Source organism: Taurulus bubalis (genome assembly GCF_910589615.1).
Source record: "Taurulus bubalis genome assembly, chromosome: 4".
NCBI lineage: Eukaryota > Metazoa > Chordata > Actinopteri > Perciformes > Cottidae > Taurulus > Taurulus bubalis.
The window spans coordinates 14,423,463-14,495,551 of NC_136592.1; the positions used below are offsets into that span (position 1 = coordinate 14,423,463).

General features: G+C 40.4%; 2 protein-coding genes across 2 annotated transcripts; one reads left to right on the forward strand and one right to left on the reverse strand.

The window, feature by feature from the left end:
• Positions 1-602: 602 nt before the first annotated feature.
• On the reverse strand, positions 603-4,344 carry cyb5b (cytochrome b5 type B). The gene is made up of 5 exons (XM_079216939.1): positions 4,018-4,344; positions 2,972-3,100; positions 2,427-2,453; positions 2,282-2,319; positions 603-2,004 (listed from the first exon to the last, which is right to left on the reverse strand). The coding sequence occupies exons 1-5, from the start codon at positions 4,213-4,215 to the stop codon at positions 1,914-1,916; spliced, it is 483 nt and encodes a 160-aa protein (XP_079073065.1). The 5' UTR covers positions 4,216-4,344; the 3' UTR covers positions 603-1,913.
• A 3,548-nt stretch (positions 4,345-7,892) lies between these two features.
• On the forward strand, positions 7,893-26,849 carry dhx38 (DEAH (Asp-Glu-Ala-His) box polypeptide 38). Its single transcript, XM_079217339.1, has 27 exons — positions 7,893-7,978; positions 8,776-9,098; positions 9,511-9,695; positions 10,059-10,205; positions 10,304-10,466; positions 11,210-11,328; positions 11,423-11,499; positions 11,598-11,753; positions 11,884-12,045; positions 12,542-12,649; positions 13,043-13,167; positions 13,306-13,443; positions 13,579-13,765; positions 14,858-15,043; positions 15,217-15,357; positions 15,766-15,876; positions 16,148-16,264; positions 16,348-16,455; positions 16,583-16,695; positions 17,937-18,145; positions 19,882-20,036; positions 21,285-21,440; positions 21,747-21,881; positions 22,312-22,437; positions 22,531-22,626; positions 22,915-23,036; positions 25,974-26,849. Exons 2-27 carry the CDS (start codon positions 8,779-8,781, stop codon positions 26,053-26,055), a joined length of 3,744 nt encoding a protein of 1,247 aa, XP_079073465.1. The 5' UTR covers positions 7,893-7,978; positions 8,776-8,778; the 3' UTR covers positions 26,056-26,849.
• Positions 26,850-72,089: the final 45,240 nt, after the last annotated feature.

Sequence of the window (72,089 nt, forward strand, 5' to 3'; positions counted from 1 at the left end):
GATCAGGGGTGTCAAACTCATTTTAGTGAAGGGGCCACATTCTGCCCATTTTGATCTCAAGTGGGCCGGACCAGTAAAATCATAGCATAATAACTCATACATAACGACAATATTTCTTTAGGTTTTTGCATGATAATCCCTATTTTAAGGTCTTTCTACAATAAACTAGAAACATAAAGACCACAAATGCAGACATTAGCCCACTATTTACCTGCCTGGGCTCTCCTCTACAGATTCCCTCACAGTTGAGCAATATGTTTAATAATGTCAGATTGGTGCAATGGTTTGCATGCCTGACTTTCAATCAGAGGATCAGTGGTTCTAGTCCCAGGTTTTTTTTTTTTTTTTTTTTCTCTATTTTAAGAATTAGCCCGCGAGCCGGACTGGACCCCGCATATTTGACACCCCTGGGTTAGATTGTCATTATTTTACAGTTTTTTTTCTATGCTGTATTTGTTTTACAACAGGGAGGGAACTTTTGAAAGGACATTTAACTAAACAGACATATTGTCAAGAGTAATAACTTCATTCTTAAGTAGCATATTCATACATACATTCGGTTATTTACAGTTTTAGTGACCAGCCACGTCAATTTTATTCAAAGACACTTTTTAATGACAGGAAATTACAATTGAGAGATGGCAAATATTTATCATTAAAGCCAACCAACTACTTTTTTATCTGCGACGTCTCTCAGTCTTTTTGTAGTCGCATGTAAACATTGTTATATTAACAAGTTTTTAATATTTTAAATTGATAGGTGGTAAATGGACTTACAATTCTTCTGGTTGTTTCAATAGTCATAGAAAATAAAAATCATTTTCAGAGTCTTCAATAGTCTTAGAAATGCTTTGCAAGGCTTTTTATTTACCACAACATATTTAACATTACCAACAGCTGAACAGCTACCTCGAGAATGAATGATGTTGAATAACTAAAATAGATTAAATATATATATACACACACACACACACTCTGTGGCCTGAAACACACACCGGACTTCATTGAATACAATTCAAACTCTCTGACAGTAGCATTTCCACTCACCCAAAACATAAAATTAAGAAGCTACAATGAAACAAAATTGTGAAAAAGCACCAGTTTAAAAACCCCAAATAATTATTCTTTCAAGGGTATTCCCTCATTCATTGTAAGCTATCCAAGCTAGGTAATAATATACTGTATTACGTACTACATACATTTATATTAATATAGGGTTCAGGCTGTTTGAACATTTACACAAATTACTTAGAACAGAACTGTAGAAATATGGGACAAGTCGGAACACATTCCAACTTAAATAACCACTGATACTATTTGATTAATATAAAATACCGAAGATTTTAACTGCAATTACATAATTGGAAAGAATGCATTAATAACCAAGTGATAAATGCAATCAAGCAATTTAAAACCAAAAAAGTGACGTAAAGAGTGAATGGAATAAACTCCAGATTCGTATTATAAGGTAGCAGTAAAAATATTCACTTTATAATTCAAATTGTTTTACCATTCTGCATACTAACATCTCAACATTAAATGCTTCCTGTTTATCTTATCAGTGAAATGATGGTGCATATATACCGTGCAGGTAAAATAGGTAAAAAAACGACCCCAAAATTTGTAAAATGCATATGAAAGTTTAAGTTAAGGACAGCATTAATGACATCAGGCAGTGACAAATAAATACAAAGAAAATGAAGGCAGACAATTTAATAAAGTCACCTGCCCAACTGTCTGTGTCTATGCAGATGGACAAGGACAAAGGTACTTTATCAAACTGCTCACCTCCTTTTCTTGTTGCAGAGGATGCAGACATTCCTATTTGTGAGTGCTCAGTGTGAGAAGGTTTTTTGGTCAAACATTTCAAGGCCTCCAGATGAAAAAAGATCAGATGAAAACAGGACGCCAGCTCAAGAAGACTTGTGTTCAAACAGGTAGTAGCGATACATGACACCAACTACAGTTGCTGCAATAGCAGATATCAACCATGTGGTCCAGGAGCTGGTAGAAAGATATAGAAATATGTATTCATTTTAGCCAGCGCAATTAAAATAAACAAAACAAATGAACAACACAAATGAGAAAGGCAAAAAAAAAAACAAGATAAAATAAATTGTATATGGTTATGGCCCATTGAATGAATAACATTTAACCATTTCCGGAGAAAAAAATAAGAAGTTTTTTTTATCCCCATATTTACAGGGATTGATACAATCATTTCAGAATCATTTGCAGTAAAACAAAAAAGGGACACACAATGTTCATCATGATTACTCACCTGGATGATGACTCTCCTGAGTTTGCGTCATTTTCCTCCTGCAGTAGAAAAATACGACACAAATTAGAGATATATATCATTTAGCCACAAAACAAGAACTTTGTATTGTCTTTGTTAATTCTGTTTTAGTGACTTTGCTGCTTACCTTTGTCTGCTCTTTTTTTCTGTCATCCTGCAAAGAAAATAAATACATTTGAAATGCCATCTTAAATTTGATGGCGGAGACAAATTACACTCATACCCAAGCCAAGAATTAACTTTGTATATAGCTATAAAATATTATTTAGAAATTACTAAAATAATTAGACATGGCATACTTCATAAAACTATATTACTTTGAATGGTCCACCCTCTTTTTGTCTTACTTTATGTCACTCTTTCCTTGTTGCTGCTCACATGGCAACCTTATCCAATGGATGTTAGAACACATTTCCATTTAATTGAATGTAATCTCCCTCAATTTGCTAATAAGCATCTGAATCCTAATTTGTTTTCATTGTACCAACTTGTAACTCCAAGCAACCTTTGTGAAACAAATGGCTGTTTTTTTTCTCAATGCAATTTGGTGACACTGATTATTACTCTACCCTCGGTCAAACTTCAGTATTTGACAGAGGGATATGGGCACAATCACAAGATACTGCAGGCAGGGAATCAGGTCTTTCATAGCCAACAGAGGCCTGATCGTACCATGTGAACCTCCCCAACGTAGTACTGCAGGAGCATCTCTCTGGCATCTGTGGAATGACCCACATCCTCAAAGCTCTCTGTGGCGTCAGAACCTGCCTGCTCGAGCAAAACCTCCTCACCTCCCGGATGCTGAAATCATAGAATGGGTAAAGCTTGTCAATTCACTTGTTATTATTTGTGTATGCTTCATTAGCCTAAAGAAATGAAAGAAAACATTTGAAATCACAGGCAAATTAATGAAATGCACAAATGTCATCCATCAGTTGTGGAAAGTAACTAATTCCGTTCAAGTCACATTCCATACTAATTTTGAGATATAGAACTGTACTAAAGTAAGTACATTTTATGCCACTACAAGTGACAGCCAAGGCAGCCAGTTACCTTACAGATTGTGATATGCATACAAAACAAGTCCACCTTCTAAAATATTATGAATTACTTTTAGTTAACATGTAATAGTTAGAATTAGCTCCACTGCAAACAGCTCCAGTATTAAATTATTGCAACTATTTATTTTGAAAGTTTTTCTTTTTTAAACTTTACATTACAAAATGTTAAAACTCTTAAAAAAAAGTGTAAGTAAATGTTGCGTATTGAGTAACTTCCATATGAATTATGATACGAGTAACGTTAACTAAGTTATAGTTATATTATTGAGTTTACAACTTTTAGACGTTAACGTGTGTAGTTACTACTATTAGAATAGTATACAGGTAAGTTAGCTGTTAAATCGATGCATCTGTATTTATAAACAAGCAACAATAACATTGTGACAATGTTTGGCATCGACGTGAGTTGTTATCCAACACTAGCTAAACGTTTATGTAATGTACAACTCATGTTGCTAACTAAGTTTTCACGATAGTTTCTAAGGCAGGTATCACTTGATATGACTTTCGCTAACTCGAAACTTCGGGTTTTAAATACAGGAAGGTCCTGATGTTAGTCAGGAAATGTCAAACAGTTTTGGAATTCCAGGAAGTAATTCAGTGCCAAAAAAAAAAAAGTTGCTACCGGTCGGCAGAAGAATGTTTCATATTTCTTACCTCCTCGAGGAAACTTGTGATGTCATACACTTTGTCGTGGATGATGAGCCATGAGTCATTGCTCACACTATGCACTCGTATTTCTTCTAATGTGTAATATTTCACACCTTCTAACGTTTCACCGTTTTCCTCAACATTGGTGTTATTTACGGATCCACTACCTGTGTGAACGAGGCCGTCTTTCGTTTCCTCACCCATTCTAACGTTAGTGTAAACAGCCCTAATGTCGCTCTACACCCAAGGCTAGCTAACGTTAGCTAACGCTACCCAGGTGTGCGCTTAACGCTAGCTCGCTGACGTAACGTCTAAGATCAGTTCGCACCCTGTTTGAATGAGGGCAGTTTTGCTCAAATAAAGCTCCTATTGACAACGTAGAGGCTATATGCCATCAACAACAGTATTACTACACAAATGCTAAAATACGGAATAAGAAAACACTGTAACCCGGTACATCAGCAGACATGTGAAACAGACCAATGACAAGCATGTCACTTTGACGTGAATCGCAAGCACGTCAACTGACCAATGAAGTTGCGACTTTCGCAGTGGCGTCCAATCAGAATGTATCACTTGATGATCACGAGACTTGGACATTTGCTACGGTTTGTCAAGGATGCGCAGTCATTGCGCATACGACTTTCTGTGTGACATAAGCTTGTCTTTGTTTTGGCACACTTTGGGATATAATGATGAACATATGATGTATTATAATTGCAATTGCATTCATCTTTTAACTCTAAACCGACAAACGAGTATGTAAAGTAATATAACACAATTTAGATACCCAGAAAAACAGCATATCTTCATGTCATTTAATATATTCATAGTGGGCATGCTCTATTAATGTTGTGTCAGAAAATTAATTACAATGAACTTTTCTTCAGCGTTCAACTATTTACAGACGTTGTGAACTCGAACTGGAGAATAATCTGTAAAACAGAAAATGTCCTTGGTTGTCGGCCTACAGTCCTGGGCCAAAATTAGAAACTTTGGTCATTTTTGATAATGGGAACTTTATGTATTGATGTGCCTCCTAATGCTCATTTAAAGCGTGTGAAGCATATTTATTTTACTAATTAACAGGAATATACATTGCTAATGGCTTAGTCACGTGTAAAGTCTGGATTTCATCACATTCAGGTTTATATAGGTCTACAATATTGAGTCTAATTGTCTCAGGAAACCCTTAAAAATAAAATATTTTCATGAAGCAGCATAAACTTTGGCCTAACAGGCCAATCAGATAAAAACATATCCACTCATGCAACAGCAGCTCAAAACCCTGTCACCCCATCCAACCCCAACAGAGTGCCTGTTAACCTCTAGTCAAGGTTACAAGTCATTCTACAATAAGGCTATGCAACAAAATGCCGTTTGTAGTCACATTTGGCTTCTTAAGAAAAAGACAAAAAAATGATACTTTTGTATATCTTTGCAGATGGCAGCTGTGGCTGTGGTTGGTATTGCCTTTTATTACCATGTCCTGTTCTCTTAAATCTGGGGTAGTCGTGGGTGTATACTATACAGCATGAAAATGAGGGGGCTGAGTACACAGCCCTTGGGGGCTCTGGTGTTTATCCACTGTATCCATGTAAATGTCCGGAAGTGACTGGTCTTGTTACTTCCCAAGTATAACTCAGTGCAACATTCACAAACTGCTTTGATTATTAAAAAAAAACTGACTGATTAACTGAAAAGTCTTGGCTTCTCAGAGTTTTACAGGTGTGGCAAGGTAACTCATGTGCCTTTTTGCAGCAAGCAGCATGCCATTGACTGGCCTCGCAGCTCCCACTGTTTGAAGCAGCTAGCTGCATTAAATCAAATGTGTTTTTCTTTTTCTTTTAGAACATACTGCAGCTGCCCTTACAAAGTACTGATGCATGCAGTATACATTCATTTGGGACACTACTTCGTTATAACAATGTACCTTGAACTCTGACCCACTTGCTTACACATCTGCTGCACAGAGGATTATGGGTAAGAACACTTAGAAAAGAATGCTGGCTTGCTTACTGCAAAATAAGAGATAGGATAATATAATCCTTTAACATGTTAACTTTAACATTTAAAAAGTGACTGGATGCAGTATGACATAATGGTATTTTTAGAATATTACATTTCACATGAGCTACGTTCCAAATCACATACTTTTTTACATCCTACATCCAATATCTTTTCCTAACCACTTTTACAGACTATATAAGTATGATGCGATAGCGGATGTTATTGCACTTCTGCTCCATTTCTCTTCTCCTTAAATTTATTGTTTTAATCTTTCAGTGCACTATAACACTTTCACATTTTCTTTCATATTTATTGTTCACAATTATTGTCCCCCTGTTTTATTATTTTTTATGGTTGCATAGCTGTGTTTTTTTTCACTCTTTTTCCTCTATTAACACAATCTTGTACAATCTTATATATATATATATATATATATATATATATATATATATATATATATATATATATATATATGCCATAGAGCTATTGGCAATATTGTTGACCCTGAAGTGGATAGAGAGAAGCTAATGATTAACACTGTGATTGCATCCGACAGCTTTTCAGGACTAAAAAGTTAATGTAATTTAGAACTGATATTATCAATTATTCATCATGCAAAGGATAGCGTTTAAGGACAGGGTACATGTTTTCTTTGGCTTCATGCTAATATTGGTGTAAAGGAAATAAGCAGATGGATATTCTGACAAAACAGTACTCAGAATTAAGCATGTAGACCTACAAGTTCAATGTATGCAAAGCTGAAGCCAACACATTCATTAGAACACCACAGCCTGGCAGGACTATTGAGATGATAATGGAAATGGAAAACATCAATATAATATACAAAGACAGGTCGGCGCTGCGAAGAATATGGGTGGGCTGAAAATGAAGGAAAGAAAATATAATCAGTTATCTGAGAACAGAGCCTACAGGTGCATGGTCTCAACTATACAGTAGGTAGTATATTTTCACACTGTAGCCAACCAGAAGTAGTCAAACAAGTACCACTTCATTGTAGAAAATGTAATGTCAAAAGCAATCACATTCTTTAGTCAATAGGGAGGGGAAAAAACAGTGTCAAGTCATACTGTGATATCATTACTTTTTTTGAGAAGAAACTATAATAATCTAACTTTTTTCTTTCTTTTTCTTTCTTTATGTAGCTATCTAATATCATGTATAATCTATTGTTACTTCAGTCCAGATGGTTGTGTTTATAAGAAACAGAAGACAGGAGACAGTTTGAACTAGACTTCGACCCCACAGGATTAAATAAAACAGTGTTTCTGCTAGGGAGAAGTTTATCAGATGAATGCTCTGAATATAAAGTTAGAGAGAATCCAGAACATGTGCTTATGCTCTGCCAAATATAATACAAAATATAATATAAGTATTCTTGGAACAGCGGGAGATGGGATGCAAGTTCACACAGAAAGGAGTTATTATATTATATTTGAAGGAGATAATAATATATCAAAGAATATATATATATATATATATATATATATATATATATATATATATATATATATATATATATATATATATATATATATAAACCCTCCAATAAAGTACAAGAAGAAGAAGAACAGTAACAGTCCAGTCCAATGGGTGGCGCTAATGCGCCTCTACATTGGTTTGTCAACACCCAATAAACACTAAAAGAAGAAGAAGAAGAAGAATTGTGGGATCGCAATGGCTGCTCTCTTGTCTGTAAACATATGCGTTGTGTTTACGAAAGTCGCAGTTTAGCTTATTACCAGTGACAGCTGTAGATCCTCCATTTACTGGAGTACTTACCCGTCCATTAGTTGAGCTCAAATCTTAATCTTGATGTAAAAGTTTCTGCATTTCAGACACAGAAGCACGCGGCATATTCCAGCAGTTTGCCGCCCGGCCTTGTCGGGTCAGGACCTGATAGCTCGCAGGCTTGCTGACGCTAGCAGCTCTTTGTCAGGTAAGCAATAGTTTCACTTAATTTAGTATATCTGTTATTATACAAGGGGATGTGTAATCATCTAACTCACAAATACACCATCGCAATGCAGTTACTGCATCAACATAGTTTGGATTTACAACTCGTTTCCTCTCACTGAAACGGGTCAATATTGACTTAGCGTTAGTTACTGCGTGTCATTTGTGGCGTTAACGTTTAATTGTTAAACAACACGACAGTTGACGCAAAGCAACGGACAGGAGAGCTAACGTGTAGCTAGCATAAGTCTGGCCCTGGTTGTGACTTTAGAGGTAACACATGGGGAAAACAAAGTTACCTGTGTCTTGATGGGTCGTTTCTGAGTAAGTTCATATATTACTAAACGTTGTCCCTTTGAGCTGAAAGTAGATTTTGATAGAACAAGTAGCTGTTTTTATGGAAGGTAAATACACAAGCCTATAACTGTACACCACCATGGTGTCAAGGGTCAGAAACGGACACAAATATCGTTTTAGAGCTGAATTGATAGTTGGACCCATTAACTGTAGTTATCAAGTATTTTATTAATAAACAATAGCTAACTTTTTCTTGTTGCAGCTTCTCCACTGTAAGGATTTGATGCTTGGGCTTTACACTGTTGGTCAGACAATACGAAGAGGTCACCTTTAACATCTTATAGATCATACCATTCATGATGCACTCAAACTATAAGTTAAAAACAACAAATTAGTAACTTTATCTCACAGAGGTTGTCATGAGCAACAGTTTAGTAGCTTCAGACATTAACACAGTTTCCACATATCATTATTTCGCCACAGATAATGGATGACGATGAGTCCATGCATAGGCTGGAAGGGACTGATCCAGCTGCTCAGGTTGGTGGACTGATGGTAAAGAAGTTGAGTGCTGCTGAAGAGCCCCATGTTTTTCGAGCACCCACTCCTCGCACCTCGCTGCTGGGCTTGGATCTGCTGGCAGCCCAGAAAAGGAAGGAGCGTGAGACTAAGGAGCAGGCCGAGGCAGATGACAGCAATAGAAAGAAGTCAAAGGTTTCCTCCTACAAGGACTGGGAGGAAGGTAAAAGTGACTCTGGGTCTGATGAAGAAGACGATGATAAGGACGGGGATGCTCAGAAGGAGAGGTAAGTGCTGGTGCTTCCCACATGATGATAATACTTTATTGAAAGTTACAGATAATGCATAAATATTCAGGCAACACCTATCCCTCATGTCTAATGAGATTATCATTATTTCTAATTTATTTCACATTTAATTCTTTGGATCTTTATACTCCTGTACCTCACTGTTTGGGAAGTTTTAAATCACTTTTTTGTGAGGATTTTAGCCCATTTTTGGGAAAACGACCAGCTCACTAAAACAGTGCAAGTATTAAACCAGGACTTTCGCTGTGAGTCATTGCGAAACCTCAGTGAACATGGACCGTTAACACCCTTTCTTTTAATGTTCATGTATTCCTTGTATTTTATTTGTTGACCTTTGCGCCCAAATATGTATAGTACGACTAATGTGTAATGTTTTATTTACATTTTCTAGCAGGAAGTATCGTGTGACTGGCTCAGAGACACCCTCAAGCCCCGGAGGGGTCAGCGAAGAGTTCAAACGCCGACACCAGCAGAGAGAGAAAGACAGACGTGAGCATGGAGTCTACGCCTCCTCTAAAGAGGACAAGGACAAAGAAAGGAGCAGAGATAAGGGAAGAGATCGAAGGAATGAAAGAGGTGATTCTAATGATCGCTCATGTTACATGTTTGTATTCTAATGTCTTAATGAGTAGACTTTTGGTTGTAGTCCAGAATCATTTATCAAGTCAAAAAAACATTAGCCTGCTCAAATGGAAGGATCTGCCTTTTTTTTCTGTATCGTATTATGGTATATTAAATACATTTAGTTTTTTGATCAGTTTAAGAAAAGTAGGCAATTTTATTTAGGACAGCATATGATTGCAAGTGGTTCATTATTTTCCATTTACTTTGTCTAAAGTGGATGAAAAATGTAGAAAACTAAATTGGTAGATCATTCAATAATGAAAGCAAACGTTAGACCAGTCAGGGTCGTTGAGATTAACTTTCTCTGTCTGTCAGACGAGCGAGAGAGCAGTCGTGGCGGCAGCAGCAGCCGGTCGGAGCGTGGTGAGAGGAGCGATCGCTCACCAAGAGATGGCTTCTCCGATCGCATCAGCAGGGGGACTAAGAGAGAAGAACCCTTGTCGCCACAGCAACGTCCCAGAGGTATTTTTGTTTTATTTATCTGATTTTTATGTCAATGCGTTTCTAATTGCCCTTGTACTACGTATTGGTTGACTAAACTCATTTTGTTTTCAACATAGATTCTTTCACACCCTCGCGCTCCAACTGGGAGGAAGATGACAGTGGTTATTCCAGTTCACGGCATTCCCAGTGGGAATCTCCGTCCCCTGCCCTGCCTCACAGAGAGATGGATCGCTCCGAGCGAAGCCAGCGCTCCGGCCGAGAGAGTGAGAGGAGAGACAGGTAAACAACAGTCAATTATGCTATCTCACGTTTTTATCCTCCTGACCCAAAGCCTTAGTTACATTTTTTATTTGAAGTCGATAGTAGATTGTAAAGTGATTGTTAAATGGCCTTAAAATAATTAAGACTGAAGACAGACAAAAACAAAAATGTCATTAGATTAGATATTCCTTTATTAGTCCTGCAGTGGGGATATTTCAGGATTACAGCAACAAACCGGGTAAAGTGCACACAAGAGACATAGTAAAACATCTAAACAAGTAATATAAATATGTTCCTCAGTAGGCATAACATTTTTAATTTTTTTACTTAATTTTTTTATCTCTTCCATTTATGCAAAATGCTAAAAAATGTTCCTATTGAATGAATGTAGTCCTTTTTTGCAAGCAGACACTTACTTGCATAAAACTAAGAAGACAGAAAGATTGTCCTCACAAATATAAAGACCAAATGTTAGAACTTGGCACGACTAACATTCTCAACACCTTATTTTTCCATCACAATGGGAATGAAAGCTACGGGTTATTTTTCTTTTAAAACATTGATATTTGTATGTGATAATACCACATTTTTCAGCTTCGTAACTACATTATTATGACACCCCTTTCATATACTGTCACTTAGACATGTAAGAGGCTTTTATAAATCCTCACCGTTAGTTCCACTCTTCATATCTGACATGAAATGTTTGGCTGCTGCGAAGCCAATGTCACTTGATCCTTCCATAACGTCTGTGTGCATAGGTCAGTCAGAGGCCGTTACCCTGACGACACACCCCTGCCGACCCCATCATACAAGTACAACGAGTGGGCCAATGACAGAAAGCATTTGGGTTCTACACCTCGTTTATCACAAGGAAAAGGTACTATTTTTTTTTTTTTTCTTCGTTTTGTGCTTCCATGCAGGATTTAAATACTGTATTTCCCATAACATGACTTAATCTGTCTGTTCCTCAGGTAGGAAAGAAGATGGCCAGGGAGGATTTATGTTTGATAATGAGGACGAGAAAGACCAGTGGGAGGAGGACCAGAAGGTGAGTGGCACAGTTCTCTCTCTCTTATGCCTCATAGAAGCTGCAACGGTTTTCTGTGTCCACTTTTTTACATCTCTTATTGTCTCACGGTTTTGCAGCAAGCTGACAGAGATTGGTACATGATGGATGAAGGCTATGATGAGTTCCACAACCCCTTCACTACCACCTCTGAAGAATATGTGAAGAAGAGAGAGCAGATCCTTCAGAAGCAGACTCAAAAAAGGATATCTGCCCATAAGCGACAGATAAATGAGGTGCAACCACAGTGCTTCATCTCGGCCTTATCAGAACTGCGTATCCGCAAGTGCAGACATTTGCTCTCCATGTGAGCCCTATGCTTGTTTGTTGGTCTGTCTTTGTAACAGGCTGTGTGTCTCTTCTCAGGATAATGAGCGGTGGGAGACCAACCGTATGCTGACCAGTGGTGTAGTGCAGAGGTTGGAGGTGGATGAAGACTTTGAGGAGGACAATGCTGCTAAGGTTCATCTGCTGGTTCACAACCTGGTTCCACCCTTTCTGGATGGAAGAATAGTCTTTACTAAGCAGGTAAACAAGGTCTAACAGTTCATGATCGAAGACCTCTACAGGGCTCAACAATAATTATTGCACCCTTGCTTGGGTCAAGTAAAATATCACATCGGTCTAGTAACTCTAGTTGGTAGACTTGGCTAAGGAGTGAGGAGTGTTGCTTCCTTCTCATCTGTGTAGAGAAGCACATGCTCAGGACCAAACAGGCACTCGTGAGAAAATGACATAGCGGGAAGACCAAGTGTATGCACTGAAGCACAAACAAGCGTTTCAATTATCCTGAAAACAAGAGTTTAGTTGGGTGGTCTTAGAGTGCGTGACCAAAACTACAACTATGTATTACACAGTTTGCCGATGCTAATGAAGACAACAATCTGTATAGGGCGAAGTAAAACATGTTGAACCATCTAGTCATTATGTTTACCGTTGACAAATGGTTCTAACAAAATATTTAATTATAACTCCAAACTAAACTTAAAGAGTTTGTATGCGTGTATTTCTTTTCCTGCTGCAGCCAGAGCCTGTCATCCCTGTGAAAGATGCGACCTCTGACATGGCCATCATTGCTCGTAAAGGCAGCCAGCTTGTCCGTAAACATCGTGAGCAGAAAGAACGTAAGAAGGTGGGTTGGATTAAGAACTGAGACTAATGTTATAGTTGTTGATACACAGACGATCTGTTTATAGTTAAAACCAGTGAGGACTTTAAATGAATATGTGTTTGTCATATTCCTATGTGTGGAGAAGTGCTCAACACAAGGCAGATATGATCTTCATCCTCTGATGTTGATAAATGTCAGCGGGGTTTGTTGCTGTGCACCTGTCCGGTTGATAATGCCATCGCTGTCTAACTTCCTCACTTCATTAAATAATGTATTCATAATCACATTACCTGGTCAATTGATGACATTTTAACTGCAAACCACACAACGTCTGTGTGTCTGTGTCTGTCTGTCAGTGTTTGTGTCAACTGACTGCAGCTTAGATCTTCCTATGATATAATTAATTGTTTTCAGGCCCAGCACAAACATTGGGAATTGGCAGGCACCAAGTTGGGAGATATCATGGGCATCAAGAAGACTGAAGCGGAAGACTCCTCTGGGGGCAAACCGGTGGGAGAGGATGGCAAAGTAGACTACAGGTGACCAGACTGTCTCTGCAAAGATCTAGATGACATTTCCCATTTTCTTTTTGATAATTCACCGGCCTAACTACGTGAACTGTCATGTCTGACCTGCCATATTAAGGTTTTGGTGATTCCTCCCTCTCTGCCTAACAGAGCGGAGCAGAAATTTGCAGACCACGTGAAAGAAAAGACTGAGGCCAGCAGTGACTTTGCTAAGAAGAAGAGCCTTCTGCAACAGAGACAGTACCTGCCTATTTTTGCTGTCAGACAGCAACTTCTCAACATCATACGGTATTTGTGCATTGCTGTCCTCAAATGCAGTTTTGTTCCCAATTTTCTCCTAAAACGTGTTTTACATCAAAACTGAGTTATTATTTACCCGAGTTATAACGTTGACCGTTTTAATGTGTTAACTGGCATCTGCAGGGACAACAGCATTGTGATTGTTGTTGGGGAGACGGGCAGTGGGAAGACCACACAGCTGACTCAGTACCTGCATGAGGACGGCTACACCAGCTATGGCATGGTGGGTTGTACTCAGCCCCGAAGAGTGGCAGCCATGAGTGTGGCCAAGAGAGTCAGCGAGGAGATCGGCACTAACCTTGGAGAGGAGGTAAGACAGCTGCTCAAGAAACAATAACGACATTTGGTATTATGTGTGCACTTTTATCTGTGATCTCTGGAAAAAAAGGATTGTAAGATATTGACACCAGAAAGTGTATCAAAAAGAAAGAAAAGAATACAATTTCCAAACAAAAAAGGAGATAAAAAGAACAAGGAATAATAATAATGACAATAACAAGTACTTGCACTTCTGTCATACACTGTATCATAAGTCAATGACATAGTAATGGACTCTGGGCTTAAGATCTTAAAAAAAAAGAAATAAGGATCGATATATTGCCGTAATGTATGAATGGATAAATCATAGAGCAATTTAGATTCAGAACGTTTTTTACTTGACACTTTTTTCCTGTTAAGATGATTGACAATGATTACATCCAAGAACTTAACTTGGGAAATGTATCAAAGGCAAAGATGATCTGACAGTTTTCTTTTTATGCTTGGCGATCATTATAGCACTCATTTTTAACATTTAGGGAGAATGTATTGCTTTTGAACCAGATATCCATCCTATCTAGAACTTTGTTCATAGGAGTTATCAACCTATATTCATCTTATTCTCTAAATTATGTTATGAAAACATTTTATTCTCTAATTTCCCTCCCACATTTTTTGTTTGGAACCTCTTGCCTTTTTTTTTTTTCAACATCAAATGAGTAGTGAATATGGTGAAACTATGGACTTGTTTGAATCATGTCTGATCGCTCAAGTAATTTAGTCGAGACACAAAGTGCTACTGTGTCCTTGTTTCTCTGCTAAATGAAGGTGAATGGTCCGTAAACTACAGTAATTACTGTATTGTGGGTCTGAATGCTCTCTTGCACTGTCTCAATAGCAAGTCATGTGCTGTGTAATAATGCCATCTAGTGGTCAATAGGAAAATGTATTTTACTGCTTGGGGTTTGAACTGAGGAACAGCATTAAAGGGAACAACTGGAGCTGCCTAAAAAAATTTATGAGATCAGCAAAAAATTGCTGTATTGCAGCAAACGTAAAGATGAGTTGCGTCTTTTATTTTTTTGGGGTAATCCGTACACATGTCATATAATAATTTCTGTATGTTTTCATTTGTTGCCTGCAGGTGGGCTACGCAATCCGTTTTGAGGACTGCACATCCGAGAAAACCTTAATAAAGTACATGACAGATGGTATCCTGCTCAGGGAGTCATTGAGGGAGTCCGACCTGGATCACTACAGTGCTGTTATCATGGATGAGGCTCATGAACGCTCCCTGAATACTGACGTGCTGTTCGGCCTGCTACGTGAGGTCAGTACAACTACCCAACACCCCATTAACAATAGATTTATTTTCAAGATATACACACAGCTGTGTGCATATCTTAATAAATTACAGAGTGAGGTCATTGTTTCCTTGACTGATTTCAGTGTAAACACACTCAACTTAAATATTCCACTCAATTGTCCTCTGTTTCCCATCAGGTTGTAGCTCGACGTACTGATTTGAAACTCATAGTTACCTCTGCAACTATGGACTCCGACAAGTTTGCTGCATTTTTTGGCAACGTGCCCATTTTCCACATTCCAGGAAGAACATTTCCCGTAGACATCTTATTTAGCAAGGTATGTTTTAGTTTCTATTCTATTGACACTTTCACTTAATCCTAAATACATGAAATAATTGTCTATACATATTTTTGACCACTTCAGATCATTATTTTGCTGTATTTTACGAATTACTGCTCATTTGTAATTTTTCAATTACTTCTTCATAAGACTCTGGCATATATTTTTTTCAAAGCAGTCATATGAGATTTTAGTGAAATCTATAAAATGCATTTATAAAAAAGTCTGAAAGACACAAGGCCAGTAAAAGTATGCATCACATTCAGTTGTATTTTGTAATACAATGTGTTAATTGACAATAACTAACTTGTGGCATATACAAATATACATTATTATATTTTGGTTGTTGTAAGATCACTTCAGTGGTTTGTATTGGACTGATTTGTTGTGGTTTGTGTGGTGTAGACTCCTCAGGAGGACTATGTGGAGGCAGCAGTGAAGCAGGCCCTGCAGATCCACCTCAGTGGACTGATAGGCGACATCCTCATCTTCATGCCTGGGCAGGAGGATATTGAGGTGAGGAGCATGGCTGCTATTTTCACTCAAATGGTTGTTGCATACAGCTTTGGCATAAAGGACTGTGATCTAAATTGCATGTATTAATGTACTGTATAAGTAAAGTAGTAGTTTTTCCCCTCAAAAAGACAGGAATTAGATTCTGTCTGTAGTTTTCTGTCTTTTATATATATTGTACATGTCCTGTATTTTTTGCAGTTGACAAAGGAACAGGAGGTTCTTCTCATTTTGTGTTCCCAAATTGAAGTCCATTATATCTTTGTCGTTGCAGGTGACGTCGGATCAGATCGTGGAGCGGCTGGAGGACTTGGACAATGCTCCTGCTCTGGCCGTGCTGCCAATCTACTCCCAGCTGCCTTCTGACCTCCAGGCCAAGATCTTCCAGAAGGTTTGTATCTGTACACTTTGAGTCTTTGTTATAAACATAAGTGAGAAAACAAAGCTGATTGCCTTTAATTTATCCTCTGCTAGGCTCCAGATGGTGTGAGGAAATGCATTGTCGCCACAAACATCGCTGAGACCTCCCTCACTGTGGATGGAATCATGTTTGTTGTGGATGCAGGATACTGCAAACTTAAGGTAGGAATGTGTATATACTGTGTTTATATATTCAAGCTGTAGTTCTAGAAATGTATTTTCCCTATACCCAGGTTTAAACCAATCTGACATGGTTTTATATTACTCACTTCTATTGTTCTGTCAACAGGTTTTCAATCCTCGCATTGGAATGGATGCTCTACAGGTTTATCCCATCAGCCAGGCTAATGCCAACCAACGTTCTGGCAGAGCCGGACGTACAGGACCTGGACAGTGTTACAGGTAATGCCCCATGTCTTCTCTCTGCATGCGTTTGGGTTCATAAATACATGCACACAGACACAATCAATGTTGACCTGGATCCGATGCATGTTCAAACTGCCATATTCAGATTCCTGCAATGCTGCTCCTAAAGTTAGCTTTTAACTGACAATAGGGTCTCCTGATTCTATAAAAAGGAGCTTATTTTAATTTTTTCATTCTTTTTACAGTCTCTGAAGGCAGAAACGTACATATAAACTGAACTATCTTAGTTCACATTAAAAAAGAAACTACCTGAATATGATATTTATTTTCCTTTCATGTTTTCTTTTTTGCATACCGGTTAGTGTGTTTTTCCTTCAGTTGTTTGATATCAGTGCCGTCTTCAGATGATTTGTTCAGGGCTCTGGATGTGTGACGTGACCATGCTTTCAAGACAGTCAGAGGTGGGAAGAGGCCCAAAACTCTAATCTCCAAAGGATTTCATGCAGTTTAACTCTGTTTATGGTGGGGAAATGTGCCACAAAAGACCACGTCAGAGGTTTCACTTGACCTCTCCCCTCCTTTGCCATATTCACTTAAGTAAAGATTGAGTGACAGCGACACGCACAGGGCATTACATTATGCATTGCTAATGAGCCAGCCTGCCTATAAAACTCCACATATTTCTGGATTAATCCTGCCCACCTGCTCTGACACACAAGCTCACACAAATCTATGAAGAATCAGTTTTGGAGGAGCTTTACACTTAGTACAGTGTGTGTGTGTGTGTGTGTGTGTGTGCGCGGGTGGATGTGTGTGTGTGCGCGGGTGGATGTGTGTGTGTGCGCGGGTGGATGTGTGTATGTGTTAGAGAGCCAATAGAGTGAGTCACGCTGGTTTGCTCTGCTTGCGTGGAGAATTCCTCACTCAAAGACCCTTTTAGCTGTGACTGCAGGCACTCGCTCACCAGCTGAAACCCTCCATATACATTCAAATCATTCTGTAATTATAAGCGCCTACCTCAGCTGTAATTGTTGCGTGAGCTTTAAGTCAGGTCCTTTACTTTAACTCAGACTCTGGATATTCCCCTTTAATAAATTGTAGCTTCCTAAATTTTCCTCTGGTGCTTACTGCTTATTTGGAATCCCACAGACATGTCTCCACACATTGGAGAATGTAACAATTTAATCCCCCATAATTTCATTCCTTGTGCCAAAAATAATACATTTCCCATTCATGTCTCTGTCCACGTCTGTGTTCGTGCCCTCCTCTCTGTTCAGGCTCTACACTCAGAGTGCCTATAAGAATGAGATGTTGACTACCACCATACCAGAGATCCAGAGGACCAACCTGGCCAACGTGGTCCTGCTGTTGAAGTCTCTGGGTGTTCAGGATTTGCTCCTCTTCCACTTCATGGATCCACCGCCTGAAGACAACATGCTCAACTCCATGTACCAGCTGTGGATCTTGGGAGCCCTAGACAACACAGGTGTGAAGGGAACAGGGGTTGGAATAACCAAAAGCATCATAATATAATGTTGATAATATCTGTATTATGTATTTATGACACTTTTTTTTTAATAGACTTTTAATATGCCGAGTATGATAACATGCTTTAATTTATTATCTTTGTGGAAGTGTACATTTAAATTAGGGCTGCAACGGTTATAGTGCAAATTTATAGTGATCTCAGTTTCATTCATACATGAAAACATATGGAAAAAATTATTAAATGTGCACTGGCAAAACACTTGTGGTTGAAGCCGTCCTCAAGTGGATGGATAATGCCCGGTCACTTAATTCCCCCTTAGTGGACCCGTGGTGAGGGAAAACAAAACGTTAATAAAATTAAGTAAATAGCGAAGCTTTTCCGTTTTATGCATGTAATAAATATGCAAATGTAACAAGATGGTATTCTCCACGAGAAATAAAGAAAAATCATCCACTTTTTTTTTTTTTTTACTGTATTTTCTAATCTAATGATTGCTGTAAAATATCAGCAAATTGTGAACATTTTCCAAATATGTTCTGTTTACTTCCAAATATTCACATTTGAGAAATTGGACCCTCAAAAGTTTAACATTTTCATCCGCTTATCCGGGGTCGGGTCGCGGTGACGGCAGAGTTCATGACCAAAGGTGAGGGTTGGAACGTAGACCGACCAGTAAATGGTCCTCTTCACCAAGACGGACCGGTGCAGCGCCTGTTTTACTGCTGCAGCCGCACCGCTCCACCTTACCCTCACTCGTCAACAAGACCACGAGATACTTGAACTCCTTCGCTTGGGGTAGGCATTTTGTCCCCACCTGGAGGGAGCAATCTACCGGTTTCCGGCAGAGCACCATGGCCTCAGATTTGGAGGTGCTAACGCTCATCCCTGCCGCTTCACACTCGCCTGCAAAACGCTAATTGGAACATACTTAATTAAACAAATCATGTATTAATAACATAATTAGGATACTTGCATTATGTTATATCAGTTTTCTTTTCCCTGTAGGCCAATTTGTTTAATCTTAAACCAGTCTTGTATATAGAAGGGCCAAAGAACATACATCCTCCTCCTGTTGAGATGATGCTGTGACAGAGGATATTTGGTATTTCGGGGTTGTATTCCCCCTCAGCATTGCTTTGAGCTCCTGCATAGTGAAGATGGCACCACGAACACAGGCAGTGATGATGCAGACACTGCAAACAAGCCTTGAGGAGGTAGTTGTGAAGTTTAGCCGCTGGAGTAATTGCCTAGTAACTGATCCTGTGTTTGATTTGACTGGTCGGGTCTCATTTCTGTCTCATCCTTAGCCAGATTCCAGGGGATTTAGGGATTTGGGGATGAGGAGGGACTTTTGATGATTCCCTGTATGGTGTGTTAACAGCAGATTATCTCTGATTAAGGCTTACCTGCCCCAAACTGGCTGCTCTGCTTCTCTGCTTTTCCTCCTCATAAGCTTCTAAGACTCTGTCGTCTAATCATTTAAATCAGAACTGGCAAAGTTTTTGATCTCACTCTTCTTTATTTCTTTCTCAACTGTCAGCAGTTCATCCTCTCACGGTGATCGACAAATAAGTGTCACATTATGCTGGCTTCGCCCTCATGCCAGCAGGCTTTTGATGGAAAAGGAGCTTATCACTCGCCTTATGCTTGTTCCTCCGTAATTCTTCACATTGCATGCACTTTTATAATCTTCACGACTAACCTCGTAATTGTGTTCTATTTCTTCCTCTCAGGTGCTTTGACACCAACGGGGCGCCTGATGGTGGAGTTTCCCCTCGACCCCGCCCTCTCCAAGATGCTGATTGTGTCCTGCGACATGGCCTGCAGTGCTGACATCCTCATCATCGTCTCCATGCTGTCTGTGCCAGCCATCTTCTACAGACCTAAGGTACATCTAATTTGACACAGTTGCTGTATAATTGAAACACTTACTGTTAAGTACAGGGACCACTAATAGGCAGACTTTTTTTAGCCTTAAAGGCACTCGCTGAGCAGTCCAGGAAACACACCGACCAATTGAATGCGTTGTAAATCATTTCACGTGATGCTACTCGTCCAATCAAATATGTGTATTCTCGAGCGAGATATACCCATACGGGGAACAGACGGGCGGGAGACCCAACAGTCCGAGAAGTACGCGAGTCAGAAGTTATATCACACGGCGTCCTCCAAAAAAAGAAAAGTGGACAGCGAGACCAGAGCCTTTATGGACAGACTCTTATATGTTAATTCTTCCCACTGAATGTCTCATATGTTCAGTAACCGTGGCAAATATAAAAAGCGGCAATGTGAAGCGGCATTACTATTATGAGCAAACGTATCGACACACATCTGAAATGACGGCAAAGAAAAATAAATCTAAGAACCCAATATGATCAGAACATTAATACATTCATTCACTGCCCAACAATTTTAACAGAGAGGATAATAGAGCTGAGACAAATGGTTTCTAAAACCACAGATATAGTCCATGCACACAAATGCATTTTTTATTAAGATGAGAAGAACAGTGACATCACTTCAAACCTGAATTAAGTGAATTTAAAGCTGCAGGACAATTTTATTGAATATTGTTTTCTAAAAATAAGATATTTTAAGAGTTGCATTTAAAAATAAATTAAAAAAAAGAAGCTTTCTGGGATTTATATAAATGCAGCCCTGATGTTACTTAAATGAGAAAAGAACGTTTATTGATTATTAGAGTTTTGTTTTGTAATTTGAAATCTGACGATAAATATTGTAAAGTTTTATTCTTTCTTTATTTGATTTGACAGTCAGTTGTTGGTTACATATACTTCAATATATATATGGCCCTAAATCATAGTTAGACCTTTGTCTGGGACATTTACAATGAGTTGTAGCCCCTTCATGCTACATTATACATTATACATACTGTTAATGTATTTTGTTTTGTCTGTAATTCACGTTTTGATATGCCTGACTGCCTGTATGTGTATCATAGTTACCATTTAGACGAACAGTTGATCCATGTTGTGTTCACAGTTTTCAGCCGCATGGTCAAAAGATCGTTGGGTTTAACAATATACACTTTTAAATGCATGAAATGATATGTTGTTGTAAAAAATATATAAAATCTCAGGGATACATGTAAAACGTTTTTTATGTGTTTCTTCAGGGCCGTGAGGAGGAGAGTGACCAGGTGAGGGAGAAGTTTGCAGTCCCAGAGAGCGACCACCTTACCTACCTGAACGTCTACATGCAGTGGAAGAACAACAATTACTCCAGCATCTGGTGCAACGATCACTTCATCCACACCAAGGCCATGCGCAAGGTCAGACTCCCACTGCCTCACCTATTCTCTATCAACACCCTCTGGCCCTGGATGGAAACTTCTCATTCAGTTTTCAATTTTATTCCACCACATCAAACTTAAATTGTGCATTATTTTAATTTGTTGTTTGAATATGTATAGCACATGATTCAGGTCCTTTAAAGCCTATTTACTATCCTGCTGAATTATTTTAAATGTAGTGGTTACTCTAATAGAAATCTTCCCTGAAAACAATAGATTGCAAGCCAACAGATTGGACGTGTTTGCTATGTGGTTCCACTTTCAATACATATTATTTTTGTGCAGGTGCGTGAGGTGCGCTCCCAGTTAAAGGACATCATGGTGCAGCAGAGGATGAACCTGATTTCCTGCGGGTCAGACTGGGACGTCATCAGAAAGTGCATCTGCGCTGCATACTTCCACCAGGCTGCCAAGCTCAAGGTACTTCCTGCACTTTCCTCAGTTAATGTTACGCCTTGTGGCAACTGGTTGTGGCAGATTTATAGCAGCATAATTACAGAGTGGTGAAATGTCCCTTCTGGCCTCCCATTAATACAGTGCTAAAATCTGAAAGGGAATTTGAAATCATGACTGTAGAGCCTATAATCAAGGTTCTCTGTCTGACTTATGACTATCCAGCTAACCCACGCAATTGTAGCTGCGTTGGATTTACTTCAAATGTATTTTCTTGCTGTCTAAGCCAGCTGGAGAAGCAAATTAGCTTATATGACCTATTTTGCTCTGACCGTACAATGCTCCCATATATACAGGCACGAACACACACTTAACCTGCAGCACACTACACACGGGGTCCCATTTTCCTATCTAGTTGCACATTTAATTTGTTATTTATGCCTGTGTTTGCTCCCAGGGCATTGGTGAATATGTGAACGTGAGGACAGGCATGCCATGTCACCTCCATCCTACCAGCTCCCTGTTCGGTATGGGCTACACCCCCGACTACATCATCTACCACGAGCTCGTCATGACCACCAAGGTAAAAAGTCTGTCGGCTGCAGAACCCAGCAAGCATTAAAACAATTTATTGTATAGCTGTTGTCCATGTTTAACTTGCACTTTTGTGTTGTAGGAGTACATGCAGTGTGTGACCTCAGTGGATGGCGAGTGGCTCGCAGAACTTGGACCAATGTTTTACAGCATCAAACATGCAGGAAAAAGCAGACAGGTAAGGCAAGCCGAGGCTTGCTTAATGCACTTGAGGTTCATTCACAACAAAAAGTATGTAACAGAAATTAACTCCTATGTCTTTGTACTTTTGGTCTGGAAGTGAATTCATAATTTGGACTTTGTTACTTTATCACTAAGACCAGTGGTTCCCAACTGTTATGGCTTGTAATCGCTCAGAATGAAGAAATGGCTACTTGTGACCTCTTGTCACTGGTTGCAGATGTCTGCTGGCTGATGCGTGTTCAATTTTGTATACCTGTCTCATCTGTTTGTGTTGCTTTTCCAGGAGAACCGTCGCCGGGCCAAGGAGGAGCTCACCAACATGGAGGAGGAGATGTCCATGGCTGAGGAGCAGCTGCGATCACGTCGAGAAGAGCAGGATAAGAAGAGTACCACTGGCATTGTTAAGTAAGTCGGCGACCATCTCTCCTCCTTTTGCCTCCTCATCACACATGGGTCCTCATCTAACAATAGTTCCCCGTGGCCCTCATTTTCCATACACATTCAAGATAGAAACATTTAATTTACCTACCTCGCTGCCAATCTTCACCCCTCCCTCGCCTCTTCTCCCACTCTCTCTCTCTTCATGATGAGCTTTTCTCACCTCTGGTCCCTGCAGACGAGACAAAAAGAAATAATATTGACTCCTGGCTGACCCCCATTACTGCAGCAATTTAAATTGTGCCATAGCAGAGCAGAGAAAGGAGGGGAATGTTCAATTTCAAATTAGACCCCAAAAATTAATTTCACACCATCTCGTATGCTTTACAGAGAGAACTAAGGTTATAAAGACACATTTAAAAAATAACTTTTATTATTAATTAATCAGCTGGTTTATCTGTCTGAGTGACTGACCATGGCTGTTACAGATCTGTTGAATGTAATCACACTGGAGGTATAGGATTAAGAATTAGATTTAGACAGAGGAAGCTGGATGTGTGATAATGAATGTCGTCTGCTCTCCTGGGCTCTTGGCTGCCTTTGTCCTCCGGCAGGTCCTCACAAGTGTCTCCTCTATGAGTTCAGTGTAACCAAGATGAAATATTTTATCGGGTACGCCTTCATGTGCCGGCTTTGTATCACCTGTCTCCCTGTTTACCATCACAGATCAGTGGTGTGAATTAGTCAAATACCCAGTTGGTTGTTTTGTGTTTAAAAATGGTTAAGTGAGAGTGTTTCTGGACACACATCAGTGGTAAGCTAGAAGTGCTTGTTTATTTCCTTATGGAGCACCTAAAGGACAATACAACAAGTTTCAGCTTCCTAAGTACAATCATGTGTACTTAGAGCTGGGTATCAAACTCAATACTTGTTTTGGTACCGTCTGAAACGTGTATGTAGGGCCGAACGTCAAAAGCTCTCAAGTGGATGAGGAGAGTTGTAAAGATTTTTTACTTTGTCATACATTACTGTAATTTGAATATATTTGTGTGACAGAAGAAAACAAGACGTTTTAAAAGGTAACTTCTGTATTTTTCTACATGAGTTCTTTTTGTTTTGTTTCTAACAGTTAAGAGGGACAACCATTTCTGAAATTGGTCCAATGTTCCGACAGCAGCCCCTCACAGGCTGCATTCTAATCACATTGAGACAATTTGACACCGTCAATTCACGTCCCCTAAAAGTGCTTGTTTTTGCCACTGACTGGTTCCGATTTTTACTAGACGTGTCTGACAACATTATGGAAAGAGACTCACTAAAGGAGAAGTCTCGATCTGATCTTTTTATTATTATTTTAGTACAGAAAGCGTAGCTTAGTGTTATCTTAAAGATTTTCAATGTCACAGCTGAATATTTAGATAATTTTGTCCATGTGGATGAGGTCTTTGATTTGGATGGCAGCCCGTTTTTATTTGAGCCAGTGCATACGGATAAGGAGCTGACATGTTGCTGTGGGTTTTATTATGAGGCTCACACAGGAAGAATAAGGTAAAGAGTGGGACTTCTTCCTACCTGGTGTTCAGATGTCACAGCGAGACGTCTCCTTAAACGGGACTTAGACACAATAACAAACTGATCGGATCAAGGGAAAGGTAAGGAATAACGTTTAATGTCTCCGTAGATTCCTTTCCTTAAAGTTGACAAATAACAACAATTATAACAATCTGAGCCAGTCGGTGGACAAAAACAAGCACCTTTAGTGAACGTAACATTACATCCGCAGTTGCACTTGCAGCTTGTGCCGCAGCTGCTGGTTACAGCGTACTTCCTCATTACTGGATCAATTTAAATTGTTGTCCCCAATGGTTACTTAAACACCAGCGTAGGGAAATAGGGTCCATGTTTAAAAATACTGAAGTTACCATTCATGCCGTCACTTTAGGAAAGTGTGATTCGTTGATTAAGTGAGAACAAGTATTGCAGCCTTACTGTCAAGTACTGCAATTGGCATTGAAGGCGTGGTCAAATTTGTAGTATTCTTTACCTGTTCTCTGTTTAGAATTGAGATGTTTGACTGGAAAATGTTTTCTAGAATGACATGTTTTATTCCTCAAAATAGGATATATAAATGAATTAGTGAAACCAACAGCAATTCCCAGGCCGAAGTGTTCTTCACATTTGTGCAGACCAATCACCAGACCTTGTTGAGGTACAGATTGTTGAGGTACAGATTGATTTGCTGTTTAGAGAGTTTGAGATTTTCTTGTTCTACAGAAATTAATGAATACTAGTGGATACCTAGATTTGTGGGACGACAACAACATTCTGAAACACTGCAGCATGATTTGCTGTTTTGTTTAATGTAAAATACACAGAATTTATAGGGGATGATCTAAAACGAGCTAAACCAATGGTATAGTCCATTTAACACCCTGCAGAAGAACATCTGTGTTTACATTCAGTCAACAGTCCACATGTGTGCATTGTCCACCTACTTGTATACAATATACTGTCTGCATTTGTGTGCATTGCTGATAGGAAGCTACAGGCAGCTTGTGTATGGAGGGAAACGCAAAACATTTTTTACCTGAAGACAGAGAATGGGACACAGTGACAGAAGGGGGTTATGGCCTGATGGTTGTAATTGCTGCAGGTGTGTGTGAGAGGAAGAGAGCGAGATGAAGGAAGTGTTGGCAGTGTCAGGGTGTCGTACTGCTGTAATTAAAGATGATAGATTGTGCCGTCAGAGGCGTCAGCACTCCACGTCCCAACACTCTTCACAGAGACACCAGCTCGCCTTTCCAATCTCCTGCAGGCCTGCTCCTTTCATGTTCACATTCAGGCCAGTCTTCCTTCACCTTCAGCCTTTTCCAACCAAAACTGCTTGCCTAATGTAAGGGACGTTTAGACTAGACTGAACAGAGCAATAAAGAATGAGGCTTAACAGACTTTTCTCTGATTCAGGGCTCCGAAAATCTGCACACCAGGAAGAAAAGAAGAGGCCCCCATGACGCCCAGACGCACCCCTGCCCGCTTTGGACTTTAGACCCCCCCCCCCCCCCCCCTCGTGGAGGTTAAAGCCCATCAACCTACCATGTTGGTGCCCCTAGACTCATCATCCTGACCTGGACCACGCCAGCACAAGCAAACAGTGTAAATCCAACTGCCATTTGTCCCTCCCAGCATGGCCAGAATCAACTGCAGTTCATGTACAGACCACTAGAGTGAGAACTTGTATAAGGCACAAGACTCAAAGATGAGCCAGGTCCATCAAAAATGCCTCCCTCCAGCTTACCTCCATCAGCCGATAGCCGTTTCCATGATGCATTTTAAGGGATAAAGGATTTTTTTGTTAGTTGTATATTTAGTATTTATATGTTGTCATTACTGAAAAGTGTTTTTACAGATGTCTCTATAAAGTAATGTTTTTACCTGGGCTAGAAACATTATTTGTTTTCTATGTTCTGTTGCATTTCTTCAATCCTGAGTGTATTATCAGAGGAGAACTGGTAAATGTGAAATAGTGATCTAATTTCAATGTTACCCGTCTTTGTGTCCATGCATTTACTAGTTCTTGTTCTGTTGTGGCTTGAACAGCGTTTGTGCTGCCATGAAGTGCTCCTCTACAGACTGAAGCACTGTTCAAACTGTACTTGTGGCACGAGTGCCTTCAGACTCTAGAGTTGTATTGTAATGACCCCCAATACACACAACACACTCATGCAGGCTTAGGCACTTGACCATTTTCTATTTTCTGTTAACCTTGTTCCACCAATGTAATGTACCACAGCTTTGCTTCATACAAAACATTATCACGCTGGATTAAATATATCGACTGTTTTATTTTCATGGTCCTTGTTTTAAAAAATAGCACACTGTTTTCTTTTAGTTTTCTGCCAAGCAAATCTTTGCAAATGTGTCTTTTTAAATGGTTAAATCTGTTTGTTGATGTAACTTCTGCCCTCTCAGATGATCACAATATTGTGCAGCTAGATAGACTGGTCTGTCTGTAACAAAACAGTTTAGTGATGGCTACAGTGGGTCCGTTTGGTCTTTTTTAACATGGATCTGAGACGGCAGAAGGACTGCAAATGGATTTTTTTTCTTTCTCTCCCAACATCTTTTGTAAATTAAACAAATAAATGTTAGGTTTTTTTTTTTATCCAAGGTGATTTCATTTGATATTGTAATGACTAATGTCACATTGTGTCTGCACTGCAAGTGCTTAACATAAGTATGTAATTTAGATGCACATTTTTAAGTAAGTTTTACAGTGGTTTGCATCATAGCTCAATAAGGGACAATTATGCGTATTAGTTGAGGCTATAATTTCTCTGTTGGCTTCGGTCTCCCTATAAAACAAGACTGAAGTTCTCGGCTGTGCACACAGTGTCTACATTTCAATCATTTTGTACAGAAAGGGATTTATACGGGACTGCAAATGAAACAAAACTTCAGGGCTTCAACAAACAATCATTTTCATTATGCTTTTATCTGCGTTTGTCCGGGATTAATAGTTATTTCCATAACATTTCAGAAACTAGTGCAATGTCCATTGTAATTTGTTAGAGCCCAAAGGGATGTCTTTAAATTAGGGATGCAACTAATGACTATTTGTAGTATTGATTCATCTTGTCAATCAGTAACATCTTAAACTGGCTTGTTTTGTGAGACAAACACCAAAGCTTCACGCTCAAAAGATTAAACAACAAAACGTGTGACATTCTTGCCTAAACGATGACTGAAATGATTATCAAAATAGTGGCAGATGAATTGGTGTTAATTCACTAATTTAGCTGTACTTCAAATTGCTTTTTTTATTTAACCTAATACCTGACGATAACAATAGTAATAGTTTGACAGAAAAGTAATCAGCAACAGCACTTGCACATCAGGATCAACGATGAAGACATTGAACACTTGGTTGGGAAACACAAACTGAACTTATTCTTACATCTACCTTGAGGTCAGTGAAGTCCTAGGCCTTCGTAGCCCAAAATATAAATACACATATGGAGCAACTTCAACGCTTGCAAATCTGTAAGCTACATAACTGGAATGGTCTTAATGAAATTCCCAGAATGGGTGTTTTCATTGTCAGCTCCCATTTGCAAGCTGAGGCGAGTGGAACTGATCAGAGAGAAACAAAAAGCCTGGGTCTGTCCCTCCCTCACTCAGACACTCGCACCCACAGATGTCACACATCTACATGAGTGATCCCTGGGCTTTGAAACCCCTCAGCTGTAAAGACGTTGATGTGCTTTAGATGAAGAGCCAGGCTATATGTGGGTGGATCTCGTGTTTGGCTTTATTGAAGCTGTATGTAAATCTCCAGGTCATAAGACTGTTGAACAGAAGCTCGGATGGTGTTCCAGTGCCTTCATCACGGTTAGGTTGACATTTCTTGATGCCTCTTAGCTGAAACCGCTCTTACTAGCTGGCATTTGGAGGGAAAAGACAAAAAAGAAGCTGGTCTGCCTATGATTTCTTCAAATGTAGTGTGCAACAACTCAGTGTTTTTCTCCTTTCTTGTTGGTCAATGAAAGTCCGTCTCACTGTAACCCTCATGCAAATAAGCATGATTATGAGCGTTCCCTCGACTCCCTCAATTCTCTAAGTCATCTTGATTGAGTGTGGCAGGCGGAGGAGGGAATGGATATAATGGACTCCGGCAACTTTAATGAGACAAATCTCAGCTATGGGCTGACATTTTGAAATAGTCCTTGTGAATGACAGTGTCAGCAGTCACCTTTACCAAAGCTTTCCAGGGATTGTCCCTGTAATGATGGAGAGAATTAAGATGGCCTCCAAGGCGCTGGAGATGAGAGCCATGGGATTAGGGTGCAAAGCCACGCCTCTTGATTTAGCTCCTCAACCACACCCCAAATAAAGGACCGCTCTCCTGCGATGACTACACTTCATCACCCTGAGATTTGATGGAGGGATTAGGGCGAATGTTGGTTGTTGACCACTGTGAGATTTGTTTAGATGAGCTGTCCCTCACATTAACTGCCCCGCCTTTGCCTTCCTCTGATTCTTCCCCCTTGTTGTGCGTTAGGTGGCAGACGGGGACAAGCTCTGCTGTCATTACAAACTTAATAAGAGCAGAAGTGAGATTGATGGGAAAAACAGAGGCATCAACTGCTCTTTTAATTAACTCTTGTCCCATAATGGTGCTCGGACAGAGGCACCGAGCAAAGAATGAGACATTTTCTTTCTCTTTCCATCCCTTTCTGTTTTGTTGCCTCGCTCTCCCCCCCACCCCCGATAATGAACGGCCTTCTGGGACCCAATTACATCCAAGGCTGCATTAGGAGCACAGCAGGCCCAGTGGAAACTTCAGCTGAGTTTCCCCTCATCCCCCCTTCCTCCCCTCTACTCCCTGTTACCCTGCTGGAGACGGCCTTCACTTGATTGAATTTTTAATGTTACACCCCCACATAACACACAGACAGACAGACACACACACACACACACACACACAGACACACACACACACACACACACACACACACACACACACACACACACACACACACACACACACACACACACACCGTCACACACACACCGTCTTCTGTAGTCCCTTACCTTCACCAGTTCTGAACCCACATGTGGTTTATGATGGAAGCAGGAGGCCATGTATGCTTGTTGTTAGCTGTCCTTCACTTGATAACAGCTTGTGTTGATAGAGTGGCTTTGTATACAATGTGCTGTGTCCCTACAATATACTGCATATTCTTGAAAGGAATTGTGAAAAGAGATTAGAGTCAGTTAGTTGTGGTATTTTAAAAATGAATAAACACTATTTAAGTCAGTGTTGTAGATTATTTTGAGTCAATCAACAATGTAATGTTTTTATTTAATTAAAAGCAAACTCAATCATTAACATTCTTACCTTTTATATTACATTTATATTTGCTGTGGAAATATCAGTATGTCAAGGACACACACAAATATGCCACCATTTTAAATCACATTTAATGCCAATAATAAGTCACAGCCAACACAATTTAATCCAAAATCTAATTGGCATGAAAAACTGTCCGTATAAAATGTCACGCTAATCCATCCAAGACATTTTACTCTGGACCTAGCGACATTCCCACACCTATAGCCACACCGTTAGGGTGGCTAAAAATCAACTCTACAGGCATATTGCAGGGTTATTTCATGCATATTACAGGCATATTACAGGCATATCCGGCATCTGGGAAAACAAATGATCTTATATTGGTCACCATTTTTTGTGTTAACATTCTTGTCCGGAGTTTTCACAGTTCACTAGAGCCTGGGAGGATATGTGATGGCTGAATGTCTTTTAGATGGGGGCTGCCTCTAAATACAATGCTTGGGGACATCCAACGCATTAATAACAATTATTGGTGTTCTTTAGTTTCCTCAGACACCTTAAGTGTGGCGTATTGACTGCTATACTGGAAAGAATGTTGCCTATTGATCCGGGCCAAGGCAGAAACCGATGGTGTCTTCATCCTGTGAGGCTTGAATTAGTCCTGACATGCTGCCACTGAGTACATAACTTACCTGCTGTGACCCTGCGACTGGAGAGACACTTTTTGTGTGAACTCACAGTATATTCTCAGAGGACAAGTCAAACCAAACAAGAGATGAGCACAATCAAATGCATGGAATGATAGGAGGCGGCAAGAAACAGTAAAACGACGATAGCTCTAACTGCTCTAACATTTATAATTTACTATAACTCCGGCAAGAAGAAAATTAATACTTTCAATATTTTTTGTTTAAGCCGATGTGTTTTTTTAAACATAAACTGCTGTTTTCATGAACTTTATTTTTGGTCTGTTTAAAATTAAATAGAATTTTACCAAACAAAATGGACACAGTTTACTTCTGTTAAATGCAAGAAAATTGTTGCAGCATGTAGTAATGTTTTTACTGGTCCATTGTCTTATCCCTAACCAACACTTTGTGTATACTGTACTACCATGCTTGCTCTACCTCCCTGTGGACTGTACGGTTACTAACAGCTCATCCACTATTGCTTAGGGGTCTTATTTTGTTCTAGAAGAAAGACTTTATACTGTCAAACTCAGACATCCCATGTGGTTGAAGGCCGATGGGCATGGAACTCTCAGAGCTGCCCTCAAAGCTGCAACAATGCCTGCCTTCACACAGCCAACTTGTGGTGGGTGGAGTGGAAGAACAAAGGCGGACTTGTTAGGGTTTAGCTGCCTTTATTATTCTTTTATTTGGCTGCAATTTCTTGTCTATCTGCCCATATTCATTAAGATTTGGCTCCGCTGGCTTGTGGGGTCTGTGGCTCTAGGAATAGTTACTATATGTGACTCAAAACACATTCAGCGCTTTACTTTTCTTTTGTTTAAATCAACGTACAGAAACGTAGTCATGAACAATGTAGCAAAATTAATTTGAGCTCATTTTGTATTCAACTTGATTGTGCAAAAAACTAATGACCTCACAGCTCTGATGTGATCTAGGACATATGAATAAAACGATATCTGGGTACAAAATTTAATTTGATTATTCCTAAAGCAGTTTTCACCAACAGATATGGTTACTAATTATGTATGATGCAGAAACCTTTTCAATTACTACTCGTTCAAGTTTTATTTGTTAACCTTTATTGTACACATTCTGACAATTACAGTAACATATATCATCAAAGCACATACAAAAATAACATATGTTAAATCAAAAACTGTACTTTACACTCAACTACACACAAGCATTTGTGTGAATAGTACAGTAAAATACATTCTTGAAAACTTGTTGAGGTTTAACAAATCCTCTTTTATAAGTACTTAATAGATAAATGTCCATCCCTGTGATTGGAGAGGTGGGATCTGCCTTCTCAAAGTAACGACTGATGTCATCTGTCGTCTAATAAAATATACTGTTGCTGCATTATGGGAAAACAAGATCCAGTGTTTTTGGAACTGAGGGACTAAAAGACAGAGGATATTTTTGCCAACTTTATGGAAGTGTAATACTAAATTGCTGGAGTCCCCATTAATCAAAATAATCAAAAGTTCTCAAATACTAAATGTCCTCAAGCATCAACATTTCATATTTATTTCAGTATTTCAATACTCAGCCCGATGACGCCTCAGATGTATGAGATTAGTGTCATTAGCCCATCAGACACTTGTTGTGCCTGTCACCATCAAAAGTGTCCCAATCCCTCTTAAGCTTCTTGTTGACCGCGTCTGCCAGCTTTGTGTACACAATTGGCTCCTCAGCAATTCCAACAGCATCGTTAATGTCTGCCCTTTTGTGCTGCTCAATTCCACCGGAATAAACAGAATCACACATGCAAAATTATTTTCGAACACAGATAATTAGCCGAAAAAAACAAATGAATAATAATGCTCCTCTGCAACGTTATAACTTTTAAGCATGGGAAAAGGAGGTATATGAATGCCAAGGGAAATGAGCACATCAAATAAAGCTTGAAAATGTGCAGTGAATGAAATGAGTCAATCATTTTAATGTGAGATGGGAGCCCTGAGGAGAATAAATAAGCAATCGTCACATCATGCAGGGAGAACAAATGAGCATGGTACACAATTAGGCAGGGTCACATTCTGCCAGAGCTGTGAGCGTGGGATGGGCTAATGGGCTGTGTGAGCGAGTGTGTGTGTGTGTGTGTGTGTGTGTGTGTGTGTGTGTGTGTGTGTGTGTGTGTGTGTGTGTGTGTGTGTGTGTCTGTTTGTGAATGTGTATCGGAAGAGAAAGAGGAAGTAAGAGATGAAAAAGCTGAACCCTCAGTCCTAAAAATTCTGATGTACAGACTAAGACAGCCAGACACACAAGCGGCAAGTCAGGCGAGATACAAAGACAAAAGTAAGGGGATTGGTGGAGAAGGACGTAGGCCATCAGTCGACTTGGCATCTGGAGCAAGACATGTAGTCAGACAGGGCAATGGGCAGGTACATCAGCCAAACAGACAAAAAGAAGAGAAGTGCCTCAGAAGGACCAACGGCACAGAGCTTTCAAAGGCGACTCATAGTTATTAACTATTCAATCACATAAAGGAGAGCTGAAGGCGTGAAAGGTTGCGGACTGAAGCACTTTTGCTTCAGTGCATTAAGAGCCTGGTCCAGCACTCTTGCTGCGTGAAAGAGAAATAGATTGCCTCCCAGGAAGATGACTGCTCAAATGGGTTGGCTTTTTCCACTTAATAACAGCAATCTGCTGTGAAAATCTAATCCCAAGTACCATTTACACAGAATCTAGATAACATCTGCTCAGAAAAGCATACAAAATGAATATTTGATTCCCACAGCACAACAGGAAGACCAAATTGCTAATGAACACCATACTGATACAAAATGCACATGTTAAAAGGGCATTGTGGGTATGTTTTAAAAGTGCCCCAAATGAAAATAGAATTCTTCACAAGAGCGTAAAATGTATTTGATCGTATAGACATGGGTGTGCATGACCCGTTCATAAAAAGGCAAATCTTCAAGTGAAACACTCACAATGTTGATAACCTGAGTGACATATAACAACAAACCAAGCATACACACTGTCCCCCAATTGGAGTAATAGCTCCATGGTTGGCATTTAAGTCAGATATGGATGCACCCTTTAAGCCCCCGCTCTCCTTCTCGCTGGCCTAATTCCCCCTCCTCAGTGGTGGATAAGAGGGATCAGAAATCCATCCATATGCATGGCCAACTATCTGTAGAGGGGATGTCAGGTCTCAGTCTGGCCAGCTTTCTCAAAGTACTGGTAATGACACTTAATGAAAGCTAGGGAGCTGAGCTCTGAGAGGGAAAGCCTGCGCTCGTAGTCCCCAGCCCCCACTCGGCATCCAGACCAGGCCCTCAGACGCCATAAATAAACAAACGTGCTGCGTGAGAATAGATGTGCTATTTCCCTAGGTTCTCTCATGCCATTCCGTCCTGTTATTTATCTATTTATTATTATTCCCTGGATCTCTGGTTTGCTTTCAGCCCACCTCTATACTTCTGGCTCCCTGCAGGCGTTTCAGCGTCCCACAACATTAGCTGGATGTTGCTCCAGTCACCCTGCTGCCCCTAATGGGCTGAGTTTGCATCAGCTTACCACTGGTCTTTATACATATACACACACTAAGAGCCGTCAGAACACTGTAAATCCAGCATATATTCAGACATGTCACATATCTCCTCTTATGAGCAATCACACTGCTTATTCCACTTTCTCTAATGGATTAACAAACTCCACCAATCCTCTTCTAGCCCTTGTTAAGCTGTCATCTTTTCAGTTGGACTAGTTTGGCATACAAAGGAGCACTTGTGTCTCTGGTGATGCAGGTGTATGGCTACGGTAAGAAGAGAAGAGTGAGGAGGGCCCTCTGGTTGCAGTGATGCCTGTGCTGAGGAGGGTGGTGGGCTCAAAGTAAACAGAAGGAATGAGGGGATAGAGAGGCTCTTCCTAGCCCAAGCCCCTAATCAGTACAGTCAACACATGGCAGATTGGGTTCACATATTTTCCCCCTTGCTCTCGCACTGACTCCACGCTCTCGGTCCTTCCACCACCAAAACTTATCCATTCAATCAGCTCCAGTTTCCCTGCTTTCAATCTGAGAGGATATCAGAGAGGAATGTGTTGCAGGGAAATGCCAGGTAACACAAATCTGGCTTACTTTCAGGCAAGGTGGTATTGGCTGAGAAAAATGAGAGGGCTTTCACTGTGAGACATAATTCCACCAACAAATAACCCTCTCTCAAGCAACACACATTTTTATTTATTTTATTAAACAAAAACTTTAAAAGTTTCAATGGTGATGCTTGAGTGACATGTTAGGTGTCTTGTGTGGTCTTGGTAACCATTAACAGCTTACATTGTCTTCCTCGTCAGAGGAGAGAAGGTCCTTGGGTCAGTTTGGTGAAAGGTTTACTCTGGAGGAGGGACCTCTTCCTCTGCCGTACCGTGTCCTGATCACCAACTCCCTTTTCCACCCTCAACATGTCCCAACTAATTGCACACATGTGTTAACAAGCTTTTGCCATCAGTCAGAGCTGGGCCGCACAGGTAGGGATGACCCAAGCCAGCCGGAGTCGATCAGATTTCCATGGAGGTCATCCTGGGTGCAGGCGGAGAGGAGTGCTAAACATGGTTGTATGTAAAGGAGAGCTTCTGTTTTGTGAGATAGAGAGACAAAATGTGCTGGGGCTGCATTAGCAGCACGACCCAGAGGCACAACCCAGGGGGTGCAGCAGACTTCAAACACTGATGTGCAGACTGTTCAGGGCTCTCAGGCTGCTGATTTCACAGCCAGAAAACACAGACCATTAGTCACACAAACACACTGAGGCCTATGCTAATCCCAGAACAAGCTAAATCAACATGACAGCCGATAAAATCCTAGGAGTTATGCAGCAGCTTTGCTTTTCAGTGATACTGTCTGTGATGTGCTGGTGAGTGTTTGTATTGAACCGTGTTTCAGATGAGCCACTCCAGAATCACTCCCGCTCTGTCTGAAAGCTCCCTGCTTTGTCACTGACACTGTCTCTGGAGTCGTCCAGAGCAAAAGCAGAGAACATGTTGTCACAGAGCTTGTATAGATTTGCAGCCTCCTTTGGAGAAGAAGTGGACTACGATAGTTTAAAAGGGCAGAACGATCAAAGGCAACGTCACTAAACCATGTACTGGTTCAGGTCAGAGTCTGCCATGTCGCACTGTAGATAACTTGGTCAAAGGATGCAGAGAGAGGGAGCCACACCACCATGGATGATTACATTTTTTGTCTATGATAGAAATCAGTATTAATTTTCTTTTGATCAAGTGGACCTATTTTGGCGAGAATTCTGCACTGGCCTTTCAAACTGGCCTCAGAGGCCTGTCAAGCTACTTAATTGTGGTTTTAATAGCAAGAGTCACAGCTAATTTTGTATAAAAGGTAAACAAAAAAGGATTTGTGCATTCTGATAAAAGATGTGTCTTAATTTGTGTCTTTATGGAGCAAAGTTGCTGCTACGCAAAACAAACACATAATATCATATGTTTTAGAACAGAAAGTTATCTTGAACATAATTCCATTATCATATAACAATTAGCATTATAGTCTAAATAGAGAGTTTAAGAAATATTTGATCAGTGATGTTGAGCAACTGCAAATTATATATTAATAATGCTAAAATATGTTATGCTCAAGCACTTTCTTAAGGCATCATTGAGGCTTCTGTTTGTCTAACATATTTCAAATGAAAGCAAATTAAAAATAAAGAGTATTTTCTAGATTGTCCCAGTGTCTTTATTCTCTGTACATACAGTACCTGGATCTGCTCCTCTTCAATCCTCCTCTCATCAAGCTTAGCTTTAGTCTCCTGACCTCAATTTGCTGAGCTTCCCACCCTCCTACAGATGGTTTACACACACACACACACACACACACACACACACACACACACACACACACACACACACACACACACACACACACACACACACACACGCCAAAAAAAGTGCACTGTATTTCACACACTTGTATTTGAGACTAAAGCACATAAATAGAACTCTCCTCTGTCCACTTTCTCTTTTTCTGGCAGAGATAGATGGTATTCATGCTTTGCTCTTTTATTTCCAATGCCAATTTTTCATTTGCTTGCCTGCAGCAATGTAGGGATATGATACAATGTGTATTAGCTTTTTTTGTTGGGATAGAAACCAATTATTGTGCAAGTGCCGAGAGACATCAGCAGTAATGTGGTGTGTATTAAGGCCTTACTTACGTTTCAGGATCAACTGGTTGACATTGGAGAGCATCTTGTGGCCACAAGAGACGTATGACCGAACACATAAACTCCACCTTGAACTGGGACAGAGTGTGAGGAAGAGAGAGATAGGGAGTAAAGGGCAGATATACCAATATATGTATGTATTAAAAATCCCATATCTTCAACATATAGCTGCTGCTCTAATATACTTCTGTTTTTTCACTCAAGCTTTGAGTATAAAGCCTAAAAGGAGCAAGAGGACATTTACAAGACTAATTATGGCGTTAGACTGCTGGGGCCTATGTATCTGTTTTTGTTTTACCAGGGCTACCTACAAACATAGCTATCATTGAAAAATACTACCGCTACCTTTATTAAAATTAGGATAATCAAATCTGAGCATTTTAAAAATGATTGTAATTCTTGATGAGAATATGATTTAATACAACCAACACTACTATTAACATTAAAACATGTTCATACTACATATAGTAAACCTACTGGGATCTCTATTATTAGGAAGGTGCACATCTTGAATGTGTTTAGGGAGAAGTAACTTTAGTTTAGCAGGGACCGCACATTTTATTGTACCGCAATTCAAACTGATGCTACCACTACTGAGTCATTTTGTGCACAGGGGATGCAATAAGGCAGAAACATGTCTCTCATCCAAGGGCCGTCACCTCTTTTTTAATTTCAGTTTATTTTGTATAGCAGAATCACAAATTTTCCTCAGAGGGCTTTACGATCTGTACACATAATTGTGTGCAGAAATCTTCATTGGCAGTATCTTCACTGCTTCCGTGCCAAGATATGGCCAATGCCATTAACACTGCCTGCCCAGGTCCGCACTTTGTCAGGTGATGAAGCCATTTTTAATAATGATTAGGCATTTGCCTAACTTCCGTTCATTGTTTGCATATAGCTAGTCAGAGTAGATATCTATTATCTGTAGCTCTCTGACTGAGGCTGCCATCTTATGACACTTTTGGGTGGCATTGAAAAATACAATTCTGGTGTAGTCTTACTTCACCGACTAACAAAAATGAATTCTAGACTTTGTGATAAAACTGTGCACAGCCTGTCAGTTCCTACTTTGTCGTGTGCCTCATTCCTCCAGCGTCAGCCCAACAGCCATTTGCTGCTAGTCAGGGAGACGGAGGCTAAGAGCACACCACCACCATCACAGTGACCTTTTCACAAGCCCAGGGAGCACGCAATGCAGAGGAGAGGCAATAAAAGTAATGAAAGAAGCAAAGGCAATTAAAGTGGTGTGTGTGTGAGGGGAGCGTGGCGGAGATGAGTCTAACTGGAGGCGGCCCTGGAATGCACTACAGCTCCACATCCCCCATAATCCCTGTGTGATCGCAGAGCAACCCTGGTGTGCTCCCAGTCTGATCATCCTCTCGCAGCATTCACCAGCTAATCCGTGCAAAAGGACAGCCATGCACATACATTGCGCGCGCGCGCGCGCGCACACACACACACACACACACACACACACACACACACACACACACACACACACACACACACACACACACACACACACACACGTATTAAAGCGTTCAGAGATACAAACATTTCTGCACTCACTGCTAGCGTAATTGTTATAGGCTGCATATGTACTGCACGACAAAATGAGGACACGACTAAAAATAAATTACCGAACACAAGCACATTCAGGCACAAATACACACACGTTTAGTTCTAGAAAATGAGTTGCTCTCCTCCCGCCTTTTGCAGAGCAGTGTTTTCTCGCCGCCAGTGAGAATCATTAATGCCCTTCCTCTGATGCAGCCACACAACCAACAGCAATTATTTCTAAAAGCAAAAAGTGAAAACAGACAGCGAACGCACAAATATACACGGCATATAATCATTATTTTTTTTGTTAGGCTGGCTGTGTGGGGGTTGAGGAGATGGCAGCAGCTTGGACTTCATTTTCTCTAGCGGAGTTTACTGACCGCAAAATGACAAGGATGCTTTTCCTAAACCAATTAAGAGACTGCAGTGCTGCTGTTACCATGTGACATTGACAGCACTTAAGGAGGCTGACGCCAGGCCTTAGAGATAAGCCAGGGATGTGCTTTTGGCTCGAGAGTTAGCACACACACACACACACACACACACACACACACACACACACACACACACACACACACACACACACACACACACACACACTCATGCAGAGAAATACACATGTATGCAATCATGCATGCACACATCAATTAGAGGAATAGCACAGTAGAGCAAAAAAACAAGTAGCAATGTGTACACCTGGAGCTCCAGGCCAAAACAAATATACAACTAAGAAAATACAAATACATGAGGTCATAGTATTGAGGTCTGTAAGTGTCTAGTATAGAATAAAAAAAAACCTATCCAACTGGTATTTTCCGAAAGCATTAAATACTATCGAACATCCAGGCCTTTAGTGCGGAAATATATTTAATTATCTATCTTTAGGAATACAAAAAAGGCAAAGCCTTCCCTTTTCTTGAACACAGAATCTGATCTTGCCTGTAGCGTAGAATTAGTAATTAGTAAACAGTGTGACCTCCGGAGGTTGTGACTCCTCCTGAGAAAAAGGCTGTGTGGTCGAATCAAATGACCAGAATGAGGTGTGACAGAGCTAGCATTGTGGCCCATTCTTTGCTCTGACTATCTTAAACCAATACTCACTGTTAAGAAAGGAGATGATGCTCATTTTCCTAGAGCCAGGTCCTTGGCTAATCAAAGTGCATCTTAAAGCGGTAGAGCCTGTGGGTAACTAGGCCTGATCTGTATCATTATGGTCTGCCTGCTCAGATATGCTGGGAGCAGTTTTGGGCGACAAAATGTACATATTCTGAATCTGCAACTCACCATGTGAGTGTCTGCTAGTGGCCTTTTAAATGGATCATCCCTTTGTTTTGGTGCTTAGTCCTATTCTACTGTTCCCTCTGTCTCCTGGAAAATGTATCTTTTTTTTTTACATTGCATTATTTATCATCTATTCTGGTGACTTTTATTAACTTTTCAACATTTTATTGTGTTCTTTAAAGTACTTCGGGCTGAATGACTGTATGAAAGGTGCTCTACAAAACAAGTTGAGTTGAGTAACAGTTGGTAGACATACGCTGTAGAGCCTATGCACAAAATGTACAGAGCAAACTAAAGTGCATATGGCAGAGTTATGTGATCATAAAACACAGAATCTAATAAGTCTCTCCTGACTGTTGACCCCTTAAAATTAACTACTGCGGACTTGCACATCATCACAGACATTCTTAATGCAGAATGGAAAGTAGTTGTATCATTTGATGTAATAAATCATAAAAGAAAAGGAGAATAAAAAAAAATCTGCTAAATATTTGTAGTGGAAATAAGCTATATGTTTGTTTCTTGACTCTGTTTTACAGCTCTGCAGCTGCACCATGCATACCTCTGCTCTGCAGCTCCGTCACAGCCTCCTGGAGACTGCTTACCGTCTTCCAGCAGCTACACAGAGACAGATAATGGGCGGCTGTCAGTCACGCCCCTCTGTCCTCATCTCCCTTAATCAGCTCCCCCATCTCATGGCGCTGCATGGCTGTTGGAGTTTCACGTAGGACTAAGTTCGACAGTCACGTTCCATCCTAATTCTGTGGAGAAGATTTAAAGCACATAGGTGGGCAGATGAAAGATACCCTTTATATGCATGAAAGAGATCAAATTGGGATTAAGGAGATTAATTTCAGATGGTAATTGAGAGAGAAACTTTTTCATCAGATTTATCAAACTTTCTAAAATATGTCATATGTGGGTGATTTAATTTGCTAACAGATGAATGGTTGGTAAATTGCTGTGCTTCAGGCTTGTGTCCCTTTGGTTGGTGTACATTTATATATTTTCAAATTTCTGACTCATTTCTCTTGGCGTCCTCTGGGGTTAAAAATAATTACTAGTTTTGAAACACAAATTCCAACTGAAACTAATTCAATTTGTGATCATGGCTGGAGGGTGACTGAGTGGCGAATAAACGTTAAAGCGAGGCTTCAATCAGAAGACAAGCATGGGGAAACAATCCCCCTACAGAGACGGCAAAATGACCTTGGAAATCACACAGTTAAGACTCTCATATGGGAACATGAATTCAAATCATGATGCTCATCTTACAGTCTGGTGCTGCTGGATGTCGTAAATATCAACAGATAAGCACTAACCAGAATGCTGGCTCCTTCATAATACAACAATCTATGTGTATTTTTCATGGGTTCCCTACTATCCCTACTACTTTTTATAGGAAATACTATGCTAGGACTTTTTATGAGACTAAACTATGACTTGTATGAATGCCTTCTTTATACCTTCTTTTTTTATGACATACTGTACTACTGAAGTATGGCTTTTATCTGACATACAGTACACAGGAAAAACGGGGGAGTAATTTTTCTGTAAAACAGCGTGACCACACCCACTACGGTTCCTTAAGTTCCGTTTCCTCTGCCATGAAACCTCTCGTTACGCTGGAACGAGCTGACCGTTTATGCGATAGAAACAAAATTAATTTTTCTTGTGATTACCTCATCAGTAGGTAAATACTGAAAAACATTGTGCTTTACCAAAAATTAAGCAGCACTCAATTCTCCTCACGACCCCCGAGTTCTTTCCTGTCATGCAGGCAGCGCCCTCAGTTGTGAATTTTATATTCAGTAGGCTGTTTAATATAATTATCCTAAAAACCCAGAGTCTCCCCAAATCAGGATGGTTTGACCCAACCTGGAACACGCTGCTGAAAACACGGAGGGTTCACGGAAGTGCAAAACAAGTTACAACTAGAGCCGGCAAAAAAACGACACTCCGTTGCATAAACAAGTCCCTTCAAAATAAAACCACAGGCAAAGGCCCACGACCCACTGAAAACAGGTCCGCGACCCACCAGTTGAGAATCCCTGCTCTAAAGCATACCCTGCTTTATGGTCTATTCAACTCTAAATGAGATCATACTTTAATAAATAAACATCATGATGTATTGAAGAAGACTTGAAACTAGCAATTAAAACGATACACTCATGTTTACAATGTTTGATGAGGTAATAAATCAAGTCGGAAGTAGGGTCATTTCTCCAAAGACTTCCATACAATCAGACCTTTTTTTGCCCCTTAACGGCTAGAGAGAATACCTTGAAAATGACTTTTTGAAATAATGTTGCGACATATAGACAAACAATTACTTTTTTTTAACACATTGTACTGGGACTTTTTGCAACATACTATAATATTACTTTTTACCACATGCTATGTGTAATGACTGGTGTAGGTGCACCCAAAAAAAGACACAGACTAAGTGGAGAGTAAAGAAGGATTTATTGTAAAAAAACAAAACAAGAGGTGAATGACTGAGCAGAGCTGATCCTGTAAGACTGTACAATACGTTATATACTTTACTCTGACTTCCCTGGCATGGTCTCTCAGGGAAGAACTGTACAACACACCATCATCCTGGTAGGTTATACCTGGTCTGGTTACCCATTGTTCATTCCAAAAGGGGAGAACAAGACACCAATACAAACTCTCTGGGGTTACAAATGCTGACTCCTCTCAAGCTCTCTATGTTAAGAAGGTACCTGGCAGCATCCCTTTAACTGATCAAACTTGCAAACAAACAGTGCATGTCATATTACAGTCCTCTAATGTACCTCTAACTCAGCCGTCCCCAACCACCGGTCCGTGGGTCCCTTGGTACCGGGCCGCACAGAAAGAATGAATGAAAACAAAAAAAAAAAGTTTGGAAAGATGTTTTAAAGAGGTTTCCCCTGTTTCCGTCTGTGCGTCTGAGCCTCTTGTCACATGTCAAGAGGTTACGTGATACGTTACTCCAAAAATTAAACTTAAACATAAGTTAAAACATAAAAAATACGTTTCTACTCTGCCGGTGTTCTGGATCAAAATCGAGGCAGAATATCCTTAGGTCTCCAAAAAGCTCTGAAACCCTGCTTCCATTTCAACATCCTGTTTTTGTGAAGCGGTTTTAAATTACGGCGTAGACTGGACGTTTAGGTTTGAGTTATAGAGTAGACTGGACAGAAAGGTTTAAGTTACGGAGTAGACGACATTAAGAACACACGTCCCATCACCCCGAGCCGGCTCCTTGCAGAGAATCAAGCTCAGGGCTCCCACTAATTCAGCGTAATGGTGAGTTGTATTTCTATGCACTTTATAATTGTCTTTATGCTGGTCGTATCATTTTATTACGTCATCTATATTACGTCATATTTATCGCCCACACCGTGAAGACCGGTCCGTGAAAATATTGTTTTAGACGAAACCGGTTCGTGGCGCAAAAAGGTGGGGACCGCTGCTCTAATTGAGGAATCTGGTCAGCATCAGATTTGGTGACACCATTTACCCAAAGAAAATCAAAGGGAGGGTGCGAACATTCTGGTCAGGCCTCTAAAAAGGTACTGATGGCGAGCTCCACTCACTCAATCCCTGTTGATAGCCAGCTTTGTAGGACCGCTTAGCGGGATCGAGATTTTCTGAGAAGCGCAACCCGTGTCCTTTAGGCGACCATGTTCACGCAGCCAGCTTCAAACTTCAACGATAGTTTCGACATCTAGTCTGTTTTTGCCCTTTGCCGCAACTGGCAAGAGAAATACACTAACTAGCAACTATAAACAAAAAAAATCATATATTATACATGATATAGAAGATCCGTCAGAAAAAAACATAAATATATGCATCCAACACATGCTTTTGACTTTCTCCTCTCTCCCTGCTGAGTCTCATTTAACCCGATTCACCTCACACATTATACAATTTCAAAATCCATCCACTTCTATGTCCTGTGTCTGTGTTTGTGACACAGATTTTTTATATTACGCATTTATTAGACACAATTTGTGTCAGGTGTGTCAAAACAGAGTCCGAGCGCCATGAGTTTAAACACACACATGCAGACCAACAGACAGACAGACAGACAGACAGACAGACAGAGAGACAGACAGACAGACAGACAGACAGACAGACAGACAGAGAGAGAGAGAGAGAGAGAGAGAGAGAGAGAGAGAGAGAGAGAGAGAGAGAGAGAGAGAGAGAGAGAGAGAGAGTAGTTTTATGGATAACAGCAGATTAGCAGAATCACTTGTTGAGCTTCTGGTGTAAACAGCTAAGCTGTTGGAATGGTCCAACAGACTAACTGTTACCTAATAGAATGTCTGTGTGCCACTAGCTAAGGTTAATGCATGTTATTTGCGGGTTAGTTAAAAACTTTAATTATCAGAGGAAAGGCGAACACTGGTCGGGTGGCTCTCACTCTCACGGTTGAGCAGCGCCAATCCTCCCTGGTCGCTGTTGCCCAGCAATGTTTTTTATGGCATACTATACTCTGACTTTGTATGGCATACTATTGTAACAGCTGATGAAGTAGGGAGGACTTAAATGCAGACTCAAAAACTGGCAGATTCAATCAAGTACTTTGATAGAAAAAAATCATACAAGTTCCCAAAAGGCAGACAGGTACAGCGGGCAGATTACAAGAAAGAAAAAAGAAAAAACTCCATGTGCCGAGGAAGAAACAAAACCAAAATAACAAAGATAAAAGCAACTGGGCTGAAATATGTAGCAAGAATTGGTGAGAAGGAGCACTAGTTAGTGCACCAGCAGAGGTGAGTTACAAAATAAAACACTCAATATGAATTTATAACATAAAACGGTAAGCACTTTATAATAAGTAAACAATTACCTGAATTAATCATGAATTGCAGCATTTTTTTTATCATTTACTAATACTTTACAAATGTACTTATTAATCATCTATAAGTCCTTAATACTTCATTTACAAATGGGGAATCCATCATTTATAAAGCATGAAAACCAAAGCTTATTAATCCAGAATCAAACATTTATAACTGTGTTTATGAATTGCATACTAATGAGTTACTAATGAGTGTTCATGTTGGAATAATAAATAAAAATAAGAAATAAAAGTTTAAGATTAGTTTTTGAACTATCTTTGGACATGGCTGTGAGCTGAGTCAAAACTTACTAGTCACTCTCTATCTGCTTCCAATTAAAGTTTCCTGTTCCTTCTGCTGCCTGGATTGTTCTATGGTACATGAGGCAGTCTTCAGTTTGCTTTTAATCAAAGCTCTTAAAAGGTACGCAGACCACGGGCTTCACCAATTGTGGAGACTTCTCATTCAAAGTGAGCATTTACATTTCAAGGATGCTGGGATCGACTAAATCAAACATATCTAACCTTTGCATGCAGAACCTTGAAACATGTGTATGAAATGGAAAATAAAATATATATTATTAACATTATGTCCTTTAAGTAGTTTGCTATTTTTCTTTAGGTTGACAAGAATTAACCGAACAACTTAGGGGAGAGGGAGTGGAATCTTTGGCTCAAAAGCCGATACTGCCAGGATTAAGTGAATTGAAGATGAAAAGATTTAAACCTGATAAGATTCAAGCAGATAAAACATGCACAACTGAACGACCATGTGTTTACAGAGCAGTACACTGAGACACTTGCTTCAATCAATATATTGATGTTTTGTAATAGGCTCTAAATGACTCAGGTTAGAGACTGCTGTGCAGCAAACATTTTCTCTGCTTGTGCAATTAATTTCAGCACAAATATGAAACACCAGCTAAGAGGGCAGAGAAGAAGAAAACCGAGTCAACTATAAAACATAACTAAAAAACATTTGAAATCCACGTTTTGTTGAGAGAGAAAAGAGAGCAAATGAGAGAGAGAGAGAGAGAGAGAGCTCTAACTAGGGCCTATTTACTGCCAGGTGAAGCAACTCATTAAATATCAGATGGCAAGCAAACTCAATACCCTCTCTCCCTCCAACATTACCGAGGACCACAGCCACGGGTCAGACCGTACAAACTCAGGGAGGCAAGTTGTATGGAAAAGGAAAAAAACACATAGAAGTGAGAAAGATGGGGTGGCACTTTATCAGTAGTAGTGAGCCATCTGGAAAGCCCTTCTTCTGCTCCCAGTTTCACCTCTGGACTGCCTAAAAGAGAATAGCGTTGGTTTACAGATATAGAGGAGGTACAGGGTGTTAGAGAGTGCTTTCATCCCAACATGCTGTGTCACGGATACTGACTGTGTCTGCGTGTCAGGAGCTGGTGGTGGTGAGGGGATAATGTGGGAAAAGCTCGGAGCCTTTCCAATGTTCACCTCCCTCTCCCATTGACAAGTGAGGTGCAGTAACAGCTAATCGATGGCTAGAGAATTCCCTGTGCACCCCCTCGCCAGGCTGATCAATATTCTTGGCAATTAGAATCCCCTATCTGCATGGTTGTAGGGACCTTGGGGTGGCTCGCCAGCCCACAAACACCCAATTTAGTCCTCAGCCTATCACTTAATTACTAAATCCTGCCTAATGCCTATTGGCAGGTGGCAGCCGTACTCACAGCAGCCCCAGTGGCTGAGTGAACATGAGACCTTTGGCAAGGTGCTGGTTAAGATGCTCCTGTCCCACTTCAGATGGCCAGTTAAACATCTGATTTCACACGAGGGCCCCGACCTGTAATGATCTGCTTATTGAGTGCCTGGCCCACACACAGCCCAGATGGATGGTGCGGAATGGGAGGAATGGATAGAGGATAGGAGGGAGAGAGGATACAGGAGCCCGAGAGTCACAGTGTAGTTGTGACTGTGAGCACAACAATGTTTTTAAAGAGTAAACAGTCAAAGGATTTCCTTATGATAATTTACATCGTAACAGCTCTGAGAGATGCAAATATTTCACTATGGGGAATATAGTACACCTGTAGTTTTGGGGTTACTGCTCTGGAGATGCTCAGTCTTCACCACCTCTGCTGGGGCCCACCTGCTGATAACAAAGTCCTCTCCTCCTGCCAGTTCCCAGGCTGATAAATACACACACAAAAAAAAACAGACCTCTAAAATGCAACGTATACAAAAACAAATGTATGTGCACACAAACACATCCGAAAGACACATTTGTCTCTGCAGCGCCGCTTTGCTGGGTGACACTTTAAAGAGTGGTTGCCTGGAAGTGTGCAGAGTTTTATCAAGTATCCTGCCAGGCACACTTACTTTTTCAAATAATTAAAGTTATAATTAAAACATTTTACACATCTTTTCTGTTACTGAGACTTCACTTTCTTTTCCTGTATTTACTTTTTTGCAGATCATGTTTCTATGTGCATCCATATGTGAAGATTATTAATCTGAAGATTATTTTGATATGCATGGTGGACTGTTTAGTGTGAGTGGGGTTTTGTAAGTGGGCATGTTGTATAGATTAATGGTGTGTATCACTCAAAAGACCTAGGGCTGTGAATTGATGGGCAATTTCCTTGCAGGTGAGTGGCTGAGGCAGATTCCACATCACGTACTCAGGTGACTGTCTCACACAATATATTAAAGCCAGCACTGGAGGCTAGCTGACCTGACGCGAAAGCCTGTCACTGTCACTCGCCCTCCTTTATCCCTCTCTCCCAGACTTATTCCCCTTCAATCATTCTGTCTTTGTTTCAATGTATTTTTCATTTCTTCATTTTGTAATTTCAATGGGATCTTCGTAAAGACAAAACAGAGAGACGGATAAGAAGCTGACAGTAGAGCAGTTGTCTGAGAACCTCTAGAAGACGTTATTCAAGAATCAAGACATTTTAGCCCCATCTGACAATGAAGAATGACTGTCGAGGTATATCAAAGGGATGGAATGTAATGTGTCCCACAAGTGATATGCTGAACCCACAGATACACTGTCTAGAACTATGTCTTGTCTATGTCTTGCACGATGGCAATTGTCACACAAACCACTGAGAACAGTAAGACAATAGAGAGGTAGAGAGACCAACTGCACTGTTTTCTCATACCCAAGTCTTTGCAGTGGTCTTAGTCTTCCTTGAGCTCCTGTGTATGCTGCTATGCCTTTACAGCCTCTCTCTACAGAGCTTCCTGGGTCTCCTACAGATCTGTCTCTGCCCAGTAGTCAATATCTTTTCTGCCCTGCTCGAGAGAATGTGAGAGGACATACTGAGTATAGAGTGTGTGATTGTATTGTTGTTGTCAGTTGTTCAACTTTTATGTGCAGGGTATCGCTTATACCTGTAACATGGGTACACGTCCCAGCTGGGACCTGCTTCCTTTCAGTTGTTTGGCTCTGAGCCTTCAGGTCTTGCTCCAGTTTGGCAATTCTCTGGTCTCGAGCTGTTATCTCCTACTGACTGCATCAGCACCTGACAGGACCTACGCCTGCAGCCGAACCCCTGTCTCCTGAAGGTGCAACATCTAAAGACAAGAACGCAAGCACTCAGTCAGTCAATTTTATGGTATGTGGAGATAAAAAGTATCATTTGAAAAACGTTTTTTTTTCCTTCTTTTTTTGCGCAAATGCCAGTCAGAAAGCCATCTTTGAGCTGGTCGAGTCAGGACACCTTTACTTGGTTGACACACCTCTTCACAATGCATACTCAACTCCTGGATGCCTTGGGCACACTGGGGGAGAGCCTGCCGAAGGGGACGGGCGCACACACACACGCACACAGACACACACACACACACACACACACACACAGACACACACACACACACACACACACACACACACACACACACACACACACACACACACACACACTCACACACACACACACACACACACACACACACACACACACAAGAGAGAGAGAGAGAGAGAGAGCTCTGTCACTTTCCTGTCACATACCCATGGAAATGGCCTTAGGTGAAGTAAGGATAGGTGCCCGGAGCTTAACAAATCCTCTTGAAGGACAGAGCAGAGGAGCGGCAGCCTTTCTCCACCCCCAAGCTATCTCCACACCTGCTGCACTGCACTCACTCGGCTGCCTGCCTCTAATTTGGTATTTTCACAAAGATGACATATGTATCAGGTGGAGCAGGAAATGTCCTGGGTCAGGCGAGAACAGCTTCCTGACAGGTGTCACCTTCAATCTGCACATCCTCTGATGTGTTAACTATTCAATTAACCAGCACATTGCAATGAGTGGGTAATTACCTCTGAGACCTTGCCTGTGAATTGAGTGAAATATGTGTGTGCGTGTTGATGACAGGTCACACCTTATGTTACTGTTAAGGAATCTTCTCACTCTGAACCACTTCAACATTCACATGTATAATATTTGGTTTAGAGTATGTGCATGTGTGCTTGTGTCTGAGAGCGGTAAGGTGTTCCCTTCCATCCCGATCACTTGTTTTCCTATTTCCATCTCTCGGCACAAACCAAACACTGCAAGAAAAAAGATGTTTAGCTTTGAGTATAATATGAGAGAAGACATTAAATGAAAATAAAAACTGTATAATTTAGCCATGTTTGTAAATGACTCCTGCTGTGGGGCCTCTCTATCTCACACCATTAAAATAACAAGGTGTCACTGAACTCTGCTTCCACAGCTCCGATGTTGACACCCATCAAGACAAATCTATATTTCATGGCCACTTACAGATGTATAAATAGCCAAATGAGGTGCGCTAACCATCTATAAAACGGCACTAAAAGGTTGCGAGAAGATGGCGAGTGTCGTGAGCCAGTTGCGCTGGTAATCAATCTGGGGAGAGAGAAGAGGAAAGGGGAGAAGAGTGGAGGAGAGGAGCAGGGCTGCATTGCGTGGGAAAGAGCCAAGGCACAGTGCGGTGCAACAAGGAGGGCAGTAAATCACATTTGCACGGCACGCTCGCCCCACCGACACACAGCCACTTCAACTGACATGGGGCTTGCTCGACAGCCTGATGGATCACCACACTACACTCCATTAAAGGCAAACAGGCACGACAAGCACTGACATAACAAACAATTAGTCACTGCTGTGGGTATGGACTTTACATGCCGAGGGCCTGCCAGGTCTCCTTTCTTGGGCACTGAGGAACTTTAGGTCCCTGGTTATTTTGTGATAATAAAAGGCTAAGTAGCAGTGTTTTTTACAGTGTCAGTGGTTTTCAGTTCTAACTTTCTGTCACCAATTTGGGGTGGAGAGGAGGGGTTTGAGGGGAGGGGTCAAGAAGAGTGAGATTTACTTATAATGTGCATATGAAGGTGAGAGCGGCGCTCTTCTGGAAGCACAGTCTCACCAGACAGATTTCTGTTGTTGATTTAATCCACTGATGATTTGTAGTTATAAAGTTTTTATGAATACCAATGTCCTTTGCGTTGACTTTCCTTGTACAGTAATGTGTTGTGAAATTCCGTCATAACTCATATGTTGATGGGGGGGAAATCACACTGAAAAAAAGTGTCATGAAAGAAAAATCAAAAGATTTTCATCAAATAACAGCTCAAAATGAATATCAGAATAGAACATATTTTTTCCCTGTGTTTTATTTCTCAGTGCGAATACTCAATGAAAATACAACTTTTCCAAGAGTTTAAACGCAAATGTTTCCTTTTTCAGTTCATGACATTTGTTTTACTGTCACTGTTCTATCTGGTGTGCCAAGAAACACAGCAATGCTGCAACAAAGGCAGTGAAGAAGAAGCAAACATGGATAATAATGCAGCTTTCAAATAACAAAAACAATGAAATAATCTTTTCAATTGTTTTATGGGCAAGAAAAGGCACTCTTTGTTCTTAATAACAGGCTGTAAACTGTAGCAGTTGCTTGTACACATCAACTCAGTAGTTGGTGGAATGGATGAAGCAGGGTCTAAACAAATTACCCGGGCTCTTTAATATACCCTCCCACTGCTCCTCTTTCTGGTAGAAACAGTTTAATTTTCAGTAAATATCATTGATTATCATTAGGAACACATGCTCTAAATGGGTGGTGTTCAACCATTCACGATTTCTTTGATGCAAGTTAATTAACAGATTTGGTCGTGTTTTCAGAATACTCTCTTATCCTTCTTTTTCTTGCTAGTATTTAGAGTACCAACGGAATTTAAAGTAGAGGCTCGGTTTAAGTTATATAGAAAAACACTTTTGTCTCTCATCATCAGAACATCATTCTTGTTCATGACCAAAAAAAAGTACTTTCTATTAAATTATATATTAAATAGGGCAGGGGTACAGGATTGCATTACATTACAGGTGGTTTTATTGACCAAAAGGATCATATTAACGTTGCTTTGACACACATATCTCTCTCTCTCTCTCTCTCTCTCTCTCTCTCTCTCTCTCTCTCTCTCTCTCTCTATCTTTCTCTCTCTCTCTCCACACAAGTACTTTTAAAGAGAGTAGACCTAAGTTCAATAATCAAGCACTCCTTATGATGATCATAACATAGTTGAACACACTGTAGCAAAAACATATAAATATGTATTGAAGAATTACAGGCCATTGGGTGTAATGCAAAAGAGACACAACTGGTTAACTGTGTAACCTGAGGACTGTTTTTGTGAGACATGCACGTGTGCAGTTTAGAGGTTTTATACTGTATTGCTAATCAAGGTCTGGCATAAGAGGGTGACATCGAGAGATCCACATGCTTTTGATTCTTACAGGGATAGGGGCTGGGGAGGGATGAGCAGGACTGAGCACTTGGGGATTTGTTGTGTCTGTTTACTGCGCTTATGACCGAGTAGAAAATGAGTGTGAAAGTAAGTGTTTAGGGAGCAGCACCTCCACACTTCAATCACATATGGAGGGGAGCTCCCCATTAGACCTTTAGCCACCTCCATTCCTCCACTACTGGTCTCTACTGGGCACAAACACCCATTATTTACACACACGCACACATCTCTTCCTCAGCATGACTTTCCACTTTAGTCCATCAGTGTTCTGAGATGATCTGTCCTCTTTGTCTCTCCACAAGCTTGCATATGTGCACACACTCTCTCGCAGTGGATACATTCATAGATACATGCATATGTTTACGCAGAAAATCCTGCAGATTCAAGCGTACACGCATACGCACGCACACACACACACACACACATCAAAACTTCTCAAAACATCAATTCATCTTTTCTCGGAGTAAACCATGTAGTAGAAGGCCTTTCTATAAAACCAAATCTCCACCTTGAATTTCTCGTCTCTAAACGTTTTTTAAAGACACAGATCGAATTCCAGAGAATAATAGTGTTGACAAACATAGGAGAAAAAAAAAGAAGCAAAATGCCAACTATAATATCATACTTATTACACAAAGCGCCCATTCAGCTCTGCATTTCACTACACTGACTCTTAGAACACCCAGCGCTCCCTTCTCCTCCATCCAGCTAATTTGTCTTACTTGTTTGACAACATTCAAACTACACCCAAGCCAACCACACTGTCCTCCCCCACCTGTCTATTTAGCAGCACAGCTCCTAAATAACACATTTTGTTTAAGTAGGCTTCATGTATACAAGAAGAACATGGCATATGGCAATAATAAGCCCATACGGCAAGAATATGCCCATATTTACGATGGAAAGCTAAAAGTGAAACTGGAGGCTTCATCATAGATACAAGTTTACAGCATATAGATAGTAGGATATTTATCTAATTTTGATAAAAAATGGAAAATATACTTTACTACGTGAGGTGTGCAAATAAAAAAAATCATGCCTAAAAGGCTTCATTGCTGTCATTGTAAATTGCCCTTCGCCTGCAGAAACACCACCTGGTCATTCAGGCGCACCAGTGGATCCTCACACACTCTCAAACAAAAAGCATACTTGCGTGTATGCACTTTCAGGAAACTTGCTGTGGGAGTGACCTGTGAACTGCGATACTTCACGTCCTTGTGTGGAGTCGGTGGAGCGCTGTCCTGCTGGGCCAGTTTACGGAGGCAAGCCTGGTGCTGGTAGAGCTGGGAGGGATGTTGATGTGTCCCCTGTCTGCCCCCAGAACCTGTATACTGTATAGTGAGAAGCACACAGAGGTCTTATCTAATTAGTAGAAGTATTGAATAAGGTATATCGTGATACACACTTCTGTTAAAGTCACACACAGTTGTCTGAATGGGTTTATGTATCATCCACTTAGCCAGTCTCTGTGTCCTCCATTTCAGAGCAGAGCAGTGCTATCATGGACTTGTTGTTGCATACTGTCCTCTGATGCCTGGATCTCAGCGCCTGGTCACCTTCTCCTCTCTGCCTCGGGCTGGCAAGACCACTCCAACAGCAACAGAACGAGCTATGTGACTGAGTGTGCAAGTCTGTGTTTTGCTCTGATATGTGTGTATTTACGTTGGGGCAGGTGGTGGGATGGAGCACGATCACCGGTGGGGATTCAGACAGATGTGTACCTACCATCTCCCTACAGCTCCACTGGCACTTTAATGACACCAGCTCTAGTGTATATTAGATTATTAGACTCCAGAGTACAATATCCCAGACTGGATAATATTGTTTTTCCTCTGGCTGATGATGCATTACAAAAATAAGGAATGGTGTAACAGATGTCTCTCGGGGTAAAAATAATAAATCACACAGGCTTGTAACATGGTTGAGAAATATGCACTCACAAACACACCCACAAAACACTTTAGTGATTCATTTACTCTCTTTATTCCAACTGAGCAGCAAGCCAGGAGAAAGGAAATGAGACGGAGAAATAGGGAAGAAAAGCAATTCGTTTGCATTTAACTTGCAAACATCATTAAGGCCTCTGTACTAATTGTGTTGTTTTAAACGAGTGAAATCTGATAATGACTTCATTAGCGAGTCAGTATAATGATGACTCCCAGGGTTTAGAGGGAAAGAGAATAACTACAGAAAGACAAACAGTGCATATGTGTGTGTGAGACAGTGTGACGAGACAGAGGAAAGAACACATGCTCTGGGGCTGTCTGGTGAATCACTATTTGGATACACACATAAAACAATGAAAATGACACATACAAAAAAGACTCATAACCAAAGACTGCACAGGATAAATATGATAATAACAGGAGAACAGACATGGCTAAAGAGGTAGAGGTGTGTGCGTATCGGTTTCTAAATGTGTGTGCGTGTCCTCTCCAATGCGAAAGGGACTGCTTGAGAAGGGGAGAGGTCTAATCCATAATACGGAAGCTCGCTGCATGGCTGCATACATTACTGCATACATCACTGCATCAATCAGTGCTAAGCTGCAGTGTAATTTTCTAACTCCCTATTTCTCTCCCTACCCCATCACACAGACAACACCCTATGGCTATTTCTGATGAGATTCAGAGCTGGAGAGAGGGAATGAGGGTGAGGAGGGGGAAGGGTGTTTATGGAGCAACCTACCTTCCTCTCCCTCTATCCATCCAGCCCCCTGATTAATTTCCAACTAGATTGCTTGGCCAGCAGTATTATTAGCATAAAATGTCCATGGATCAAGCCCAGCTATGAATCCCTTTCATCAAGCTGCTTGTCAAACACAAAATTTCAAATCTCATTTTGTTTCTAATATCATTTTGATACTAGGGGAGTGATGGGGAGAGGAATTATAGGCTACGATGTGGAGAAACGGAGGGGGTCGACGAGGTGGTGGGGGGGATCAGAGGATTGTTATTCCAAAGATAAACGGAGTCATCAATCAAAATTAAAACCAGCACTAGGTTTGGAATTAGATTCTGTCCTAGCAGGCACACGTATGCACGCATGCGTGCACGCCTGCATATATACTCACATGATGCGGGCCGAACAGCCAAGGTCAGTGCTGGGTGGATGGGTGAGGTGGCGTCTGTGGGCTTGATCTAAAACACTGGGACAAAACATGTGAACTCAGCTTAATTTCTCATTTTCTGGTATTTTAAGTCAGCAGCACTTTTACATATCTGAATCTATCACCACAACACCTCCACAAACTCAATTTGACAGCCGCCGCAATACATTATTCTAACCATTGCTTTGATTACAAAATGTGTAACACTGTTACTGGTGCCTCCTCCAAAGCGGCACACACTACCATTAATTATGAAAAATAAGGAAGGAGAGCGGTGGGGGGGTTGTTTTAATAATGAAACGGAATCAATGAAATGTAATCAATCTGAGCTAATTAAAAAATATATATATTGTGAAGGTGCATAAACAAGATTACAATAGATGAACTGCGCCAAGAGAAGCGTGCTATAATTAAATGATACAAATTGTCATTCCATGGCTGTGCACTGTTTGTTGACACCTTGAAGAAGAGAGCGCGACACGCCTGACCACCCTCAAGAGGCTCACTGCTGTTGCCTCTTGAATAGAATTCATTAGACTGAAGGCACATGGTAAATGTTGTCCTGGCCAGACGGTAGACTTGCTCATCTTTTGGTCTCTGGGAGTGAGTTTAAAAAAAATCTGTAACAATGGATCATACGACAACATTTATGTGAAAACCCATAAGGCAGAGATTCTCAACCATTGGGCATAAGAGCGCCATGTAACGGGCCGTGCAGTTACTGCCAAGAATTACGTGGTAAAAAATTTGCTCAAGAATTACGATAAATACAAAAACTCAAATTTAAATGCATAATTTGAATGACCAGTTACGTTTTAATATTAACACAAAAAATGACACATCATGGGATAGAGACAAACGTGTTTTGCCCCTAGCTAAAATTCCCTCGGATGCACCGACACGAAATGGATCGACCTTAGAAATGAGAAGGAGATATGAGAAAAAAAGCTCTAAAAATGCACGGTGTACCTACTGCACAGCACCAAACAGCAACCAGACAGAGTGATCAACTGGCTGCTGAACACAACAGAGCATTTAGCAGCTTTAAGAGTCAGATATTTCACACAGGAGTTAGCAGAGACCAAACCTTTGCTAAAAAAAGAGCGAACGTTGGAATTATTTTCATCAGGTGGCAAGAAAGACAACTCCACGTGACTGCTAATGGTGCTCTCCCGTACGTCTGCTTGTTGTGTCAGTAAACAGGGGATTGTTTGCAAACAGGTTCAAGGAAATGCATTTAACATGTCTGTCAGGCCTCAAGGATACACATCATGTATTTGATTGCAAGCATAACTTTGTTTACAAGAAAACTCCATAGGGTACTTTTAACACAAGGTCCAAGTACATTGAAAGAATGCGAGTTGAATTATCCCAACTCCGGCGGAGAAATCGCGTGATGCGAAGTTGTGAGACTCTTCTCATTTGGTAGGACTGCACACTTTTCTTGCACTAGAATTGGCCATGAAATAAGTGATGAAGGCAGTTTTGATTATTCACCTCCGTCCTCAGAATCAACACCAGCTTCACGTGCAAACAAAGAGACATGCAAGGAAAAGGTTCAAGGTCACAACAATGTCAAAATGAACAAAGTGATAAATGATCATTGAAATTATATGTCAATGAGCGGTTTGGGACACAACGCTAAAGTTGTTGCCATGGAGACACAAAACACACATGCATACTTGCCTACACACTACACACACACATTTAAAGTTCAGTGAATTGTTATCACTTATCAGGAATAATTGCTGCATGTTTGTGCAAGTGTGAAATTGAACAAAATCTCACTCTATATAATTAAAGAAAACACAGTGAGCACACAATAACATGGAGAGGCCAGGAGAGCGTGAAGGCGTGGATACAACCGAAGGCAGCCACAGCTTATTATGTTCGTCTCTATCTGAACCTCTGCCTCCAGTACAACCTGTGGAGTCCTGTCGGGTGTATGGAGATTTTCTCATTTATCACTGCATGTTGCCTTAGATCAGCCTTGTGAACAAGCTGTACGTTTTGAGAGAAAACCCACAGAATCATCATCGCTACTTTCTCTCACATGCTCTTTCCACCTCCGAGCTTCAACTCACTTGTCTCTCTTCCTGTCTGTCTTTTTCTGTCTGCTGACCCATCTGTTTGGATTAAAATGACGTCTAAGGAAACACCACATAAAGCAATTACTAACAAGCCTGATGTGCCACCCCCTCCATTCCCTTTTGTGTAGGTAGAGGATAGAGTGGGGCCAAGTGCCCTTCAGCAAAAATGAATTTTCCAATTTCAGTTAGTTCTCCCATGAATAAATAAACAAATGAATAATTGAAAGGAGCAACATAAATAAATAACATCACAAACATTTCGCCGGTACTCATAAGTATTCTACAGATAACTCAGGCTGCATGCTAATGATAAAAACAGTACATGTAGCCGGCTGAGATGCATTATTCACTGCTCTGCTCTAACCAAAAATTAAATAAATAAAAATTTCTTAAGGAACTCAAAACATCCTCTTAGCATTGAAGTGACAGGCCTGTCCCATTTATAACACACAAGGACACTGTGGAAAACAAATAACTGACCAGTCAGATGCAAGAAGGAATAAATAAACCAGCAAGGAGCTGGCAGCCATTGACAGGATGTCCAACAATTCAGCAAGTTGTTTAAAGGAAATAAAATACACACCTAGTGCTAGGAAAAAAGCAATGCTTTGTAAGTCCTGCAGGAGGCATGGTGACAAGTTGAATTCTCATATTGAACAGTTATTGGAACATTTGGATTAGAAAATATACATTTATAGTTATTGCCAATAAAGATTCCCTGGGACGACCCAAAGTTGAAATGTTATATTAACAAAGAGACAGAGTTCAGTTAGAGACACTTACGGCAGACGAGGATGGTTTCTAGAACAAATGGTTCTATACTCGGTTTGGAAAAGGATTTTTTTTTTCGTGAGGGCATTTCCCAGTGAATCCAAACAGCAGCACAGGAATGGAAAGTGCAACAAATCCATTTGTGCTCCACCGAGCAGATACACATCACTGAGACACAAGATACACAACATTCTATAGTTCCATAGTATAGTTATTACCATACCTGGGTATGGCAATAAGAACAGGTGGAGCCTTGGGTTATAGGATGAGGTATCAATCAAGACAGACCGCAGCAGCAGCAAAGGTCCTCTTCAACGTTTTTTGGGAGCTCTCAGACACATGCTGTTATAGACGCCTGTACACAGCTCCAAACTAATCTGTGTTGACTTTGTATTTTACAAAAATTCCTCGTTTTATTTTTTCAAATATAGAAATTACAACGCTGCAAAGGTAGTAACATTGCATGTGTGTATTAAACAATGATACACATATGTAGAGAGGACAATGTTGTCTAGGTGAACACTTATTCGCAATTAATTATTCACAATTCACACAGTAAACTATCCAGACAGATGTACAGTCAACGTCGCAACATCGTAATAAATAAAGGGCCTCATTCTATCACAACTAACGTCCGATTCTATAGACAATGGTAGATGATTACTAATCTCATTGTATTAGAAAAGAACTGCACATCAGCAAACACAGAGGGAAGTTGCCCTTTGTCCTCTGTGCGGCTTGTTTTCCACAAAGCTCATTAAGGGATACTGTTAACATGCTTCCTAAGCACAAAATGTTAATTAAAACCACAAGGCTAATATGCATTTTAACGCCTCGCTTTTGAACGGCATGGGAAAGAAAAAAAATCTAATTTCCTCTGTGGTTCTGCTGATTGCAGTCTGATGCGGTGCTGAAGTTAATTAGAACCCTGTGATCTGATGTGATGAGGGGGTGACCGAACGGTAAGCAGCCACCAGCTCCCCTCCCTCCCCTCCACGACTGCAATCACCCTAAGCCTACTCATCATTACTGCAGGCCATCTCATCCAGATTGAAGGTCCCGCCCTGTTTCTGCTGTCTCCTTTTTGTCTTGCCCTCTCCCTCTCTCAATCTTCATCTCTGTCTCTTACCTTGTCATACATTTCTGAGCCACCAGGCCGAGGCTTCTCTGCTCCTGCAGACCCAAGTTCTGGAAGGCCAGACAGCGTCTCTACTACAACGTTATTCCCTTTGATCAGTAAGAGAGTAAATCAGTAATATCTATGAATCTCATTCACACTCATGTCAGTTTGTAAAAAGATGTTTGGAGTATATGGTCCAGATGCCTAAAGGCACAACTAGGCTTCTACAACCAGAATGTTGATATGGACTAATATGGTCTGTGAAGTGCGTTGCCCTTTCGAGTCACGGTGTGCTCTCTCAACATTAAAACAACATGTCGGTAACAGGCCTGATAAGTTTTCACTAAAAGACACTCACAGAGGGGGACCTTTTTTATGAAGTGACAAACTCACACAGTGGCAGGATCATCCCATAAAAGTCCATGCGAATGAAATGAACGAGTGTTCGCTGGATGTGAAAATATACTGCGGCACGCACCTCTGCAGACCCTTCTATTAATCAACCTGTCTGCACTTTGTTTTGAGAGTAATCTCGTCCAGCCACCAGAGAAGCACTCAGCAGTAAGTGGCGCTTGGCTGCTTTGAAGGCCGTGGTTTATTGCCATCCCAAAGCACAGCAAGACTTCGCTGTAAAAACACATCATCTCAGCGCTCAACACACCTCACACAGGCGATCCAGCACGAGCATGAACACGGACCTGAAGCCCTCTTTAACAACTCCTGGCCTAAGCTTAGCGATCAGAGGCCTATATAGTTACAGAAAGTCTTGCTTCTTAGTGTCTCCCTTACTAATTCTAGATCATGACAAGGTAATAAGTTCACTTTTCATAAATAAAGACAGTCAGGGTCATGCTCTTTTACATGCCTCCATGCTTACAAATGACAAATGTCAAACAGCAGCAAAGCAGGTCAACATCAAAAGTTTTAAATGCCATAACACTCTGCATGGATGTTAACAATAAGCTACAGAGGTCAATTAAAAATAATTGCTTATAGTGAAGTATTAGTGAAGCGGTATTATGGAAAGGTCAGTCTGGTTTTATTTCCCATCCTATTCCAGAAAAGTGATTAAAGTGATTTATTTTTAACTGCATATGAAGTATAAAGGTGACTGAAGTCAGCATGTGCCTGTGTGCACGTGTGTGTTTCTTTGCTGTGTATATGTTATGTCAATGGACAAATCCTGAGGGCCAGACCCTGTCTTATACAACTGGCACTCCTTACATCTCTACATTTCCTTTAATGAATTGCAAAGTTGGGCCAACAAACAGACACACACACCTGCACATTTTCCATTGATAGATATATATATATATATATATATATATTATTTTCACTAAACAGAAGTGTATCAGTGGGTTAATGTGGTTCATGATGCCACATACTTGTCTCAGCTATTAATTTGTTGACATTTCACTCCAAATTAACTTGTTTTTTCTGCTTTTCATGACTGGAACGCCCAAGGACACTGACCCTCCTACGTACTCTCTGCTCTAGACTATAGTGAGAGGCATCTAAAACTTTAACAAAACAAAGTGCCTCTTCTCCTTACTTGACCTAGAGAATACCTCATTTAATATTAGGACAGAGTGCAGGTGAAATTTAAAGTAGAAGTAAATGAAAGTGCTGAAATATTGAAGTAAAGGTTGACCATGGGCCAAGTAGTGTTGGAATGACAGTTACGGGAGTTAAGCAGGGTGTGCAGGATCGAAGTATTGAGGTGACTCTAAAATAGATTTTTTTCAAATTTATAGCTTCCATGAGCTTAATGAAAATTAGCTAAATGTATAAGTGCACAAAAAACATGCGTATGCTTTTTCTCAAATATAAAATGGTATTTATAAAGGAAGAATGTGTGATGAGAATATGTGCCACCTCATGCATAATCAGGCATTATCATGGTCTTAGCTAAGTTAGCTAACCGTTAGCTAACCAGCTCTCCTTATCGGTTAACAGTGTTCTCAGGTCATTATGTGTGCAGTCTAGACATCCTTAAAATGTCTACCGAAGGTGCATTTATAAACTTGATTTAAAAATAATTTTTGAGATGAAATTCATTATTCTTTTTATTTACATTTGAGCCATCATGTCCCTGTTAATGGTAGTTCAATTTTATCCTGAATTGTGACACTTTTTAAAGTCAGTTCCTACATGAGCGCTGTGAGTGAATCATTAATTTTCCGTTTAAATGATTATGATTATTGAAAATTTACTGCAATGATGGTTTGCAGAAACATGTGATTAATTAGCGGTAAGGACGCAACAAATAACAACAGCAGTGTGTAATGACAGCTGCTCGGCAATGTTGAGAACATATATATATATATATATATATACATACATATACATACATATATACATATATATATATATATATATATATATACATACATATACATATATATATATATATATATATATATATATATATATATATATATATATATATATTGATACGTGTGCCCGCTCCACTACTAGAAGACCTGTCAATGAGAAGTACAGCAAAGAAAGTAACATTTTTTATATATATATATATATATATATATATATATATATATATATATATATATATATGCTTCCCTCTCTTATTTTAAATGTACACTCACTCATACATTCATATGTGCCCTATACCCCTATAAACAACAACTGGTTTTCCTATTTATAACAATAATATTGTTATATCCATTTTTGTTTGTTTGTTTAGTTTTTACGTTTAGTTTGTTATGCTTTGTTTTGTCTGTCTCTTTTCGTCTATATTCCCATCTATTCCTATGTTATATTTACATATTTTGTATTGTGTCTCTGTTTTGTATACTGCCCTTTGCACAAATAATAATATAAAAAAGTATTGATATGGAAAAGGGTGTTAAGGGAAGCTTCTACATCCATTTATGGCTGACTGTGGGTGTGAAAATGAGGCTTATTCCTGTGCACCCTATTGCACAATGATTGATATTTATTAATCAGAATCCGGCGTCCATGTAGCTTTATAAATCTGGCAAAAGAGATTCGCATATTTCTGTCTTTGGTCCTGGAACTACACAGTTTCATCTAGTCCCTGGTCTTTCCTAATGTTTAAGGGCCACTGTGTTACCAAAATTAAGCTCAGAAGACTGCAGGCATCAATGATAATCAACAGTTAACACCATGCAATACTGGATTGCCATTGCAAGTTAAATCCAATCTCAAGGTGGAAAGAGTGAAATGCATATAGAGATGTGTTGGAGGCAGAGTAAAGCAGGTCTGAAGAAGTGATTGCTCTTAAATGGGTGACCTCCCGTCTTTCACATCCCAGAAAGAAGACATTATTGTTCCTCTGTATAATGTGACCTCTGCCTAAATAATAAGAAGGTATATAGACATGTTACATTCATCCTTCAAGGACTCAAATATTGAATGTTTTCTTCCTGTGTCCCCAATGAAAAGAGCTGCTGATCCACGTTTCAAAGGTAGCAAATGTGGCATAGCTTCAACTCCTCTTGAGGCAGGGGCTTTTATTTTCTCTCAAAAGGAGGACTCAAAAGGAGGCCAGGTCAAAGCATGAAGGCCCAAAGATCTGCCAGCCTTTTCTTGCTTTCTTCTTTGAGCTCAATCCAAAGGAAGGATGAACTAAAGCCAAAGGTACACATCTGCACTTATATGTAGTGACAAACCCTTCACTTTTCCCAATGGAAAAGGGTTTTGTGGCTATATGAGTATTCATATATATGTGTGTATGTTTGCGTGTGCCGTTGGTCAATAGGAAGGCCTTTATTTGCAACTCTTGCCTCTTATCCTGCAGCAGTGTCTTTGGCCCGTCTGTGTGCACCTGTAGCTCAGAAATCTGTTCCTCGTTCTGCCTCTTCACCTCTTCCTGCTCAGCACATAGACAGGAAAGAGGGAGCAGAGGTGAGGCGTACAGAGGATTGAAGCTGTCTGTTTTTAAAGGTGTCAGCACACCTTACTTTTGCATAATACATATCACACCTCACAGATGATCCATTAGCAGGTTACAGCAAGAGAGACTAGCAATAAGCTGACGAGATACACCTGCAGCAGGCACACAAAGACCGGCAAACTGCACACAAATACACAATTTCCTCCACTTTCATTGCCAGATGAGAGGGTCGGATTGTCTCTGTGGGGCAGACTTGTGTGTGGGCATTTAAAACCACTAATACTGGACTTGATTCTGGGCTCCGACGCTGAACTGCCTCCGGAGAAAGCGCGTGAGAGAAAGAAAAGGATAGAAATAAAGCGAGAGATGAACATCGAGAGGGAGGCAGAAAGAAAAGGATTAAAGGCAAACCACCACACCCCTTGCTTTTCCAGACACTGATTTATAATTTTAATATCTCTAATTTCCACAGCAGCGCCCATTTTCCAATTTATGTCAAAGCGTGTGACCATTTTTCTTAATACAGCTTATGACAAGCTCGGTGGCAAGGCGGATATGCAATTCAGATTGAGTGTTTTACAGGCACAGCAGCAGACACACTAGGGTGTTTGTGTGTTTATCTTTATCAGTGTCTGCTCAGTATTCTGAAAGAGAAAGACTGGGGGCATTACACACCAGGGAAAACATGTGCCCTCAGGGAACAAAACCAAAATTCTGGCATAAATCTAATAATTACAGTTATCATAATAAGAATTATGATGGTGGCAATGATAATGTATTAAAATATGCATTAACATTAAGAGCTTGAAATGGAATGTGGGCTGGTGTTATGGCCATTATATGAATATTGATGTTAATTAAAACAGAACCTCCCTTTTTATGTATCACTCTATCTTCCTGTAATGGAAAGAAGTCGGACACAGTGGTGAGCCAGATGGACCAGAATTCATTACTGGTTGCTTTACCCTACATGGCGCACGGAGGATCTCCTCCTCTTGGTTTGCAGGTTTCCATATCACACTCGAGCCCACTAGTATCACTTAGTATTTGAGGTAAAAGAAGCATCCAGACACGCTAAGTTAATCCATATGTTTAAGTTCTCTCAGAGACAATGGAAAGTGTTCAGTACTTCCTTTACCATCTCATTTTGCCTGGGAAACATGGAACTACTCTAGATGTAGGACAAGATATGATGCGATAACAGTAACATTTTATTTCAAATTGAGTTAGTGACAAACACAGTTTATAGATTCCCAAAAACATTTCACACCAGTTTGTGTTATCCACCTGGTAAAAGTTAATTTGGATTCACTCAACATCACAGTGGATCTTTCATGTTCTTTCTTTATTCCATTATGAATACTCCTTTATGCTTTTATTTGACCTTGTGAGTCACGTTTTCAATCAAAAAGAAAGAAAAGGTCAGCCTCTTTTTCTCCCACCGAGCTTAGTTTCCTTTTCAGATGATTAGGAGAATGACAAGGTATCTGGTGAATACTGCAGATTTAAATTACAGCATGGGAGATACTTCAACAAAATCTCAACATCCTTTTAACACAGACATTACTTGGTATTGGTTATTTAAAAGGGTCATATTGATGACGTACCAATGTTTCCTCACATTAACTTGAAATAACTACTAGTGACTTTTTTTCCAAAGCATGTAATCGTTTTTAGATTGACTTTCTTCTTTATGCTCCAGGCACCCATTGATTCTAGTTCATGCAACGATGGTTACAAAAATCTATTTGCGAACACTTGAAACTTGCTTGCAATAGGTTATCTATTACAATGCTGTGATGCAGCTGCAAGCAGGGGTTGTTTTCAAAGCTTCCTGGCTTGCTTATTCAGGGGTTTGTGGAGAAATGCAGACATCTGAGACTGAACAGTTAATTGCTGAGCAGCAACCATTCAAAGCAAGAAAGTTCAAAATTGAAATGATCCTTTTTTGACTTTTCACGTTTGCTTTCAATGTGTCCTGTGAGTTTGATGATGAGCCAATAATGGTGTACAGTAATTACCAAAATAATAAGTGCAAATTACGTTTTTCAGCTCTAGCTCGGGCTGTAATCCAACAATAACATAAAATTCACCCCAAAGAAATACAATGAAATTCTGTAGAATGTTCTGTAATGGGCGAGTGGGTCAGATTGCATGACTATACATTAATGTGATAAGAGATGGGAATCCACCCGTTATGCTCAACACCGTCATTGAGCTGATGACCTGCTACTGTACTTTAGGCTGGCTAATTTATAATGGCTGAGATACGTGCCAAACTATAAATCTATAAAATCTGGTGACAAACATGCTCTAAAAACCATGAACAAATCACAGGGGTCTAAGTGACAGACCAAGACCTGTCTATGGCAGAGTGTTGTTAAGACCTTAAGCAGTCTCCCTTCTATCCCTCCTCTCCCCTCTGAGCCAAACACTGTGTGAGTGGCGGCCAACCAGCTCCCATGTTCCCTACTATTGAAAAAAGGGTAAAAATAACAGGAACAAGTTGTCGGAAATGAAATTTCAATTCATCCAGTCCCTTTATACACTGGTGCAAGAGCCTGTCGTTGAGAGGGAGGGATCAATAGTGTTTAGACAGCAGGGCAGATTTTCTAAGCGCCGGATCAATAGGAAGGAGAGAGGAAAAAATACCCTGGCTTTTCTTTGGCTGTTGTAGTAAATACGAACAAATCAGTGGCCTTAGGCTAAATGGATTGACCAGCTGTTTCCGAGTTCTGTGTTGTAAATAAAGATCCATTCTTAGGTGTGTAACCGAGGCCCAAAGGCGAGAGTGCCACTCTTCAGGTTGGCCGTGCACAGGCTGTGCTGGCCCACACAAGTGTCAGGGGGTGAGGAAGGCCGGCAACCGAGGACGGACACAGCGGACAGTCTGGTTGTTGGTAATTAACTTTGTTAAATATATATATGCTGTTAAATATATATATATATATATATGCTAGTGCATTTTGTTTATTGTAGCTGGTGGTTTAGTAATTGTTGTGACAATAAACATACTAAATATTTGACTCACAACAATTATGTATAAACATGCATTTCTCATACAATAAATCAGTTGAATTGTATTAAATAAATGTTTCTTAATATGCTATAAATAAAAATAATAAACATCCCCTTCAAGACAAACAAATTATTATCTTGTCGCACAGAATGTATCTGATTAGAGTAATTTATCTGACTAAAGTACATGTTAGATATGAAGTCTGGTTTGTGACGTAAGTAAGTGTGGCAGGTTAAATATCTCAACCAATATACTGGGCTAATCACAGGGTGAGATCCTGACAGGATGACTGATGGTCCGCTTACTTTGCCTCACCTCTGGACTTATTAAAGATAAACACCACAGGCTACGCTTTCACACAACTCATTGGTCAACCACTGTGGTGAATGTGATGGGTGAAATTCATCACTAAAAACTCTCACTCCCAAACAAAACACACATGAGAGCACCAAACGACACAAGATCCTCTGGTCATTACCAATTGCCTCCAAACGCAGTGAAAAGACACTATGAAGGCGTGCCGAAAAGGATGGCTGTTTATTCTCGCTGCAGGGTCGACAAGAAAAAAGAGATGTGAGAAAGAACTCTTGAGAGAGAAGGCTTTACTGTGCTCGGAAACATGGTCTGGGGCTGACAAAAATAATACATGTGGCTGAAATCTTTTTCCACTAAAATACTGGCTTCTGCACAAAAGTCACAGTTGAAAGAACTACCTGGCATTATATTTGGCCTCCCTAAATATAACAGCACTTTCTGCTGTTATATATTTATTTCTTTGCATTAGGCCAGTAAAACATGCAGTTTGGTGTAAACAGCACAAACAGATCTCAAACCTACTGTACAATTGCAGTCACAAAAACAGACACAGAATCTTCACGAGAATACATAAACAGAGCAGCTAGACAAGTTGTACGACTCATTTGAGAGCAATTTCACAATGTAATTGAGGCTTTGTGTGTGTGTGTGTGTTTGTAAATGGCGCCTCTCTCTGAATAAGGTTACCTAAGATTGTGCACTTACCGAATCTCAGGCTGAGCAGCAGAGGTTAGGGCACAACTCATTGGCTTCCTGAACACATTACCTTAATGATGCCATTCCTCACGCCTCCATTTCAACACATTTAGAGATGGAGCAGTTCCAACGTCTATTAAGACATTCAAATGACTCCCCTAGCTATTTACCCACGGCTCTAGCACAGAAAGGTAGCTTGAATTAAGTGTGACTTGTTTTCTTTTCCAAACAGACAAAATACATAGACAAAATCATCATGTAGGAACGATGATTACAATTTTTGATTACAGCATCCTTGCTTCTCACAAAACGCTTGCCTTTTCTCTGCTTGTTAATGTGATTGTTTGTCTTTTAATATTAAAGTGCTCATGGTGACAGCTTCTGGAGCCAACTCTGAAGGCAGCTTGTTCTCCTGTTCCATAGCATCTGATCAAACCTCATTTACTTGACTAGGGGGATTGAATGAAATGTCTGATCATTCAACTTGTGTCTGCCTCTTGAGGAGGAGTGGCTGTTTGCCTCCTACACATTTCATCTATTGGTGAACCTCAATTTAAGCAGCTATTTTCTAAATCGTGAACATTTGTGTCTCCCATCAAAAAATGGCATTACATTTACTAAATACTGTAGAACACACTTGAGGTATATGAAATGTCCTTGAAAGTAATTTACTTTCATGGTTTAAGAAGTGTAATCTGATTGTCAGCGCTTCTTCCTATAGTCTAGGTCTATGTGCCGATGAGCTGCACTTCTCATTGAGTGGCCCTTAATGTGGTCAAGTCCCCGCAGACTATATGTTCCATATTCTGGCCTATGTAACCGATTTTCCCCATTTCAAGGTATTTGGGGTGTCTTTGGGAGGAGACCAGGGCTACTGAGAGTGTTTATGTTCCTGGCTTGTACAGAGGCTTTTAATGTGTACCACAGGGCACTTCAGTATTCAGACGCCTGGGGCTATTCTCTAAGTGGTCTTTACTTTGAAAACTCAGGTGCCCTCCAGGGGTTGATGAGTGGTGGTTGTGTGCATGTGTGTGCATGTATGGGGAGGCCGTAACCTGGGAGGGCGGATACAGGAGCTGCACTGTTCTAAGGCCCATGCAATGCTCTGAATAATATATCCATACATCATGAGTCCATGTCAGACTTTGATTCAGTGTGGTGGTCTTGCAGAAACCACTGTGGTATTATTTTTAATAATGCAAACTGGGATTAGGCGCTTACTCTCTTCTGATAAATATGGGCAAATCAATTAATTCCATGTATAAACCCAACATTGTGCTTTGCTGTTTTGTTTTGCTCTCTGAAGCAGGACTGAACAGTTTGGTTGTTATGTTCTTATTCTAAAGAAAAAATCTACAGTGTAGAAAAGATTTGTTATTGTTGCAGAACACTGTAAAATAATTGTGATATTTGAAAATTGAATGATGTTTGGAGGGAAAATAAAGTAGCATATCTCTTGCTGCTGGCGCAAAAGAAAATCAATACTTGCGATCAAATTAATTGGAGTGGTTTGACATATCTCTTTCTGTAATTACCACTTGGGCAAGACAATGCATTCTATGGCCATCTGTAACATGCAGCCGTCATGTAAACGCAGCATGACTGGACACATTTCTCGACTGTGTCATGGCAGAAAGACAGTTTAAATGAGGATAATGACAGAAAATAGGAGTTTGTTATGAGTTTCACAGAGGTCATGATGCCAGTGAGTGCAGTACGGCTGGAATGGCCTCATGACCATTTTAAAGGCGATAGACCTCTTAGTCGATCTCAGCTGGTCCTCATACCAGTAACCTTGGTATGAGGGGCAGCTGGCAAGGCAGTCATTAGGCCTGGCTATCTCCACCTTCAGGAACCATCTATTATTTTCATTAAAACCTTTTATCCATTTCTTTCTGAGCTGCTATACACCGCCGAGGGCCATTAATGACTGCAGCAGTATAGCAAATGTCATTACATTGCTTGTCTTATCAATACTTCTAAAAACAGAACATCAATGGAAATAGAGGCAGAGCAGATATAATATGTTTCTGGTAGTGTCACAATCGTGTAGGTCTAATTAAGCTGAGTTCAACAGAAAGGCTGCATGGGAGGAGAGGATGACCCAATTAAAACCAAATCGAAACTCAGACTCACTCTACAGTACGGCTCATGCATACAATGAGCGGGGACCTGTGAAAACAAGGAGAACAAGCGTTATTAGTCCCTACAAAGCCCTGTAGCTGCATTAATATTCTAGCCTAATGAAAGCTTAGTTTTTTTCCCCATTTCCCTACGATTGCCTGTCACTGTTTGGTTCACACATATTTTCTTATTTTGATCATTATGACTTTTCGTCTCCAAATATGCAGAACAATTCTGAGCCAATTACCACAATGACAGGTGAACTGGGATCGTGCTGAGGTGAAATAAAATGTTGCCATGGTGATATAGCCAAAGACTCAGCCTGTATGTGTGATCATGTGACCAATATCTGGATGAACTGCTGCTACACTCAGGCCCCACACACCAAAGGACATTTAACCTCAATCGCTGGCAGCAATCACAGGCCAATCCAGCGGAATGTATTTGCTATTTCTGACTGGCTGTGTGTCTGTGTGCAGCTACAGCCAAACACAAGGCATTCTCAACCCCTCTCTTCCTAATGACAGCCCTGGAGAGCTGAGCACAGTGCTATGGGGAAGCCCGCGTAGAATATTTACAAAACTTGCATTAAGCAATATCCAGAAGAAGTGGAACCTATGCAGGACATAGACAGAATCAGATACAGCACAGACATATTACAAAATCTGTAAAAGCTACACAGCAAAGAAGCAGGAGGAGTGTTTAGTATGATGGAGGAACAGTAGGGGACATAAGAAAGTCTCACTTGCACAAGGGTGCTCTATAAGCTCAAAAACTATGCATTGTGCTGTTGACAGGGCACCACTGTACCTATATGTGCTGTGTGAACTTTGTCCCACTCTGTGATCCCTCTTAGTAATACAATACCCTATGCAGACAGGGATTAATAATTGAGAATGTGTAAAATGGAATTGGAAATGAAATGACTTGGATCCAAAGTTAATTAAGAAACACCTTGCACAAATATATTCTTTAAGATTGTGCCTGCTCATTTGACAGCAAGAAGGGTTCACATCAAGTGACTGAGCGAGTCAACTGCAGACTAAAACAAATCTACTTGACGTGAGCAAGAAACTGGTCTTTCAGTCTTTGTATTTGCCTCAATCAGAAGACAAAGGCTACTTGAGGAAGTACTTAAAAGCAGTGCTTGAAGTGTGCCAGTACTCAAATTTAGCAGTACCGGCACTTCCACATTTTACTCTTTGGCGTACAGTGACTTTCTCACAAGCTGCCGGTACTCTTTTCTGCCCTCTCCATATTAGGTTCTCTGTGTAATTCCTGATGAATGAAATGACAACGGTTTCTCTGCTCCCCGGTGAGAACGAAATTGCTGTAATCTATTGATTCAATGTACACGTCTTTTTTGTGAAATACTATTTGTGAGAAATTATAATGAAACATCATTCAACATATTTCTGAATCAGCTCTTTTGATTTAGAGAATATAATTTTACAGAATAAACATCTCCACAATCATTAAATGTTCAGATGAAGGCTGTGATAAGTGTAGGAAAAATATAAAAATAGGTATTTAACTATCGCAATACTGGGGCACTGGGGCAATATCTAGCCTATAGTAGTTCTAATGATCGAAAAGGAAATAAGTTTTAAATAAAGAATCTGAGATTTGTTGGGGGGAGGACCCTCGAACCACATTTCTCCTAACAGGTTTTACTTTATTCACTAAATGAATGTGATAAGTATTTGCTAATACTGGGCAATACACCAATGCCAACACTTTAAATCACTTTTTACAAATATAATTTTTTCTTCGTGAATTACTAAATACAAAGCTAAAGTGGCAGGGCTACTTTACCATTTAAAACTCTGTGTTTGTCTTATATTACAAATGATTAAAAGACATTCAAAAGTGAAATGCAATGCCACTTATAGTGATGCTCGAGTAAAGCGCATGGACGAAAATTATACAAATAAATAAATAAGGTCAAACAAACGGGAAAATAATCTCACCAGAGCAATTATGGATCTAATCATAGGTTTCTGCGTTAAGGTACAGCTCTCCTATCTCACTCCTATTTGCATCATAACACAGTGTGCAATATTAATTTCCGGGTTTACTGCTTATTGGAAGTGCAAAGTATGAAAAGCCATTAATGCCCCAAATAGGAAAGCAATTTGCTGTCACATGGATTCGGCTCTATTAAAAAGAAAAATCTTGTTAACCATTTGGAATTAGAGTCATTTGGAAAAATGCATTCTGCCGCACTCTAGTAAAATAAGTAATTATGCTTCTCTTCCTTCTATCCTTCTCTTTCTTTCATTTGCACAGGCGAAGTGGGGAGTGGTGGATGGGGAGAGCGACTGGATGCAAAGGTAATTAAAGTTGTTGGCTATCTGTTTGGTTAATGTGGGGATCAGGCCAGCTGAGAGCTTTGGAGGCGAATGCAAGATGAGAAACACATCCATTTTTCTGTCTCTGCCTCGCAGCCCCCAGGTAACTCTGATCTGGTCCATATATCACCTATTCCAGTCCTGCAATCTACAAACTAAACTATCTATATGGAAAAACTCAAACTGTCTATTCCTCTGAGCTTATCTCAGTTTCCTTCAAGTTCCAACTGAGTAAAATCTCATTAGCACTTCTCAGTTTAAATTAAACCATCTCTGCAGGCCCCGATGTCTTCACAGAATACACACTGTGTACTTTGTGTGTGTTGCATACATCACGGCATTTGTCACGTCACTAAGTGTGTCACACCCTTTTCTTAACTTTTTGTTGTTTACGAGTTAGGAAACACATTTATGCCTTGAATGTGATCCTAGAAATAAAAATAGTGGACACACATGCTACTTTAAAGTGTATGTATATGAGAAACACAAAATAACAGCTATGAACCTGTTCCTATCCCAACTAGACTCATTTGGATTGAACTCTTGCCATGGATCTTTAGTTTAGCAGTATTTTCTGAATGGTGTCATGACCTCTTAATCATTATCCCAGCTCAATGGGTAACCCCTCCAACACGGCTTGCTCCCCTCACTCCCACCATAGGACTGAAAGGCCCCCCCAAAAAGTGTGATTTATGGGGTGGCATGTGTGGCCTCTAAGGTGTTTTATGGTTGGACCTGCAGGGTCTATTTAGGAAGAACTGCGTGCTCCGTCCTGACCACAGGTATTGATCGTCAGGAATGGCCATGGGGTGGCTGACTAGTTTAAGCCCTGCATGTGCCCTCACAGGGAGATGAAAATGAGGCCTCTGTGTGTAATGATCTGTGTATGAGCAGGGAGAGGAGGCCACAGAGACAGAGAGGAGAAGAAATTAAATCATTCCTTTGCTCTTTCAGGAGGCACTGCAGCCGGCCATGCTTGGCTGCTTAATGTGGGATCTGTTTTTGAGAAGAAAATTAAAAAGAGAGAGAGTGAGAGTGAGAGTGAGAGCGAGAGCGGGGGAAAGAGAGATAAATGGCTGGATGTGGAGGCGGTAAATGAGAGCATCCTGATGCAGAGAGCTGTGTGCGGATGTCCCTAATGGGGTAGGCTGATGTGAGCTGTCTGGTAGCTGACCACCACAGTTACTTCGCCCTCCTGCCTACCCCACACCAGGCCCTTGCAGCTCTGAGACGCTCCATGCTAATTGGCAGAAAACGACGATGCATAAAAAGTACAGAAGAAACATTGGTCTAATTTGAGAGGGGATGAAACGATGGTTAAAATGCTTCTAATCATGCGAGGCATTTTGTTGTCCGTGAGGCACAGGCTGCGGCTTTCTTTCCCTTCTCTAGAGAGCCTCGAGTTAAGACACACAGGGAAAAAAAAACTGTATGAGCAGCTTAAGACAA

Coding starts and splice junctions, on each gene's coding strand:
- cyb5b (XM_079216939.1), bottom strand. CDS start 4,215: ATGGGTGAGGAAACGAAAGACGGCCTCGTTCACACAGGTAGTGGATCC. Junction 2,320..2,426: donor GAAAAAAAGAGCAGACAAAG/GTAAGCAGCAAA, acceptor TTTCTACTGCAG/GAGGAAAATGACGCAAACTC. Junction 2,005..2,281: donor TCAGGAGAGTCATCATCCAG/GTGAGTAATCAT, acceptor TCTTTCTACCAG/CTCCTGGACCACATGGTTGA.
- dhx38 (XM_079217339.1), top strand. CDS start 8,779: ATGGATGACGATGAGTCCATGCATAGGCTGGAAGGGACTGATCCAGCT. Junction 20,037..21,284: donor CCATCTTCTACAGACCTAAG/GTACATCTAATT, acceptor GTGTTTCTTCAG/GGCCGTGAGGAGGAGAGTGA. Junction 21,882..22,311: donor ACCAGGCTGCCAAGCTCAAG/GTACTTCCTGCA, acceptor GTTTGCTCCCAG/GGCATTGGTGAATATGTGAA.